The 65,206-nt window shown below is 43.2% G+C and overlaps 1 protein-coding gene across 1 annotated transcript; it reads right to left on the minus strand.

Annotated features, from left to right (window-relative positions):
- Nucleotides 1-5,124: 5,124 nt before the first annotated feature.
- Nucleotides 5,125-58,447, minus strand: LOC141058323 (phospholipase A and acyltransferase 2-like). The gene is made up of 4 exons (XM_073554533.1): nucleotides 58,054-58,447; nucleotides 55,463-55,562; nucleotides 8,240-8,499; nucleotides 5,125-6,995 (listed from the first exon to the last, which is right to left on the minus strand). Exons 1-4 carry the CDS (start codon nucleotides 58,066-58,068, stop codon nucleotides 6,894-6,896), a joined length of 477 nt encoding a protein of 158 aa, XP_073410634.1. The 5' UTR covers nucleotides 58,069-58,447; the 3' UTR covers nucleotides 5,125-6,893.
- Between the last annotated feature and the right edge of the window lie 6,759 nt (nucleotides 58,448-65,206).

The following is a 65,206-nucleotide window of genomic DNA, read 5'->3' on the forward strand; positions in this document are numbered from 1 at the left end:
TTTCACGAATTGGTTTCCAACACGTTTTGCATATTATAAATGGCATCTTCCACTTTTATTTATTGTTTCAAACTTCAAGATTACTTTTATTTCAAATACAAAACATTATAAACAACTTTCTTTCATTGTTATTATTTAAATGCAATGTAATTGGTACCAAAAATATATATTTTTTTTTTTTTTGCTTTTCATTAAAAAAAATTCCATTTGCCTTCTATGGCCTCTATGTTGCTCTATCCATTGCTAGCTGCGGAATGAGTTAACTGAGAATCTGTCAGTCAGCCTATTATGGTAGAATTTATTACCCTTTTTTTCTTTTTGTCTTTTTCTGAGTTCCATAGCTGATTTACATCCGCAGACCACATCAATGTTGAATGTGCAGGGAAACAAAGAACCCGTGAAGGCAAAACTGTGCTTTTTTTTATTAGACCCATTTGCAAAATTTATTTTTAGCCTGAAATATATGTATTTACATAAGCAAAAAAATATCCTCAAAAGTGTACAACCACTTTTAAGGCCATCAAAATTCATCCAGAAGGAAATGTTACTTTAAAGCCTCATTCACATGTCTGGTGTTGTGTGTTTTCTTTTTTTTTTTTATTCCTTATAAGTATTTTTTTTTTTGGGGGGGGGGGGGTTGTATGTCCACTTTTACAATCTGTATGACCTCCTTTTTTTTTCAGACGCAAATTTAAAAAATTTTTTAGAGCTTATTTAAAACTTTTCATTCCAACTTCTAGATGACGTGACTTTTTCATGGATTCATGCTAAGGATTGGGTGAGTCCAAACCCCAAATTGGATCAAAAATGTCAACACCCCGATTGATTATGGTGGATACGAGTTGACATATATGTATAGATCACGTACGAGAAGAACGGATGTCTGAATGTGGCTTCAGCGTGGTTCCACACACACACATCATTTTTGGAAAAATTCCACTACAAAGGATTTTTTTTTATTTTTGTACTTGATACATATGATCCCGTTTTGGCTAAAAAATATAATAAATAATAAAATATTAAAATATAATAATATAGATGTCACAGCGCCAATAAAAACTATAGTTACATTTATATTGCACCCATTTGTGTCGAATGTAATATCTGTGAACTTATGTCCTCCAGGGTCAACACCTATAAGAGCCACAGACCGTATCTGCTAAGTGTAGATCAAGAAAGCAAAAATTCATTAAAATATATACACACAAAAAATATATATATATATATATATATATACATACACACACATATAATGATATTGGTCATTATGCCAACTAAACATGCAGCAGTTTATGGTCACATAACAATAGTCATCAATTATAATTGTTACATTTACCTGTAATTCCTATTGGTACCTGAATGCTAAAGTGCATATATCTATAGATCTATAAAAATAGTATCAGATCTGTGCAATAAAGTATACAGACAGAGGGTAACGGCCTGACATACATTGCACTGTCGATTCTTCCAGGATTACCGGTTTCTGTTGTTAGAGCCCTGGTAGAAGCGATGGCGAAACACATGTTGGGCTGTTACGTGGTCTTTATGCATTACAGCACTGTTTTGTTACTATGTATATTTGCTGTTATTATAAAGACCTAGTTTATATATTCATTGGCACTTCAGTATTCAGATATCAATATGAATTAAAGATATTTTAATATAAAAATAATTGACTATTGTTATACAACCATAGACTGCCACATGTATGATTGGTACGGTGACTAATATATATTATTTTTATCTGTGTTTTATGTCAACTTATAATAATAAAGTCCATCTATTTTACATTTCACCTCTGTGGGACCCCTAGTTTATTTCTAGGTTATTCTATTAAATACAAGAGCATGATCAAACCAGGTGCAGTTAGTTAGTTTTGTGTATTTTCTACCGCTATCTACAAGCAGACGGGTTGAGAACGCAGTACTATGGGCTTTCCTGTGGACCATTACACCGGGATAACGTTGAATACTTGGTTTGCAATAGTTGGTTGAGGACAAATCATCTCCAGGCAGAAGAAATGGAACGATGGCAACGTTCTCAAAATTCTGTTCTGCAATTTTTTTTGTTATTTTTGTATAAAGTGTCATTTTTGCAATTTTTTTTTTCAGTGTGGTACAAGGGTATAACAAGTCAGAGAAGCTGGCGCACTATAACTATACTGGTCGTCTATGGCTGGATATGGGAGAAGGTGGAGTAACAGATCATAGGGGATATTCCCCAAAAAAACATACGGGGAAAAAATAAATAGTTAAATGACGCTCACCGTAGAAGCGACTGCTTTGCTTCAAGTAGACTTTGAGTTGAGTTAAAGGTTCCAGTGTTTCTGCAGTTTGTGGTCAGTTTATATTTCTCAGTTCTCCCACTATGGCACTATTTTTTTTTTGGGGGGTGGGCGGTAATTTCTTCTTGTCACTCCTGCCACATCACTCAGTTGCTTGTTACCGCCGTGTCTGTCACTTTGACCGTTACTTTATTCTTCCTTGTGTCTCTGCCCTTTGTCACACTCTTCTTCTCTCTCTCCTTTTGGGATAATCTGTGCATTAATCCCTTTCTTCTCATCCCCTCCCCCCCAATCCTTACAGATCCCCAGCTGTTCCTTGCGTGGAGGTTGTCATTCTGATCCTGCTCACGCCATCTTGTGTTTGCTACTTTGTTTTCGATCTCCTTATGTCTTCAGCTCCTTCCTTGCCATACACTGTATCACCGCGCTCTTATTAGGGGTCCTATGTAGTGATGAGCGCGCGTGCTGGGATAAGGTGTTATCTTAGCATGCTCTGGTGCTAACCGAGTATCTCGAAAAATATGTTCCGAGTCCTCGGGGCTGTATGCCTTGCGGCTGTTTGACAGCCACAACACATGTAGGGATTGTCTGTTTGTTAGGCAAACCTTGCATGTGTTGTGGCTGTCAATCAGCGGCGAGACATGCAGCCGCGGGAACTCTGAATATATTTTTCGAGCATGCTCCAATGACACCGTATCGGAGAACGTTTGCTCACCACTAGTCATGCACGATAATACATGGAAGTCTGTTCACATAAAATAACTGACCTATTGAATACTTCCCTCTTCCGGTAGCCTCCTGCCGATCTCACTGCAATGATCTACTATCCATCATTCACGAAACTGCTGCAGCCGATCAACTGCTTCATGACCCTGAGTGCCCAAAGCCTGTGATTGACTGCAGCGGTTATGAATGAATGTGACCTCATCACTCCTGGGCCAACTGGTATCACCGGAACAGCATGGGTATCGAATAGGTAAGTCATTCTTATTAGTTACTTAAAGCACATTGATAGTCTCCTTTTTCTTTAACCCTTTAAGGGCTCATGTTTTCAGTCTGAGTGCTTTCCGTGAAAGAAACGGACCAATGTTTTTTTGTTTTCTTCCTGCGTGTGAAAGAAATCAGAGCCTGCCCTAGTGTCAGATGACTGGCCACCAGACTTCGATCCTGAGAATCGATTCAAGCCAAATCTAAACCTGATCTATTGTTTCAATCAGGTTCTATAATGAAATGTAATATTTTATTTTTCTTAATTTTGTCAAGTTGTTTTTATCAATTTTTTTAATTCTATATCAAAATCTGTATTTAAAAAAAAAAAAAAATCAAATTGAAATCTTGCAATTTTTACACTGGCGCCTTCAAACAAAGGCAACACTTTTTCTTAAGACTGATGACCAACTCCGAAACGCGTTGTCTTTTTAAATAAATTTTATTGTCCCGGATGGCCTAGACTACAACTGCATTTTTTTCTTTTTCAAAGGCTAATTTTCCTTTTCATTATATTTTTTTTAATGGTTTTTTTTTAATGGTTTTCAATCATTTTTATTGCATTTTTTTTAAAGCCATATGTACATTTTTTTAATGGCACCACCATCATTTCTCAATATATCTTTAGGCTATGTTCCCATGAGAAGCTTTTGGTGACTTGCCTAAAAATAGGAGTCTGTGGCATCAGGATCCGATTTTACAGACAGCCTGTTGCTTCCTCGCTTAGGGTGACGCCTAAAATGCATGCAGCCACCACTAAGGGGTGCTAACCGCATATGGATTTCTATTACAAGCTGTAAATGCAATGTGAGTTGTTCAAATCTATATTTAGTGAGCGCCCCCTAGTGGCGCTGTAAGAAATAGATGTGATGTGAAGCCTCCGAGTGACAGCTCACTCTCACTTTAGGCAAAATAAATAATTGCGGAAATTGTGTGGTTTGCTTCTACTGGTGCAAAAATGTTATAAGGAAGATCGAAAAACGTCTCAAGCATTTAAAGGGTCTATCCAATAAGGAAGCACGGCCATTACAATATTAGCAGGACAAAAGAACAGAGAATGCTGGGATTGATGGTAGCACTAGCTACTGTGATGTATAACTAGACTATGTGACCTAAAGTATGTAGGCATCCCTCTAATTAATGAATTCAGGATTTTCAGTTACATTTGATGGCACTTAAATCGTGTTTGAAGCTACATTTCCAGTAAACCAGCCAAGGAGAAAATGAAGTTATATTCTCCCTGCAGCCACTTGGAGCAGTGCATTGTTACAGTCACCACTCGCTACACAGTGTAAATCCTCCCTGCACATTGACAACCTGCTCTGCGCACACTGCACACACACACTGCAGAGCGAACCGTCACTCAAAGTGCCAGGAGTGATTACAGTGCACTCACTGCATTGAGAGCAGTGACTGTAAACTCCCTGCACATAGACAGCCTGCTCTGTGCACACTGCACACACACTGCAGAGCGAACCGTCACTCAAAGTGCCAGGAGTGATTACAATGCAATCGCTGTATTGAGAGCGGTGACTGTAAACTCCCTGCACATAGACAGCCTGCTCTGTGCACACCACACATACACACTGCAGAGCGAACCGTCACTCAAAGTGCCAGGAGTGATTACAATGCACTCGCTGTATTGAGAGCAGTGACTGTAAACTCCCTGCACCCAAATGACTGGAAGCAAGCGGCTGTAGGGAGAATATAGCTTCATTTACTCCTTGTAGCTTTCAGTAAGCTGTCCAGATGTGATTTGCTTGCAAAGTAGCCCGATATCTTCAGATAAACATTTTTTTTGGAGGTGATAGATTACTGCAGGATCACAGACGAAGAGAAAATATCACAATAAAAATGATATATTTCTTTTATTAATAGATAAATACTGAAAATATTAATGCAATATTACATAAAATCTAATATAAAATGTAATATACAGTATTAGATAGCGGACAGAAAAATATAGATAGTTCTGCTCACAACTTTGGACACTTGTATTTTTTTTTTCCATTCATCCTGAGCTGCAGCCTGTATTCTAGAAGGCGTAGTCTGTAAAACTAGAATAAGATAAGTAATGTGATGTATTACAAAGTTATTTAAGCTATTGCTAGGTTCCGACCTCTGCACAGGAGGAATCACCAGCCTTGCCTTCTGTGGTCTCCCATTCAGTCCCAACCGCAGAGGAGGCTGCTCAGCAAACACGTGGTTCCTGGCATCTTGCTCAGGCTAGTGCGGTCAGGTTGGTTGCTGCTGCCACCTCTGGTCCAGCTTTAGCAATCCGCACTAGTTCGCAGAGAGCAGCTCCTGAGACTGTCCTTTTTCCAGCCTACTGAGAATGCCCGTGGGATGACCTCTCATTGGAGGTCGGAGGTCACATGCTCAGGTCCTCAAGCTGCTCGGATTGGACCATCAGGAAGGTCCCGGAAGGACGCTGCTATAAAAGGTTCGCATGGCCGCTCGGCCATGCACTAATATAGACTCTGATGGCTAGTTGTGTGATGTGATGACGGATGTATGAGACTGGTGACTGACTCATTATGAAACCCCTACCCTTGGTTGTGTATGAGTTAGGGTTTAGGGAGATAGATTATGCCACTACTGGCGCTGACTCAATGTGCCACAGAGCATCCCGTTCTCCACACGAGTGTTAGCACCAGTCAGCACAAGGCACCACTGGAGCGCATGTGCAGCAACGTTCCTCACCGTGGCGCCATGCGCAAGTCAAGCGCTTACCTCCCCGCTCTTGGTGGTTAGTGGCTTCTGCTAAACTGGTGCAGTGAACACGTGGTGTGATTATATTAATTAGTTTAGGCATCGCAGTTGTGGTGTTGAACTCTAGTGGGACTAGAGGGACTCTAACCCTGTGTCCTTGGGGCAGAGTCCTGTGTCTCATAACTAGTGTTCACCTTGCCGAGCCCTGTGAGGTTAACAGGCTCCGGCACTTGTGTTCTGCGGCTCTGTGCAGTAACAGAGTTCGCTCCTGTACACATCGAGTCAGCCTTTACCCCGCTGGTGTTCAGTCAGTGTTCGCCATTATCGAGCAGCAGTATACCATCTTTGCACGGTGGATTCCGGGTTGCTAACGCACCTTACTATTATATTTTATTTGGTGCATTCCGCCAACCCTAACAGTTATTATGTACATTATGAATAATAAATATAAGAATACACTTTCACTTAATATTTTATACTAATATTATTTACAATACTACCTTCATTGAAAAGCGTCATTGTTGCCAAAGCAATCCCAAAAAAACACCTTGGCGTCTTTTGAGCATCTTCTAAGCAGAAAGCAAAAAAAAAACCCAAAAGATCTCTGACTTGATGAGGCTGATGTATTTACACTGAAAATCCACTTGCGAATGGCTGTATAATCTGAATATTAAGACAGAAGACAGTTGCTGGAATCATAAAAATGTGCTTGTTATTATCAGTTAGGAACGTTTTTCAAAAGTATAATAACTGCGAATCTGGCATGGATGAAAGTAAATACAGCAGCTTCATCAGGTTTAGGAGATTTTATTGAAAAAAAAATGTAAGCAGTTTTTTTTGTGACAGATCTATTTTTTTAAAAACTCTGATTTACAAAAAATTGACCGGGCACAAACAGATTTCTATGTTCTCATTGGTTTTGTCTTCTGCTTCTGGTAACGACAGCTATGGCGGCCAGAACTGCAGCAAAGATTCCTCCTCCGACAGCCGTGTACACTGCAGCATTAGACACCTGAAACAAGGAAGAATTGATTTGTCTGTACGATGTAAATGATATAGAAAACTGCAAGACGCATTGCATTGAAACCAAAAAATTAAAGGGAAATGGTTGACCCAAACTTTCAGCATAAACTAACCACATAGTCTTATAAGGAGTATGGTTCCTATAAAGAGTATTCTAATTTCTGCCTCCATTCTCCAAAATTTGACGTTTAATGAAATATGCTAATTAGCTTGCTTGTTGCACCCTAGGTGTTGCCAAGAAGCTCTGTTCACTGCTCCGCCCACTGGTTTTGCATGTCTCCGCCTCCCTCACTGGTGATGGACAGCACTAGCCTGGAGCAGAGAAAGTGCTAAAAGGTGTACCAAGGCAAAACACAATAAAACTCATCACTATTTTTTTTTTCTTTTTATGGGTAACTTGTGAATCGGCCTATAAAAAATAGTCAAGTGACAAGTGATTGGCTCCAGAGTGGGGTTGTCTTCTCCAGGACATTAAGGACTGTTTGGTTCTGTGGTGGAAAAGTTCAACCCTGAACACCTTATGCTTCACAGTTTTTCTTTATTCTACCATTAAAGTTCCTTTAAAGGGAATCTGTCAGCAAATTTTTAATTTGTAATCTGAGTACAGCATGATATAGGGGCTGAGAGCCTGATTCCAGCAAAGTAACATTGCTGTCCTTGTGATACAATCACTTTTTTCTACTGCAGATCTAGCAGTGCTCTGAATGCTGAGCTGTGTATAACCCCACCCACACCAATGATTGGTAGCATTCTATGTTCACTGTGTAGGGACAGAAAGCTGCTAATCAGAGGTGGGGGAGTGGTTAGACCAGAAGAAACTGGACACCTAGTCCTGTAGTGATAATCTCCTGATAATAAAACACTGATTTTATTGAAACAACAACACACAGCCCAGTAAGTGACACATCGCTGGAATCAGGGTCTCTGTCCCTACATCAGTCTCATCTTGGATTATGTACCAAAAACGTGCTGATGGATTCTCTTTAATCTAAGAATTCTGTGTTAACTTATAACTTGGAAAATTAGATCAAGCAAAAGAAAACTCCACATATCAGAGAATTCTTCACAATTCCTGCACAAATAATGCATCCCTAAATCATGAGAAAACAATATATTTCCTGCAGTATGGAAATGAAAACATATTTTTTTTAATCAAGTTTTTTTTTGGCATCTGTACCCTGCTGTGTCCTGGCACTAATAAGATTGGCACTGTCTCTAGATAATGCACCATACCTGGTCAGAGAAGCCTTTTCCGTATCGCAGTTCCGTGGCAAAGTGTTCACAATTGGCGCGGGTAACACTGTACGGCATTGTCTGATCCACCAGCTCCAGGGCTGCCCGCGCCACCTTTTCAGGGGGATATGGTGGGATTTTCTCATCATACTTGTTATTAACCTTGTAGCAGCATCCCTTAGCCACATTCTCCAGATGATCTTTTCTGACTACTGCAGAGCCCCCAAAAGCAGATGACAGGCTGGACCCACCTTCTTGATCTGAAAAGATTAAGGATATTGTTAACCCCGTGATGGTCACTTTCAACTTACCGTGGTCATATAACAAGTGTATACTAAACACATCTATCTATATTTTAACTATTAACTTGTTTTAGACACCTAAACTATTCCATAATAAATGACTCAAACGTGTAAAGTTTGCCATAAAATAAACTTCTGACCAGTGGTGTAACTACAAAGTTATGGGCCCCTTTGCGGACTTTCAAATGGCCCCCCACCCCGGGTTGCCACTAGGAATTTCGGGGCCCCATACTGGCAACATTTTTGGGGCCCCCTTGAGACCAGCCCAGGCTCCATCCCTCGAACTGTCCACAGCCCCATTATTCCCATAACTCCACCCCCACATAGAGAATGAAAGGAGCGGAGGACAGGTATCTGACTTTCTACACCATAGAATATCATGTCGCCCCTCATATTAAATAACACAGCCTCCCCCATAGAATATAATGTACCCCCCATGGTATTTAACACAGCCGCATAGTATATAGCACCGCACCACATGGTATATAGCACAGCACCGCATGGTATACAGCACAGCACCGCATGGTATACAGCACAGCCCCGCATGGTATACAGCCCCCCATGGTATACAGCACTGCACTCCCCCCATGGTATACAGCACCGCATGGTATACATCCCTCCATGGTATACAGCACCACAAGGTATACAGCCCTCCATGGTATACAGCACAGCACCCCCATGGTATACAGCACTGCAAGGTATAAAGCACAGCACCCCCCAGGGTATACAGCACTGCATGGTATACAGCATAGCACCCCCTATGGTATACAGCCCACCATGGTATACAGCACAGCACCCCCCATGGTATACAGCACAGCACTCCCGCATGGTATACAGCACAGCACCCCCATGGTATACAGCACCGCATGGTATACAGCCTCCCATGGTATACAGCACCCCCCATGGTATACAGCACTGCATGGTATACAGCCCCCCATGGTATACAGCACAGCACCCCCCATGGTATACAGCACTGCATGGTATACAGTACTGCACCCCCCATGGTATACAGCACCCCCCATGGTATACAGCACTGCATGGTATACAGCCCCCCATGGTATACAGCACAGCACCCCCCATGGTATACAGCACTGCATGGTATACAGCACTGCACCCCCCATGGTATACAGCCCCCCATGGTATACAGCACAGCACCCCCCATGGTATACAGCACAGCATCGCCCCATGGTATACAGCACCATGGTATACAGCACAGAACCCCCATGGCATACAGCACTATGGTATACAGCCCCCCATGAGAACGGCCCCACAGTCCTGGCTGTACTCACATAAAAAAACACTCCTCAACTTCTCGTGTCCGCGCTGCTCCCGGCTCCTGTCTCCTGCTCTGCCTGATACACAGTGAGCAACAAATATGAACCTAGCACTCAACTTAAAGGTATTTGTAAGGCGGTTTATTGTAGTACACGAAAAAAGACGTTTCGGTCAATGTGACCTTCTTCAGTTACGTGTGGTATATAGATTGTGTAGAGCTTATAGGCATCTATCAGAAAGGACGATGGTGCTTTAGGCATTGAGGAGAGTGATCTCTCTAAGGTAATGAGCTTGTCAGTATATAGGAGAGGGGTGGACACCGCATCTGGAGGCACGTTTGCCCCTCTCCTATATACTGACAAGCTCATTACCTTAGAGAGATCACTCTCCTCAATGCCTAAAGCACCATCGTCCTTTCTGATAGATGCCTATAAGCTCTACACAATCTATATACCACACGTAACTGAAGAAGGTCACATTGACCGAAATGTCTTTTTTCGTGTACTACAATAAACCGCCTTACAAATACCTTTAAGTTGAGTGCTAGGTTCATATTTGTTGCTTTAACGGTTTGGGAACCTAACCTTAGCACCATCTTGAGTTGTGCTCACGGTGTTCTTTTGATACACAGTGAGAGCGCGATGACATCATTGCGCACCTGCTGTGTCATAGGCAGAGCGGGGAATGATGGGAGGAGTGTCGGCTGACGCTTTCCTCCATCATTGCTTTGATTTGTAGTTCAATGCGGGGGGGGGGAGTCGGCGCTGACATGGTGCATCTCCAGGGTCGGTCTGGCCTTGTGGGGTGCCAGGGAAAAACCCAGTGGGCCCTTGCAGGAGAGGGGAGAAAATTTATTTTAAAAAAAGTCGCGGGCCCTTTAAAAGCGCAAGGCAGCTTGACGGCCGGGATGCCCATACAGTGGAGAGCACCGCAGGGTCAGGGAGCTGGAGAACAGCCGGTGTCGCACAACAGCGTCACAGGCAGGGTCGGCATTAGGGGTAGGCAGCTGTCTAGGGCCCCCGCTCCCCCAGGGGCCCCCAGCTAGCGGCACATCATGCTGCCGCTATGGGGCCCCTATGAGGCAGGGGACCCCGCCTGCCCCCAGTGCCGACTCCCCCCGACACCGCATTGAACTATACCAGCATCATAGACGCTGGTAAAGTTCACAGCAATGATGGAGGAGAGAGCACACTCACTGTGTACCAGGCAGAGCAGGAGACAGCCGGGAGCACCGCGGGCACGAGGAGAAGAGGTGAGGAGTGTTTTTTTTAAATGTAAGTGATTGTGGGGCCATTCTCGGGTGGGGGGAGATGCGGTATACCATGGGGCAGTGCTGTATACAATGGGGCTGTGCTGTATACGATCATGGGGCAGTGCTGTATATGATCATGGGGCTGTGCTGTGTGCAATGGGGCTGTGCTGTGTACAATGGGGTCATGCTGTATACCATCATGGGGCTGTGCTGTGTACAATGGGGCTGTGCTGTGTACAATGGGGCTGTGCTGTGTACAATGGGGCTGTGCTGTATACAATGGGGCTGTGCTGTGTACAATGGGGCTGTGCTGTGTACAATGGGGCTGTGCTGTGTACAATGGGGCTGTGCTGTATACAATGGGGCTGTGCTGTATACAATGGGGCTGTGCTGTGTACAATGGGGTCATGCTGTATACCATCATGGGGCTGTGCTGTGTACAATGGGGCTGTGCTGTATACCATCATGGGGCTGTGCTGTATACCATCATGGGGCTGTGCTGTATACCATCATGGGGCTGTGCTGTATACAATAATGGGGTTGTGCTGTAAACAATGGGGCTGTGCTGTATGAAAGATAGAAGTGGATCCAGCTTACTCACAGGGCTTATTTAAAAATTAGAACATTTTTATTGGATGATCCTTAAAAAATTCAAAATGACAAAACAGACATCTCAGATGGCACAGCAATGACAGGGGGTGGTGTGTAATGAGACCATACGCATTTCGAGCAACACGGCTCTTGAGCACTGGTTACAAAGTGAAATACAAACAAGGATTAAAATATACTAATGCACTAATGAGGAAACACAAAACACATGGGAAGGTATAAGGAAACAGACAATGACAAAGGAGCAAGGTGCACAATTGCAAGCAGCGCAGTGAAGGATTGAAAGACAAGAAAAGATATGTTACAAAAAATTCAAAATATACTTGATATGTATCAGAAAAATGTATGTGTATAATTTGATCTGGAAAAAAAAAAATCACCAAAAAGAGGATGATAATAACCTGTACTGCATCAATACCAACATTATTCACAATAGGAAACAACCATGTTAACCCCTTTCCTACAATGGATGTAATATTCCGTCCATGTGACCCTGGACCTAATTCCCATGGACGGAATATTACGTCATAGCGATCAGCGGCGCCCACGTGGTGAGCGCTGCTGATCGCGGCCGGGTGTCAGCTGATTATCACAGCTGACACCCGGCACAATGTGTCAGGGGTGGTCACGGACCGCCCCCGACACGTTAACCCCTTGCACAACGCGATCAAACACGATTGCGGTGTACCGGGGGTTAAAGGGAAGCATCGGCAGGGAGGGGGCTCCCTCCGTGCTTCCCTGAGCCCCCCACAGCAGCGCAATGTGCAGCGCAGGGGGCTCTTTCCCTGCAGGTCCCCGGATCCAAGATGGCGACGGGGGCCTTCTGGGGCCTGTAGGGAGCTGGCTTCCTCAGTGCCTGCAAAGCACAGGCATGAGGAAGTCTGCAGCAGTGCCTGTGACAGATCGCTGATCTGTCACAGTGATCTGTGATGTGACAGATCAGCGATCTGTCACATGACAGTTATGTCCCCCCTGGGACAATGTAATAAAGTTAAAAAAAAAGGTGTAAAAATAATTTTTAAAAATTCGCTAAATAAATAAAAAAATATATATTCCCAAATAAATTCATTTTTTGGAAATAAAAGAAAAAAACAATAAAAGTTCACATATTTGGTATCGCTGCGTCCGTAACGACCCGCCCTATAAAACTGTCCCATTAGTTAACCCCTTTAGCGAACCCCTTGAAAAATAAAAGTAAAAAACGAAGCAAAAAATAATGATTCATTATCATACCGTCAAACAAAAAGTGCAATAACGCGCGATCAAAAAGACGCATATAAATATCCATGGTACCGCTGAAAACGTCATCTTGTCCCGCAAAAAACGAGCCGCCGTACAGCATCATCAGCAAAAAATAAAAAAATTAAAGCTCACAGAATAAAGCGATGCAAAAATAATTATTTTTTATATAAAATTGTTTTCATTGCATAAAAGCGCCAAAACATAAAAAAAGACCTAAATGAGGTATCGTTGTAACCGTACCGACCCGAAGAATAAAGCCGCTTTATCAATTTTACTGCAGGCGGAACGGTGTAAACGCACCCCCCAAAAGAAATTCATGAAACGCTGGTTTTTGTTCATTCTGCGTCTCAAAAATCGGAATAAAAAGCGATCAAAAGATGTCACATGCCCGAACATGATACCAATAAAAACGTCAACTCGTCCCGCAAAAAATAAGACCTCACATGACTCGGTGGGTCAAAATATGAAAAAATTATAGCTTTCAATATGTGGTGATGCAAAATCTATTTTTACAGTAAAAAGCGTCTTTTAGCGTATGACAGCCGCCAAACATAAAAACCGCCATAAATAGTAAATCAAACCCCCCGTTATCACCCCCTTAGTTAAGGAAAAATAATAAAATAAAAAAAATGTATTTATTTCCATCTTCCGGTTAGGGTTAGGGTTAGGGTTAGAGGTGTGTTGGGGTTAGGGTTGGAGTTAGAATTGGGGGTTTCCACTGTTAGGGCACATCAGGGGCTCTCCAAATGCAACATGGCGTCTGATCTCAATTCCAGCCAATTCTGCGTTGAAAAAGTCAAATGGTGCTCCTTCCCTTCCAAGCTCTGCCATGCGCCCAAACAGTGTTTTACCCCCACATATGGGGTGTCAGCATACTCAGGACAAATTGCAAAACAACTTTTGGGATCCAATTTCTCCTGTTACCCTTAGGAAAATAAAAAATTGGGGGCAAAAATATAATTTTTGTGGAAAAAAATGATTTTTTTATTTTCACGCCCGGGCGTTATAAACTTCTGTGAAGCATTTTGGGGTTCAAAGTGCTCACCACACATCTAGATAAGTTCTGCAGGGGGTCTAGTTTCCAAAATTGGGTCACTTGTGGGGAGTTTCAATAGTTTAGGTACATTAGGGGCTCTCCAAAGGCAACATGACACCCGCAGACCATTCCATCAAAGTCTGCATTCCAAAACATCACTACTTCCCTTCTGAGCCCCGACATGTGCACATACAGTGGTTTTCTCCCACATATGGGGTATCAGCGTACTCAGGACAAATTGGACAACAACTTTTGGGGGCTAATTTCTCCTGGTACCCTTGGGAAAATAAAAAAATTGGCGACTAAAAGATCATGTTTGTGGAAAAAATACGATTTTTTTATTTTCATGCCCGGGCGTTATAAACTTCTGTGATGCAGTGGGGGGATAAAAGTGCTCACCACACATCTAGATAAGTTCCTTGGGGGGTCTAGTTTCCAAAATGGGGTCACTTTCAACTGTTTGGGTACATCAGGGGCTCTCCAAACGTGACATGGCGTCCGATCTCAATTCCAGCCAATTTTGCATTGAAAAAGTCAAACGGTGCTCCTTCCCTTCTGAGCTCTGCCATGCGCCAAAACGGTGGTTCTTCCCCACATATCAGAAAACAGCGTGCTCAGGACAAACTGCACAATAACTTTTGCTATCCAATTTCTCCTGTTACCCTTGGTAAAATGAAAAAAATTTAACCTGAAGTATTTTTTTTGTGAAAAAAAGTTAAATGTTCATTTTTTTTTAAATATTCAAAAAAATTCCTGTGGCGCAACTGAAGGGTTAATAAACTTCTTGAATGTGGTTTTGAGCACCATAAGGGGTGCAGTTTTTAGAATGGTGTCACTTTTGGGTATTTTCTATCATATAGACCCCTCAAAGTGGCTTCAAATGTGTTGTTGTCCTTAAAATTAAAATAGTGCTGCAAAAATGAAAAATCGCTGGTCAACTTTTAACCCTTATAACTTCCTAACAAAAAAAATTTTGGTTCCAAAATTGTGCTGATGTAAAGTAAACATGTGGGAAATGTTATTTATTAAGTTTTTTGTGTGCCATACCTCTGTGATTTAAGGGCATAAAAATTCAAAGTTGGAAAATTGCGAAATTTTAAAAATTTTCGCCAAATTTCCTTTTTTTTCACAAATAAACGCATGTTATTTGAATGAAATGTTACCACTAACATGAAGTACAATATGTCACGAGAAAACAAGGTCAGAATCACTGGGATCCATGGAAGTGTTTGAGTTATTACCTCATAAAGGGACAGTGGTCAGAATTGTAAAAATTGGCCCGGGAGTTAACGTGCAAACCACCCTTGGTAGTGAAGGGGTTAAATTAGCACACACAAAAAAAACTTTTTTGAAAATTGAAACATATATGTTTTGGTTTTTTTTCTACTTTCTTCCCTCCTCTCCTTTTCTCTTCCTTTGCTAATAATGCAGCATAACTTCTCGTCTGAGATTTAACCCTGTGGGGGCATATGTGCTCAGTAAAAAAATCCGGTATGCTTCTTTGTTACGTACCACATCAGTGAGATTGCCGCCTCGAATGTGTTTGGGTATATGATCGATAGCATAAGCTCATAAGCCTGTTTTGCTGCGATTATGACACTCAATAAAGTGTTTAGATACATGTGACATATTTATGTCAGTGGACTCCTCAATGTCATAAAGATGTTCTCTGATTCTTGTCTTGAGCTTATGGATGGTAGAACCAACATATTTAAGGTTGCAAATCGAACATTCCATAATATATACCAGATGGTCACTGTTACAGTTTAGGAAGCTCTTAATACTGAATTTATTGCTGTGATCATGTTTGTAAAAATGGTTGGTTTTGAAAGCTACCGTACAGGTTTTGAATGGAGACTGACCGCATTTATAAAAACCTTTGAGGGATAGCCATGTTTGTGATGTGGGCCTATTATCATAAGTTACATGTAAGCTAGGTGACAATGCATTTCCTAAGGTTTTTGCTTTCATTGGCACTATTTTAATACCATCTTATCTTTCAAAATGTCCTTAACTTGTCATCATACAATCTTTCTCCATCGGAATATAGTCTCCTTTCTAAAGGAATGAACTTTGCTCCATTTGATCACAGATTGGACATTTTCAATACAATTAAAGACATAAATAAATTTAATAAGGACTTGACTGTTAAAAAGCACTTTTGGTCAGAGGAATCAATAATTACCAGCTCCGCTGAAGTCATTGTCACTGAATTTAAGAATCTTGCATTTTGTGAGCAGCAAGCATTAATTGATCTGAAGCAGTTAAATCCTTCTCAGAATGACACCCTGGTCAATAAAGTAGCTGGTTTTGTTACTAAGAACCCAGAATTCTATCCAGTTCAAAGTAGAGCACCTGCAATGGACAAGTTCCAAGACATTGTTACTAAGGCTGGTTTCAGACTAGCGCATTTTACATGCAGCACATGGCGCCGCTAAGCCCCGCCCCCTGCCCTCCCCGTCCGGTCATTTCCTCCTACTATCGCACATGGCCGCATGCGATCTGCGCACCCTATCTTTAGCATAGGGTGCGCAGACCGTGCGCTAGTAGGATTTTTGCGTGCACTGTGCACTTTTGAAGGTGCGCCGGTGTGCGCCGAACACACCATGTTGCATTTATCACCTATTTCTATCAGACCTATTGTCTCAGGCATAGGTTCATTAAGCGAGCATCTGGGCGCATGGCTTGACAGTGCATTACAGCCCTTAGTATGTCGCATACCTGTTTTTTTGCAGGATTCACGCGATGTCTTGTGTATGTTTCAAGATTTTCCATGGTCTCATGAATACACCTGGATTACATGTGACGTCTCCTCACTATACCTGCATTCCACAACATATAGCAGTTCTGGCCATCCAACATCATTTAGACAGGTACAGTGTATACACAGCCGAATTAAAGGAATACATAAAAGCTACACTCTCTTTTCTACTCCAACATAATTATTTCATGTTCAATGGAAAGTTTTTCCTACAAATTAGTGGAGTGGCAATGGGGGCCAGATTTTCACCGACTGTAGCCAATCTAACTATGGCGTGGTGGGAGGAGTGCTATGTGTACACGTCTTGCAATCCTTTTTCTTCGTCTATAAAATTATATGCCAGGTACATAGATGATATGATTATTGTTTGGGCGGGGGAGACTTCAGAGATTAAAAATTGTATTTTTTATTTAAATGATAATCAGTTCAATCTCCATTTCACATGTAATCATCACCGTGAGAAAATCACTTTTTTGGATTTTGAACTTAATGGTATTGATGGCTGTGGTATTGTCAGCAAAACTTACAGGAAATCTACTGCTGGCAATACAATACTTGATGCACGCTCTTTTCATCCTTCTCATGTAAACAAGGCAATTCCTGTAGGCGAATTTATTAGAGCAAAAAGAAACTGCAGCTCTGCTGTAGGTTTTCATAATGAGTCTGAAAACATCAAACAGCGCCTCTCCAAACGACACTATCCCAACTGGAGTCTGAACAGGGCACATAGAATCGCTGACAAGAAGGATAGGACAGATTTACTTAATAGGCCGGGGTCACACTAACCAACGCAAAATACGGTCCTTTTTTTTCATGCATAATACGGATGAATGACCCCTAAATAGTGCTCCATATGTCATCCGTAAGCAAGGTGTGGTCACGTATTTTGCGCATGTCAGCATCCGTATGTAATCCGTATGGCATCCGATTGCCGAGATTTTCTCGCCGGCTTGCAAAATGGACTCATAATGGAGCCCTGTTATGAATGAGTCACCGAGGAGGAAAAAACAAAAAGCAATCTAAGCCCAGAAAACCGGAGAGGTTGGTAACTAGCAGATTGCAGACCCCTGATCCTATCCACAACAACTAGCAGTAGACGTGGAGCGTGCCTACGGTGGTCCTAGACGCCTCGTCACGGCCGGAGAACTAAATAAGCCTAAAGAAAGAAAGGGAAAATCTAAACTGCCCCAGAGCAGACCCCCAAAGCAATAGACAGCCCCCAACATGTATTGTCGGTGAAACAAGATGAAAACACAGACACAGGTAGAAAGATAGGCTGAGGAAACGATGGGGCCCACACTAACTAGAAAGGACAGGAAAGAAAAGCTGCTGTCTGCAATCACGCAAAAAACCCAAAAAGAATGTCCAACACGTCTGATAGAAAAAGACCCTGAAGTCACTAGACTTCAAATCACTATATCAGCACTCAGGTATATTCTGAAGGCAGAGCAAAAGAGATTAACTGATCAGAGACAAAATGGGGATTCAGCTGAGTCCCAGCCAGGGCTGGCTGAACACAAAAACTAAGTAAACCAGACAAAAACTCATATGAACAATAGCAGAGAAAACTTAGCTTTAGGAAGGCAGTAACCAAACTGGAAACTAGGAGCCACAGTCAGGAAAAATCACCAGCAAGAAACTAGGGAGTCGGCTGCCTTAAATCCAATCAGACTCCTGATGTCCAATCGCAGTCCTGCTCCTCAGGTGGCCGGTCTCTGCCATTTAGATCAGCTTCAATACCTCCCTTCACCAACAGAGGGAGTCCAGATAGAGAACTCACTACTCCTCTGTCAGCACAGCCAGCTCCATAACCCTCACCAAAGGCCAGAGGCAAACCCGAAAATGAGCTCACAACAGAGCCCTCTGACAGGGTTTCTAACAGAAACGAAAGAATAGATAGACACATATAATGCATTTAAAGGTAATGATAATCAATAATATACACAATGAATATAGTCGAAAAAAATTTATTTTTCTACATAGTCTCCTAACAAGTCTATACATTTAGTCCATCTCTTTTCTAAACTTAGAATTCCCTTCGAAAAAAATTCTTTATCTTGACCCTCAAAAAACTCCCCAACAGCGGTTATCACGTCGCTATTGTCGTCAAATTTCTTGCCCCGGAGGTGTTCCTTGAGCCGAGGAAAGAGAAAGAAGTCACTGGGGGCTAGATCTGGCGAATAGGGGGGATGTTCCACCAGTTCAAAGCCCGCTTCTTGAATGGTAGCCATGGCAACTGCAGCTTTGTGAGCCGGTGCGTTATCTTGGTGAAACAGCACTCCAGCCCGCAGTTTGCCGCGCCTCTTCTCCTTGATAGCCTCCCGCAATCTTCTTATTTGTTATGCGTAGTAGGAGCCCGTAATAGTGGCTCCCTTCTCCAAATAGTCCACCATAATAATTCCTTCAGCGTCCCAAAAAACGGACGCCATAACCTTCCCTGCTGAGCTTGACACTTTGAATTTCTTCGGCGTCGGTTCCATGTCATCGATTGTTGTTTAGTTTCGGGATCAAAGTGGTGGATCCAGGTCTCATCCATGGTCAAAAAAACGTGACAAAAAATTCTCCTTGTCTGCTTGGAACTTTTCGAGATTTGCTATTGAAATGTCAACTCGTTTCTTCTTTTGCTCGTTGGTTAACATTTTTGGCACCCAACGCGCGGAGACCTTTCTCATATGCAAGTCTTTTGCAAGGATTCTTTGAATACTGCCATATGAGATCCCAGTGGCCTCAGCTACATGCCTGATAGTCACTCTTCGATCTGCCAACACAACTTTTTCAACTTTTTTCACGTTTTCTTCATTGAGGGACGTGGATGGGCATCCTACGCGATGTTCATCTTCCGTCGATGTTCTTCCCAGCTTAAATTCCTTGGCCCAGCGTGCAACTGTGGAATATGGAGGAGAAGAGTCCCCCAATGTTTCCACCAAGTCGCTGTGTATGTCTTTGGTAGACATTTTTTTCAAGCATTGGTATTTGATGACAGCTCTGAGCTCGTTTTTTTCCATTTTGATGTTCACTCCTTGGCAGTTCATATTCAAATGAATGTAGCTCCCGGGAATCGTTGCCTATTTAAGTGATTTTTTTTTCCTGAACTAGTGGGTACCTAAGAGAGAAGAAAACATTTTATTTTAATTTCTGTGTGCAATAGAAATAACCGATTATCATTACATTTGGATCGCCCCTCGTGTATATATATATATATATATACATACATGTCATTGAGACAAACCTATATATATATTTCATAGAGTTCTTCATAGCAGAATAGCCACTAATTCAATTGCCGGCTTCTATCAAATCATTCCCCAACCCGACATGAAATGACACATGGTTTACATACAGTAGACCATTTCATTTCATGTTTTTTTTTATATGTCCCTGACTAATAATTAGATGAGGGTTTGTGTGCAAAATTTGGGAGGTGTAGGTGTTATTTTAAGGGGTTAATTCGTTGTAAAAATAATGCGTGGGCTCCCACTGTAATTTGTCAACTAGACAGGTTAAGCAGGTGAGTGAGGGCAGATTTTAATAGACATGAGAGGGACCATTGTTTTTGCCCCCCGGCTACAAAAATGTGCCCCCAGACACTCCAGAAATGGCGCATCTATAAGATGCGCCAATTCTGGCACTTATCCTCTCTATTCCCATTGCCCTGTAGCGGTGGCGAATGGGTTAATATAACAAAGGGTTAATGTCACCATTCGATTGTAAGGTGACATTAAGCCGATTAATAATGGAGAGGTGTCAATAAGACACCGATCCATTATTAACCCTATACTAAGAAAGGGTTAAAAACCACACACAGGTATTAATTAGAAAGTCATTTAATGAAATAAATATACCAAGTTTTTGACAAATTTTTATTAGTCTGGAAATGCCAAAAAAACCATGACCTGCAAAGAAAATAACATAAAAAATCACCAATATCCTTACCTCTCCGCCGTTCAGTCATGTCCCACGCTGCAATCCATCAGAAGGGGTTAAATAGTTTACAATGAGGACTTGTGCTAATGTGACCAGCCCCACTGTAAACTACTACTAAATGAATTGATTCAGCTCTGCACAGCCTAAATGGCTGCCTGTAGATGATCTAATTACCGTGGGAAAGTTTCTGACTTTTTTCCCACGGTCATTAGTTTATTCACAGATCAGCCGGGGACTCCCCGCAGCCTCTGTGACATCACGACTAGTGTTGAGCATTCCGATACCGCAAGTATCGGGTATCGGCCGATACTTGCTGTATCGGAATTCCGATACCGACTTCCGATATTTTTTCAATATTGGAAGTCGGCATCGGAATCGGAAGTTCAAAGTTGATTGACAGCCTGACGTCATCATGATTCGCGGTGTGTGCGCATCATGATGCGCCGTCATTTCGGGCCTTCCGGGGGTCTCTGCCGGCCTGCCGGGGGGCTGTGCCGGCCTGCCGGTGGTCTGTGCACCCTGTGGGGGTCTGTACCGGCCTGCCGGGGGGCTGTGCCGGCCTGCCGGGGGGCTGTGCTGATGTCCGGGGGTCTGTGCAAGCATCGTCCGATGGGACTACAAGTCCCATCTGGCGATGCCTGCTACCATGACAGTGATTGACACATTAGCCAATGATGGGACAGTAGTAGTCCCATCATCCGGCTAATGTGTTAAATGTTAAAAAAAAAAAAAAAAAAATACTACATACATACTACATGCATGCTACATACATACTACATGCTACATACATACTACATACATACTACATACATACTACATATATACTACATACATAACACATATATACTACATAAATACTACATACATACTACATACATACAACATACATGCTACATATATACTACATGCATGCTACATACATACTACATGCTACATACATACTACATACATACTACATGCATGCTACATACATACTACATGCTACATACATACTACATATATACTACATGCATGCTACATACATACTACATGCTACATACATACTACATATATACTACATACATACTACATACATACTACATGCATGCTACATACATACTACATGCTACATACATACTACATATATACTACATGCATGCTACATACATACTACATGCTACATACATACTACATATATACTACATACATACTACATACATACTACATGCATGCTACATACATACTACATGCTACATACATACTACATATATACTACATGCATGCTACATACATACTACATGCTACATACATACTACATATATACTACATACATACTACATACATACTACATGCATGCTACATACATACTACATGCTACATACATACTACATATATACTACATGCATGCTACATACATACTGCATGATACATGCATGCTACATACATACTACATACATACTACATGCTACATACATACCACATATATACTACATACATACTACATACAATACATTCATACAATACATACATAGACATACAGTACATATAACATAGAGTAACATACTTACCAATACTTGTCACATTGTTCCCCGAAGCCATTGTCTTTTACGGAATAAATATTAACATAACAAACCACAAAAATACTCACCCACGATCCGAAGCAGTCCACGAGTGTGTCCCACGACGATCTTGGGTAGAGAACTGCAGCATCAGCTGTTGCTGCCGTTCTCTACGGGCTGCAGGAATCCAATGACGGAAGGTAGGTATCCTTCCGCACTGTATTCCTCCACCACTTAAAAAAAAAAAAAGTCCCTAGTCTCACTTTATGCCATTGCTGCGTGGGAATTTCCCACACAGCTATGGCATAAAGTGAGACTAGGGACTTTTTTTTTTTTAAGTGGCAGAGGAATACAGTGCGGAAGGATACCTACCTTCCGTCATTGGATTCCTGCAGCCCGTAGAGAACGGCAGCAACAGCTGATGCTGCAGTTCTCTACCCAAGATCGTCGTGGGACACACTCGTGGACTGCTTCGGATCGTGGGTGAGTATTTTTGTGGTTTGTTATGTTAATATTTATTCCGTAAAAGACAATGGCTTCGGGGAACAATGTGACAAGTATTGGTAAGTATGTTACTCTATGTTATATGTACTGTATGTCTATGTATGTATTGTATGAATGTATTGTATGTAGTATGTATGTAGTATATATGTGGTATGTATGTAGCATGTAGTATATATGTGGTATGTATGTAGCATGTAGTATGTATGTAGTATGTATGTAGCATGCATGTAGCATGCAGTATGTATGTAGCATGCATGTAGTATATATGTAGTATGTATGTAGCATGTAGTATGTATGTAGCATGCATGTAGTATATATGTAGTATGTATGTAGCATGTAGTATGCATGTAGCATGCATGTAGTATGTATGTAGTATGTATGTAGTATATATGTAGTATGTATGTAGCATGTAGTATGTATGTAGCATGCATGTAGTATATATGTAGTATGTATGTAGCATGTAGTATGTATGTAGCATGCATGTAGTATGTATGTAGTATGTATGTAGTATATATGTAGTATGTATGTAGCATGTAGTATGTATGTAGCATGCATGTAGTATATATGTAGTATGTATGTAGTATGTATGTAGTATGTATGTGGTATGTATGTAGTATATATGTAGTATGTATGTAGCATGTAGTATGTATGTAGCATGCATGTAGTATATATGTAGTATGTATGTAGCATGTAGTATGTATGTAGCATATATGTAGTATGTATGTAGTATGTATGTAGCATGCATGTAGTATATATGTAGTATGTATGTAGCATATATGTAGTATGTATGTAGCATGTAGTATATATGTAGTATGCATGTTGCATGCATGTAGTATATATGTTGCATGTAGTATGTATGTAGTATGTATGTTGCATGTAGTATATATGTAGTATGAATGTAGCATGTATGTAGTATGTAGTATGAATGTAGCATGTATGTAGTATGCATGTTGTATGTATGTAGCATGTAATTTTTTTTTTTTTTTTTACATTCAACACATTAGCCGGATGATGGGACTACTACTGTCCCATCATTGGCTAATGTGTCAATCACTGTCATGGTAGCAGGCATCGCCCGATGGGACTTGTAGTCCCATCGGACGATGCCTGCACAGACCCCCGAAGCCTGCACAGCCCCCAGGCAGGCCGGCACAGCCCCCCGGAGCCTGCACAGCCCCCTGGCAGGCCGGCACAGCCCCCCGGCAGGCCGGCACAGCCCCCCGGCAGGCCGGCACAGCCCACCGGAGCCTGCACAGCCCCCCTGGCAGGCCGGCACAGCCCCCCGGCAGGCCGGCACAGACCACCGGAGCCTGCACAGACCCCCTGGCAGGCCGGCACAGCCCCCCGAAAGGCCCGTACAGACCCCAGAGAGGCTGTACAAGGGAAAAACAGGATTTTTCTTATTCCGATACCGGAAGTCCCATAGACTTGAATGGGACTTCCGGTAACGGAATCGGCGATACCGATACTTTTTTTTTAAGATCGGCCGATCCATTCCGATCCGATACTTTGAAGTATCGGACGGTATCGCTCAACTCTAATCACGACATATATAATATGTGTGTGTCTCAATGACGTGTGTATATATATATATATATATATATATATATATATATATATTCTATGTGTATATATCTATTCTTTCTTTATTAAACCTGTCAGTGTGAGTTTACTGTATAGCGCACTGAATTGCCAGCTTTTCTAAAAGACACCGGGTGCGTATTTCTCACAAGTCACATGTGTGGTCCATGTGTAATGCGTATTTTAGCGCACCCATAGACTTTCATTGGCGTACTACGGGCGTAGTACGCTGACAATCGCAGCATGCTGCGATTGGCACGGACCGTAGAATACAGACGAGAAATATACGGCTGTTGGGAGCAAACTCATAGAGAATCATTTGTCCGTGTGTAATACGTGCTTTTAACGCCTCTCACTCGTCCATATTCCTCTCTAGTGTGACCCCGGCCATAAAGTAAGAATTCCAGCAACAGATAATTCCAACAAGATTCCAACTTTAGTTTTGACACACAGTTCATATTTTAAGTCTATTTCCCAAATAGTGCAGCACAACCTACAAATTTTACATGATGACCCAGTTATCACAGACATTTTGAAAGATGGTATTAAAATAGTGCCAAGGAAAGCAAAAACCTTAGGAAATGCTTTGTCACCTAGCTTACATGTAACTTATGATAATAGGCCCACATCACAAACATGGCTATCCCTCAAAGGCTTTTATAAATGCGGTCAGTCTCCATGCAAAACCTGTACGGTAGCTTTCAAAACCAACCATTTTTACAACCATGATCACAGCAAAAAATTCAGAGCTTCCTAAACTATAACAGTGACCATCTGGTATATATTATGGAATGTTCGATTTGCAACCTTAAATATGTTGGTTCTACCATCCATAAGCTCAAGACAAGAATCAGAGAACATCTTTATGACATTGAGGAGTCCACTGACAGAAATATGTCACATGTATCTAAACTCTTTATTGAGTGTCATAATCGCAGAAAAACAGGCTTACAAGCTTATGCTATCGATCGTATACCCAAACATTTTTGAGGCGGCAATCACACTGATGAGGTACGTACCGTATTTTTCGCTTTATAAGACGCTCCGGATTATAAGACGCCCCCCAAATATTGAGGAGAAAAAAAGGAAAAAAACTTTTTTTTAAAAAAATGGTGGTGCATCCTATAATCCATGCGTCTCATTGCTTACCAGGGGTGGTGATGGAGGAGGCCGGAGTGGAACATTGCTGCTGGGATGAGGGGGTGTTTTAATGTGCAGCGTGCCGCTGCCGGTGTCTGATACTGCCGCCGCCCTCTGTCCCCTGATGCTTGCCACCACCGCCATTCTCTGTCCCCCGGTGCCTGCTTGCCACCACCGCCGCACTCTGTCCCCCAGTACTTGCCACCACTGCCGCGCTCTGTCCCCCGGTTCTTACCGCCACCGTGGCGCTCTCCCCGGTTCTTGCCACCACTGCCGCGCTCTGCCCCCGATTCTTACCGCCACCACCGCGCTCCTGTCCCCCAGTGTTTGCCGCCATCGCCGCGCTCTGTCCCGTTCAGTGTGGGGGGTCTCTGCCGCTCTATGCCTGCTTTCCTGTGTCTTTCTTCCTGGAAAATGGCCGTCGCGCATGCGCAGATGGACATCTCGGCACTGAAATCGAGATTTCATCCAATAAAAATTTTCTAATTTTTAAATAAGCCCTGTGAGTAAGCTGGATCTACTTCTATCTTTCCTATTGCCTTGGACGCTGTGCAGCAGTGAGGAAGCATGCTCCTTCTTGTGCTTGGAATTACATCTCAGGGGTGAGCTGAATGCTCTCTTTTGTTTTTGCGACTGTGCTGTATACAATGGGGCTGTGCTGTGAACAATGGGGCAGTGCTGTATACCTTGGGGCAGTGCAGTATACAATGGGGCTGTGCTGTGTTCAATGGGGCTGTGCTGTGTACCATCCTGGGGCAGTGCTGTATACCATCATGGGGCTGTGTTGTATACAATAGGGCTGTGCTGTGTACCATCATGGGGCAGTGCTTTATACAATGGGGCTGTGCTGTGTACCATCATGGGGCAGTGCTGTATACCATGGGGCTGTGCTGTATACCATTTGGTATGGTATACCATGGTGCTGTGCTGTATACCATGTGGGGCTGTGCTGTATGCCATGTGGGGCTGTGCTGTATACCATGGTGCTGTGCTGTATACAATGGGGCTGTGCTGTGTACAATGGGGTGGTGCTGTGTACCATCGCGGGGCAGTGCTGTATACCATCATGGGGCAGTGCTGTATACAATGGGGCTGTGCTGTGTACCATCATGGGGCTGTGCTGTGTACCATAATGGAGCTGTGCTGTGTACCATCATGGGGCAGTGCTGTATACCATGGGGCTGTGCTGTATACCATTTGGTACGGTATACCATGGTGCTGTGCTGTATACCAAAGGGGGCTGTGCTGTATACCATGTGGGGCTGTGCTGTATGCCATGTGGGGCTGTGCTGTATGCCATGGTGCTGTGCTGTATACCAATGGAGGGCTGTGCTGTATACCATGTGGTGCTGTGTTGTATACCATGGTGCTGTGCTGGCTTGTGCTGTATACCATGTGGTGCTGTGCTGTATATCATGGCGCTGTGCTGTATACCAATGGAGGGCTGTGCTGTATAACATTTGGTGCTGTGCTGTATACCATGTGGTGCTGTGTTGTATACTATGTGGTGCTGTGCTGTATACCATGTGGGGCTGTGCTACATACCATGGCGTTGTGCTGTATACCATGGGCCTGTGCTGTATACCATGTGGGGCTGTGCTGTATACCATGTGGGGTTGTGCTGTATACCATGTGGGCCTGTGCTATATACCATGTGGGGCTGTGCTATATACTTTGTGGCTGTGCTATATACTATGTGGCTATGTTATATACCATGGGGGGTACATTATACATTATATTCAATGGGGGAGGCTGTGTTATATAATATGAGGGGCTACATTATATTCTATGGGGAGGTGGGCTGTATTCTATTCGGGGCTACATTATATTCTATGGGGGGGCTGTATTATATTATATTCTATGGGGGAGTGATCGCATCATATTATGAGAGGGCAACATTACACTATATGAGGAGGCTACATTGTATTCTATGGGGGGCTGCATTATATTCTATGGGGGGCTAGATTATATTGTATGGGGGCTCTATTATACTTTATGAGGGGGCTACATTATATTCTATTGGGGCTGCATTATACTATGAGGAGGGCTACATTGTATTCTATGGAGGGGCTACATTATACTATATAAGGGGCTGCCATATATTCTATGGAGGGGCTGCATTATACTATGAGGGGGGCTGCATTAAATTCTGTGGTGGGGTTACATTATATTCTGTGGGGTGGCTACATTATGCTCTAAGGGCGGCTGCATTATACTGTAAGAGAGGGCTGCATTATATTCTATGGAGGTTACATTATATTGTATGGCAGGGCTGCATTATACTCTGTGGGGTGGCTGCAGTATGCTCTATGGAGTGGCTGCATTATACTATATGTGGGCTGCATTATACTGTATCAAGGACTATGGGGAATACATTATACTATATGAAGTACTATGGGGTGCAATATGCTATGGGAGTGAATTGTACTACATGGATGACTGGTGTATTATACTATATGGAGGACTATGGGGAGTGTATTATACTATATGGAGGACTATGGGGCACATTATATTATATGGAGGACTAAGGGGAGTGTATTATACTATATGGAGAACTATGGGGCACATTATATTATATGGAGGACTATGGGGTGTAAACTAGATGTGCTGCTGCTAACATGATACTGTATGGGGACAGATTGATCCATTAGTGATTATTCTGTTCCCATCATTCTTTCTCAGACGGTGGAAAGAGGCCGGGAAACAAGTGTTAACAACTTCAATTTTGTCGATCACACTCATTTAGCGGCCTTAACTTTAGCGCATGTAAATACAATCGAAATGCGTCTGTGTGATGTGCAATATGTTAGCATTTGGGGCCCCATTTTAAACTTTGCCTAGGGCCCCACTTTGCCTAATACCGGCCCTGCTCATACACATGACATGATGCAGCATCATAGATCGCAATCTCTGCCAGTGCCTCCTATATAAAATACACACACAACACTCTTATATGGCCTAATCTACTACTGTATATAATCATCTAATTCTGTCTGTCTGTAACGGAAATCCGGCAGCGCTGATTGGTCACGCCCAGCCGGCCGCGGCCAATCAGCGCATTCGAATGACGCACGCCTCCGTCGGGAGATTTGCGGCGTGGAGAGAGAGAGAGAGAGGAAATATATATACACACACGTCTGTATGAGGAGAAATATATATATACACGTCTGTATGAGGAGAAATATATATATACACGTCTGTATGAGGAGAAATATATATATACACGTCTGTATGAGGAGAAATATATATATACACGTCTGTATGAGGAGAAATATATATATACACGTCTGTATGAGGAGAAATATATATATATACACGTCTGTATGAGGAGAAATACATATATACGTCTGTATGAGGAGAAATATATATATACACGTCTGTATGAGGAGAAATATATATATACACGTCTGTATGAGGAGAAATATATATATACACGTCTGTATGAGGAGAAATATACAGTGGGGCAAAAAAGTATTTAGTCAGTCAGCAATAGTGCAAGTTCCACCACTTAAAAAGATGAGAGGCGTCTGTAATTTACATCATAGGTAGACCTCAACTATGGGAGACAAACTGAGAAAAAAAAATCCAGAAAATCACATTGTCTGTTTTTTTTTTCATTTTATTTGCATATTATGGTGGAAAATAAGTATTTGGTCAGAAACAAAATTTCATCTCAATACTTTGTGATATATCCTTTGTTGGCAATGACAGAGGTCAAACGTTTTCTGTAAGTCTTCACAAGGTTGCCACACACTGTTGTTGGTATGTTGGCCCATTCCTCCATGCAGATCTCCTCTAGAGCAGTGATGTTTTTGGCTTTTCGCTTGGCAACACAGACTTTCAACTCCCTCCAAAGGTTTTCTATAGGGTTGAGATCTGGAGACTGGCTAGGCCACTCCAGGACCTTGAAATGCTTCTTACGAAGCCACTCCTTCGTTGCCCTGGCGGTGTGCTTTGGATCATTGTCATGTTGAAAGACCCAGTCACGTTTCATCATCAATGGCCTTGCTGATGGAAGGAGGTTTGCACTCAAAATCTCACGATACATGGCCCCATTCATTCTTTCATGTACCCGGATCAGTCGTCCTGGCCCCTTTGCAGAGAAACAGCCCCAAAGCATGATGTTTCCACCACCATGCTTTACAGTAGGTATGGTGTTTGATGGATGCAACTCAGTATTCTTTTTCCTCCAAACACGACAAGTTATGTTTCTACCAAACAGTTCCAGTTTGGTTTCATCAGACCATAGGACATTCTCCCAAAACTCCTCTGGATCATCCAAATGCTCTCTAGCAAACTTCAGACGGGCCCGGACATGTACAGGCTTAAGCAGTGGGACACGTCTGGCACTGCAGGATCTGAGTCCATGGTGGCGTAGTGTGTTACTTATGGTAGGCCTTGTTACATTGGTCCCAGCTCTCTGCAGTTCATTCACTAGGTCCCCCCGCGTGGTTCTGGGATTTTTGCTCACCGTTCTTGTGATCATTCTGACCCCACGGGGTGGGATTTTGCGTGGAGCACCAGATCGAGGGAGATTATCAGTGGTCTTGTATGTCTTCCATTTTCTAATTATTGCTCCCACAGTTGATTTCTTCACTCCAAGCTGGTTGGCTATTGCAGATTCAGTCTTCCCAGCCTGGTGCAGGGCTACAATTTTGTTTCTGGTGTCCTTTGACAGCTCTTTGGTCTTCACCATAGTGGAGTTTGGAGTCAGACTGTTTGAGGGTGTGCACAGGTGTCTTTTTATACTGATAACAAGTTTAAACAGGTGCCATTACTACAGGTAATGAGTGGAGGAAAGAGGAGACTCTTAAAGAAGAAGTTACAGGTCTCTGAGAGCCAGAAATCTTGATTGCTTGTTTCTGACCAAATACTTATTTTCCACCATAATATGCAAATAAAATGAAAAAAAAAACAGACAATGTGATTTTCTGGATTTTTTTTTCTCAGTTTGTCTCCCATAGTTGAGGTCTACCTATGATGTAAATTACAGACGCCTCTCATCTTTTTAAGTGGTGGAACTTGCACTATTGCTGACTGACTAAATACTTTTTTGCCCCACTGTACATATATACTGTATACATGTCTGTATGAGGAGAAATATATATATACGTCTGTATGAGGAGAAATATATATATATACACGTCTGTATGAGGAGAAATATATATATACACGTCTGTATAAGGAGAAATATATATATACAGTACACGTCTGTATAAGGAGAAATATATATATATACTGTATACACGTCTGTATGAGGAGAAATATTTTATATTATAATATTTTATTTTGATTAAAAGAGATATCTGTGTGTCTTCTATACAAGGCGGTCATTTTCTGCATTTGTAGCACTTTTTTTTGTCCCACTTCTTTGGTAGGCAATAACACACTTTTTTATCAATTTTTCTGAGTATTTGTGTATCATATCAGGTCTATTTACACATGCAATTATGTTTACATTGCCAACTGTTTAACTGTCCTTGCTCATGTGGTGATACTAAGTGTCGCTGATACCCTTTTGTATTTAAATTCTTGATTGAATTATTCTGTATTTTTATTTTTTGGTACATATAATAAAATTACATATTTTCTATTTGTCGCTCTTGGTTCCATCTTTTTTTTTCATTCTTGAATTGTTGTGGTGGATGAGCTTATTATTTGCCTTTATTCCGGTTTATGTCTTATAGGGGGCCTAATAGGAGGCCGACAGTCTGTATGTCTCATAGTTGGATGACCATCTGTATGTCTCATAGGAGGCCTAACAGGAGGCCGACAGTCTGTATGTCTCATAGGAGGTCGACAGTCTGTGTGTCATATACGAGGCCAATATGCCGTACATACCGCAATATCGGCATCCTATATACTGTACATACCACACTCTCAGCCTCTTATAGAAAGTATCTGTTATAGGAGACCGAGAGTGCGGTCTGTATGTGCTACAGGATGCCAAGAGTGCTGTCTGTACAATATATAGGAGGCTGAGAGTGCGGTCTGTATGATATATAGGAGGCTGAGAGTGCGGGCTGTACGATATATAGGAGGCTGAGAGTGCGGTCTGTACAATATATAGGAGGCTGAGAGTGCGGTCTGTACGATATATAGGAGGCTGAGAGTGCGGTCTGTATGATATATAGGAGGCTGAGAGTGCGGTCTGTATGATATATAGGAGGCTGAGAGTGCGGTCTGTACGATATATAGGAGGCTGAGAGTGCGGTCTGTATGATATATAGGAGGCTGAGAGTGCAGTCTGTTCGATATATAGGAGGCTGAGAGTGCGGTCTGTATGATATATAGGAGGCTGAGAGTGCGGTCTGTACGATATCTAGGAGGCTGAGAGTGCGGTCTGTATGATATATAGGAGGCTGAGAGCGCGGTCTGTACGATATATAGGAGGCTGAGAGTGCGGTCTGTATGATATATAGGAGGCTGAGAGTGCGGTCTGTACGATATATAGGAGACTGAGAGTGCGGTCTGTACGATATATAGGAGGCTGAGAGTGCGGTCTGTACGATATATAGGAGGCTGAGAGCGCGGTCTGTATGATATATAGAAGGCTGAGAGTGCGGTCTGTATGATATATAGGAGGCTGAGAGTGCGGTCTGTACGATATATAGGAGGATGAGAGTGCGATCTGTACGATATATAGGAGTCTGAGAGTGCGGTCTGTACGATATATAGGAGGCTGAGAGTGCAGTCTGTTCGATATATAGGAGGCTGAGAGTGCGGTCTGTACGATATATAGTAGGCTGACAGTGCGATCTGTACGATATATAGGAGTCTGAGAGTGCGGTCTGTACGATATATAGGAGGCTGAGAGTGCGGTCTGTACGATATATAGGAGGCTGAGAGTGCGGTCTGTACGATATATAGGAGGCTGAGAGTGCGGGCTGTACGATATATAGGAGTCTGAGAGTGCGGTCTGTACGATATATAGTAGACTGAGAGTGCGGTCTGTACGATATATAGGAGGCTGAGAGTGCGGTCTGTACGATATATAGTAGGCTGAGAGTGCGGTCTGTACGATATATAGGAGGCTGAGAGTGCGGGCTGTACGATATATAGGAGTCTGAGAGTGCGGTCTGTAGGATATATAGGAGGCTGAGAGTGCGGTCTGTAGGATATATAGGAGGCTGAGAGTGCGGTCTGTAGGATATATAGGAGGCTGAGAGTGCGGTCTGTACGATATATAGGAGGCTGAGAGTGCGGTCTGTAGGATATATAGGAGGCTGAGAGTGCGGTCTGTACGATATATAGGAGACTGAGAGTGCGATCTGTACGATATATAGGAGGCTGAGAGTGCGGTCTGTACGATATATAGGAGGCTGAGAGTGCGGGCTGTACGATATATAGGAGTCTGAGAGTGCGGTCTGTACGATATATAGGAGGCTGAGAGTGCGGTCTGTAGGATATATAGGAGGCTGAGAGTGCGGTCTGTAGGATATATAGGAGGCTGAGAGTGCGGTCTGTACGATATATAGGAGGCTGAGAGTGCGGTCTGTAGGATATATAGGAGGCTGAGAGTGCGGTCTGTACGATATATAGGAGACTGAGAGTGCGATCTGTACGATATATAGGAGGCTGAGAGTGCGGTCTGTACGATATATAGGAGGCTGAGAGTGCGGGCTGTACGATATATAGGAGTCTGAGAGTGCGGTCTGTACGATATATAGGAGGCTGAGAGTGCGGTCTGTTCGATATATAGGAGGCTGAGAGTGCGGTCTGTACGATATATAGGAGACTGAGAGTGCGGTCTGTATGATATATAGGAGTCTGAGAGTGCGGTCTGTATGATATATAGGAGGCTGAGAGTGCGGTCTGTTCGATATATAGGAGTCTGAGAGTGCGGTCTGTACGATATATAGGAGGCTGAGAGTGCAGTCTGTATGATATATAGGAGTCTGAGAGTGCGGTCTGTACGATATATAGGAGGCTGAGAGTGCAGTCTGTATGATATATAGGAGGCTGAGAGTGCGGTCTGTATGATATATAGGAGGCTGAGAGTGCGGTCTGTACGATATATAGGAGGCTGAGAGTGCGATCTGTACGATATATAGGAGTCTGAGAGTGCGGTCTGTACGCTATATAGAAGGCTGAGAGTGCGGTCTGTACGATATATAGGAGGCTGAGAGTGCGGTCTGTATGATATATAGGAGGCTGAGAGTGCGGTCTGTAAGATATATAGGAGGCTGAGAGTGCGATCTGTATGATATATAGGAGGCTGAGAGTGCGGTCTGTACGATATATAGGAGGCTGAGAGTGCAGTCTGTATGATATATAGGAGTCTGAGAGTGCGGTCTGTACGATATATAGGAGGCTGAGAGTGCAGTCTGTATGATATATAGGAGGCTGAGAGTGCGGTCTGTATGATATATAGGAGGCTGAGAGTGCGGTCTGTACGATATATAGGAGGCTGAGAGTGCGATCTGTACGATATATAGGAGTCTGAGAGTGCGGTCTGTACGCTATATAGAAGGCTGAGAGTGCGGTCTGTACGATATATAGGAGGCTGAGAGTGCGGTCTGTATGATATATAGGAGGCTGAGAGTGCGGTCTGTAAGATATATAGGAGGCTGAGAGTGCGATCTGTACGATATATAGGAGTCTGAGAGTGCGGTCTGTACGATATATAGAAGGCTGAGAGTGCGGTCTATACGATATATAGGAGTCTGAGAGTGCGGTCTGTACGATATATAGGAGGCTGAGAGTGCAGTCTGTATGATATATAGGAGGCTGAGAGTGCGGTCTGTATGATATATAGGAGTCTGAGAGTGCGGTCTGTACGATATATAGAAGGCTGAGAGTGCGGTCTGTACGATATACAGGTATAGGAGGCTGAGATTGCGGTCTGTATGATATATAGGAGGCTGAGAGTGCGGTCTGTAAGATATATAGGAGGCTGAGAGTGCGGTCTGTACGATATATAGGAGGCTGAGAGTGCGGTCTGTATGATATATATGTAACACCTGCACAGGTCTCTTTTTGCTCTGTCTTCAGAATATACCAGAGTGCTGATATAGGGAATTGAAGTCTAGCGACTTCAGGGATTTTGTTATCAGAAAGTGTTGGACATTTTTTGGCAGGGTTTTGTGCGTGATTGCAGGCAGCATCTTTCCTTTCCTGTCCTTTCTAGTTAGTTTGGGCCCCATCGTTTGCTCAGCCTATTTTTCTATCTGTGTTTGTGTTTTCATCTTGTCTCACCGACAATACATGTTTGGGGGCTGTCTATTGCTTTGGGGTCTGCTCTGGGGCAGTTTAGATTTCCCCTTTTCTTGCTTTAGGCTTATTTAGTTCTCCGGCTGTGACGAGGCGTCTAGGATCATCGTAGGTACGCTCCACGGCTACTGCTTGTTGTGTGGATAGGATCAGGGGTCTGCAATCCTCTTAGTTACCAAACTCTCTGGTTTTCTGTGGCTTAGCTTGTTTTTGTTTTTTCCTCCTTGGTGACTCATTCATAACAGGGAACTGTCAGAGCATCTACCGGCATACTGGAGCTTACAGACACTAAGAAGAGTTTTGCAGCGGCTGTTAAACAGGGACCTGCAGACATTAATTGTTTTTCCCCTGAGTGGCAGTGGACTACAATTCCCAGGGACCCTTGTTTCAGTCAGATGATAAAAGGAGAGAGAGAGGATTGGAGGAAGAGCGACTTGGGGGAGGGAGCTGGGCAGAAAGTGAAAGTAAATGGAGAGAGAAGGAGAAGTGTGGCAGCTTGCTGTGAGAAACAGAGCAGTGGGGATCTGCATTCCTCTATGCTGCAGAGTGTGGCGGCCTCCGCTGAGAGACCCGTGCTGCTGGAGAGAGCAAAGATCCAGAGAGTTCTGCCAGCACTCCACTGCGTAAAGGCCTAAACCCTGCCGCCCCCAGCAGGTGTCCAGAAAATCCTCTGACCGTTTGAGACACACAATGAGAGTGCAGTCTGTACGATATATAGGAGGCTGAGAGTGAGGTCTGTACGATATATAGGAGGCTGAGAGTGCGGTCTGTACAATATATAGGAGGCTGAGAGTGCGGTCTGTACGATATATAGGAGGCTGAGAGTGCGGTCTGTACGATATATAGGAGGGTAAGAGTGCGGTCTGTACGATATATAGGAGGCTGAGAGTGTGGGCTGTACGATGTATAGGAGGCTGAGAGTGCGGTCTGTACGATATATAGGAGGCTGAGAGTGCGGTCTGTTCGATATATAGGAGGCTGAGAGTGCGGTCTGTACGATATATAGGAGGCTGAGAGTGCGGTCTGTATGATATATAGGAGGCTGAAAGTGCGGTCTGTTCGATATATAGGAGGCTGAGAGTGCGGTCTGTACGATATATAGGAGGCTGAGAGTGCGGTCTGTATGATATATAGGAGGCTGAAAGTGCGGTCTGTGCAATACATATTAGGCTGAGAGTGTGGTCTGTACGATATATAGGAGGCTGAGTGCGGTCTGTACGATATATAGGAGGCTGAGAGTGCGGTCTGTATGTGCTATAGGATGCCAAGAGTACAGTCTGTACAATATATAGGAGGCTGAGAGTGCGGTCTGTATGATATATAGGAGGATGAGAGTGTGGTCTGTACGATATATAGGATGCTGAGCGTGCGGTCTCTACAATATATAGGAGGCTGAGAGTGCGGTCTGTATGATATATAGGAGGCTGAGAGTGCGGTCTGTACGATATATAGGAGGCTGAGAGTGCGGTCTGTATGATATATAGGAGGCTGAGAGTGCGGTCTGTATGATATATAGGAGGCTGAGAGTGCGGTCTGTATGATATATAGGAGGCTGAGAGTGCGGTCTGTATGATATATAGAAGGCTGAGAGTGCGGTCTGTATGATATATAGGAGGCTGAGAATGCGGTCTGTATGATATATAGGAGGCTGAGAGTGCGGTCTGTACAATATATAGGAGGCTGAGAGTGCGGTCTGTATGATATATAGAAGGCTGAGAGTGCGGTCTGTATGTGCTATAGGATGCCAAGAGTACAGTCTGTACAATATATAGGAGGCTGAGAGTGCGGTCTGTATGATATATAGGAGGCTGAGAGTGCGGTCTGTATGATATATAGGAGGCTGAGAGTGCGGTCTGTATGATATATAGAAGGCTGAGAGTGCGGTCTGTATGATATATAGGAGGCTGAGAATGCGGTCTGTATGATATATAGGAGGCTGAGAGTGCGGTCTGTACAATATATAGGAGGCTGAGAGTGCGGTCTGTATGATATATAGAAGGCTGAGAGTGCGGTCTGTATGTGCTATAGGATGCCAAGAGTACAGTCTGTACAATATATAGGAGGCTGAGAGTGCGGTCTGTATGATATATAGGAGGCTGAGAGTGTGGTCTGTACGATATATAGGAGGCTGATAGTGCGGTCTGTACAATACATATTAGGCTGAGAGTGTGGTCTGTACGATATATAGGAGGCTGAATGCGGTCTGTACGATATATAGGAGGCTGAGAGTGCGGTCTGTATGTGCTATAGGATGCCAAGAGTACAGTCTGTATGATATATAGGAGGCTGAGAGTGCGGTCTGTACGATATATAGGAGGCTGAGAGTGCGGTCTGTACGATATATAGGAGGCTGAGAGTGCGGTCTGTACGATATATAGGAGGCTGAGAGTGCGGTCTGTACGATATATAGGAGGCTGAGCGTGCGGTCTGTACGATATAAAGGAGGCTAAGAGTGCGGTCTGTACGATATATAGGAGGCTGAGAGTGTGGGCTGTACGATGTATAGGAGGCTGAGAGTGCGGTCTGTACGATATATAGGAGGCTGAGAGTGCGGTCTGTTCGATATATAGGAGGCTGAGAGTGCGGTCTGTACGATATATTGGAGGCTGAGAGTGCGGTCTGTATGATATATAGGAGGCTGAGAGTGTGGTCTGTACGATATATAGGATGCTGAGAGTGCGGTCTGTACAATACATATTAGGCTGAGAGTGTGGTCTGTACGATATGTAGGAGGCTGAGTGCGGTCTGTACGATATATAGGATGCTGAGCGTGCGGTCTCTACAATATATAGGAGGCTGAGAGTGCGGTCTGTATGATATATAGGAGGCTGAGAGTGCGGTCTGTACGATATATAGGAGGCTGAGAGTGCGGTCTGTATGATATATAGAAGGCTGAGAGTGCGGTCTGTATGATATATAGGAGGCTGAGAATGCGGTCTGTATGATATATAGGAGGCTGAGAGTGCGGTCTGTACGATATATAGGAGGCTGAGAGTGCGGTCTGTATGATATATAGAAGGCTGAGAGTGCGGTCTGTACGATATATAGGAGGCTGAGAGTGCGGTCTGTACGATATATAGGAGGCTGAGAGTGCGGTCTGTATGATATATAGGCTGAGAGTGTGGTCTGTATGATATATAGGAGGCTGAGAGTGCGGTCTGTACGATATATAGGATGCTGAGCGTGCGGTCTCTACAATATATAGGAGGCTGAGAGTGCGGTCTGTATGATATATAGGAGGCTGAGAGTGCGGTCTGTATGATATATAGGAGGCTGAGAGTGCGGTCTGTATGATATATAGGAGGCTGAGAATGCGGTCTGTATGATATATAGGAGGCTGAGAGTGCGGTCTGTATGATATATAGAAGGCTGAGAGTGCGGTCTGTATGATATATAGGAGGCTGAGAATGCGGTCTGTATGATATATAGGAGGCTGAGAGTGCGGTCTGTACGATATATAGGAGGCTGAGAGTGCGGTCTGTATGATATATAGAAGGCTGAGAGTGCGGTCTGTACGATATATAGGAGGCTGAGAGTGCTGTCTGTACGATATATAGGAGGCTGAGAGTGCTGTCTGTATGATATATAGGCTGAGAGTGTGGTCTGTACGATATATAGGAGGCTGAGAGTGCGGTCTGTATGATATATGGGAGGCTGAGAGTGCGGTCTGTATGATATATAGAAGGCTGAGAGTGCGGTCTGTACGATATATAGAATGCTGAGAGTGCGGTCTGTACGATATATAGGAGGCTGAGAGTGCGGTCTGTATGATATATAGGCTGAGAGTGTGGTCTGTACGATATATAGGAGGCTGAGAGTGCGGTCTGTATGATATATGGGAGGCTGAGAGTGCGGTGTGTACGATATATAGGAGGCTGAGAGTGCGGTGTGTACGATATATAGGAGGCTGAGAGTGCGGTCTGTACGATATATGGGAGGCTGAGAGTGCGGTCTGCACGATATATAGGAAGCTGAGAGTGTGGTCTGTATGATATATAGGAGGCTGAGAGTGCGGTCTGTACGATATATAGGAGGCTGAGAGTGCGGTCTGTACGATATATAGGAGGCTGAGAGTGCGGTCTGTATGTGCTATAGGAGGCTGAGAGTGCGGTCTGTACGATATATAGGAGGCTGAGAGTGTGGTCTGTACGATATATAGGAGGCTGAGAGTGCGGTCTGTACGATATATAGGATGCTGAGAGTGCGGTCTGTATGTGCTATAGGAGGCTGAGAGTGCGGTCTGTACGATATATAGGAGGCTGAGAGTGCGGTCTGTACGATATATAGGAGGCTGAGAGTGCGGTCTGTATGTGCTATAGGAGGCTGAGAGTGCGGTCTGTACGATATATAGGAGGCTGAGAGTGTGGTCTGTACGATATATAGAAGGCTGAGAGTGCGGTCTGTACGATATATAGGATGCTGAGAGTGCGGTCTGTATGTGCTATAGGAGGCTGAGAGTGCGGTCTGTACAATATATAGGAGGCTGAGAGTGTGGTCTGTACGATATATAGGATGCTGAGCGTGCGGTCTGTACGATGTATAGGAGGCTGAGAGTGCGGTCTGTGCGATATATAGGAGGCTGAGAGTGCGGTCTGTATGATATATAGGAGGCTGAGAGTGCGGTCTGTATGATATATAGGAGGCTGAGAGTGTGGTCTGTATGATATATAGGAGGATGAGAGTGCGGTCTGTATGATATATACTAGGATGAGAGTGCGGTCTGTACGATATATAGGAGGCTGAGAGAGCTGTCTGTACGATATATAGGAGGCTGAGAGAGCTGTCTGTACGATATATAGGAGGCTGAGAGTGCTGTCTGTACGATATATAGGAGGCTGAGAGTGCTGTCTGTACGATAGATAGGAGGCTGAGAGTGCGGTCTGTACGATACATAGGAGGCTGAGAGTGCGGTCTGTGCGATATATAGGGGGCTGAGAGCGTTCTCTTTTGCACACTGTACAGCTTGCTATAAGGCACATGTTTTAGTGGGAGATGCCAAAAAATGAACATGTAACAAAAGCGTTTATGGTAGCCATAGGGTGGGTGTTGTGAGTTCATTTTCTGGTCCACCAGTTGTGAGTTCTCCTGCCAGGCTCCCTCTGGTGGTAACAGGAGGTAGTGAGGCTGATTTGATCAGTAGAAATCTGCCACCTGATAATGAGGATGACAATTGGACCTCAGGAATCTCAGACTGGATTGAAGAGAGCCGACTCCTTATTCTGGTGCTGGTGATTACTTCTGGCTTGTCAGGTCTTGGTTTTCAGCTCCGTTCCAGTCATCTAAAGCTAAGTTTTTCTGCTAAAGTTCACACTTGATTTTGTTGGTCTATTCAGTTTTTTGTGTGGTCAGCCAGCCCCGGATGGGGCTGTGCTGAATTTCCAGTCTTATTTACCTGTATTTGCCAATTTGCCTTTTGTCCCTTATTACAATGGCCTCTTTTTGCTCTGTCTCAGAATATTTCAGAGTGCTGATATAGTGGGAGAAGTCTAGTGACTTCAGGGTTAATTTTGCTATCAGAAGTTGTTGGACATTATTTTTGTAGGGTTTTTTGCAGGTTGCAGACAGTGTCTTTCCTTTCCTATCCTCTCTAGTTAGTTTGGGCCCCATCGTTTGCTCAGCCTATTTTCCTGCCTGTGTTTGTGCTTTCATCTTGTTTCACCGTCAATACATGTGAGGGGCTGTCTTTCCTTTGGGGTCTGCTCTGGGGCAGTTAGTTTTCCCCTTTTCTTGCTTCAGGCTTATGTAGTTCTCCGGCTGTGACGAAGCGTCTAGGATCATCATAGGTACGCTCCACGGCTGCTGCTAGTTGTGTGGTAAGATCAGGGATCTGCAATCTGCATAGTTACCAACCTCTCTGGTTTTCTGTGACTTAGCTTGTTTTGTTTTTTTCTCCTCGGTGACCCATTCATAACAGGTGGGCCCCTAGAGTCAATTCCCCTGGTGTGCCCTAGGCACCCCAGTCCGACCCTGTGCCTCTGCTCATAGTGGCTCCATACGCCAGTCAGGGCATTAATGCCCTGACTGGCGGCCCTGGGGCCTGAGCCCCTAAGCGCTCAAGGGCCCCGTTGCAGCTGCGACCGGGGATGTTACGCCCCTGCTTCTGACACAATGTGAACTGAGTGCTAAATAGCAGTGAAGGGTCCTCTGGGCATTACCACCAGCAAAGAGTGTCACGGAGTCCTGAATCTGAGTCCTCCCATCCCTGACTGATGTCCCCCTGACCATTAACCAAAACCAGCGTTCCCAAATCTCAAGCATCCACTAAAGTGACACACTAACTACACAAGCACAGTGCGGCAATTTATAGAGGATTCCTCCGTACTCAGTACTGTATGAGGGATTGTCAGAATATGATTCATGTGTACTCGTTCAGTATGAGGGATTGTCAGAAGAGGATTCTTCCATATTCAGTACAGTATGAGGGATTGTCAGAAGATTTTTCCTGGTACTCAGTACAGTATGAGCGATTGTCAGAAGATTATTCCTCCATATTCAGTACAGTGTGAGGGATTGTCAGAAGATGATTCCTGTGTATTCAGTACAGTATGAGGGAGTGGCAAAAGATGATTTCTGCATACTCAGTGCAGTATGAGGGATTGTCAGAAGATGATTCCTCCGTACTCAGTACAGTATGAGTGATTGTCAGAAAAGGATTCCTCCTTACTCAGTTCAGTATGAGGGATTGTCAGAAGATTCCTCTGTACTCAGTACTGTATGAGGGATTGTCAGAAAATGATTCCTGCGTACTCAGTACAGTATGAGGGATTGTCAGAAGAGGATTCTTTCATATTCAGTACAATATGAGAGATTGTCAGAAGATGATTCCTGTGCACTCAGTTCAGTTTGACGGATTGTCAGAAGAGGATTCCTCCGTACTCAGTACAGTATGAGGGATTGTCAGAAGAGAATTCCTCCATATTCAGTGCAGTATGAGGGATTGTCAGAAGAGGATTCCTCCATATTCAGTACAGTATGAGGGATTGTCAGAAGAGAATTCCTCCATATTCAGTACAGCATGAGGGATTGTCAGAAGAGGATTCCTCCATATTCAGTACAGTATGAGGGATTGTCAGAAGAGGATTCCTCCATATTCAGTACAGCATGAGGGATTGTCAGAAGAGGATTCCTCCATATTCAGTACAGTATGAGGGATTGTCAGAAGAGGATTCCTCCATATTCAGTACAGCATGAGGGATTGTCAGAAGAGGATTCCTCCATATTCAGTACAGTATGAGGGATTGTCAGAAGAGGATTCCTCCATACTCAGTACAGTATGAGGGATTGTCAGAAGAGGATTCCTCCGTACTAAGTTCAGTATGAGGGATTGTCAGAAGATTCCTCCGTACTCAGTACAGTATGAGGGATTGTCCGAAGAGGATTCCTCCATATTCAGTGCAGTATGAGGGATTGTCAGAAGAGGATTCCTCCATACTCAGTACAGTATGAGGGATTGTCAGAAGAGGATTCCTCCATATTCAGTGCAGTATGAGGGATTGTCAGAAGATGAGTCCTCCATACTCAGTGCAGTATGAGGGATTGTCAGAAGAGGATTCCTCCATATTCAGTGCAGTATGAGGGATTGTCAGAAGAGAATTCCTCCATATTCAGTACAGTATGAGGGATTGTCAGAAGAGAATTCCTCCATATTCAGTACAGTATGAGGGATTGTCAGAAGAGGATTCCTCCATATTCAGTACAGTATGAGGGATTGTCAGAAGAGAATTCCTCCATATTCAGTACAGCATGAGGGATTGTCAGAAGAGGATTCCTCCATATTCAGTACAGTATGAGGGATTGTCAGAAGAGGATTCCTCCATATTCAGTACAGCATGAGGGATTGTCAGAAGAGGATTCCTCCATATTCAGTACAGTATGAGGGATTGTCAGAAGAGGATTCCTCCATATTCAGTACAGCATGAGGGATTGTCAGAAGAGGATTCCTCCATATTCAGTACAGTATGAGGGATTGTCAGAAGAGGATTCCTCCATACTCAGTACAGTATGAGGGATTGTCAGAAGAGGATTCCTCCGTACTAAGTTCAGTATGAGGGATTGTCAGAAGATTCCTCCGTACTCAGTACAGTATGAGGGATTGACAGAAGAGGATTCCTCCATATTCAGTGCAGTATGAGGGATTGTCAGAAGAGAATTCCTCCATATTCAGTACAGTATGAGGGATTGTCAGAAGAGGATTCCTCCATATTCAGTGCAGTATGAGGGATTGTCAGAAGAGGATTCCTCCATACTCAGTACAGTATGAGGGATTGTCAGAAGAGGATTCCTCCGTACTAAGTTCAGTATGAGGGATTGTCAGAAGATTCCTCCGTACTCAGTACAGTATGAGGGATTGACAGAAGAGGATTCCTCCATATTCAGTGCAGTATGAGGGATTGTCAGAAGAGAATTCCTCCATATTCAGTACAGTATGAGGGATTGTCAGAAGAGGATTCTTCCATATTCAGTGCAGTATGAGGGATTGTCAGAAGATGATTCCTCCATACTCAGTGCAGTATGAGGGATTGTCAGAAGAGGATTCCTCCATATTCAGTACAGTATGAGGGATTGTCAGAAGAGAATTCCTCCATATTCAGTACAGTATGAGGGATTGTCAGAAGAGGATTCCTCCATATTCAGTACAGTATGAGGGATTGTCAGAAGAGGATTCCTCCATATTCAGTACAGCATGAGGGATTGTCAGAAGAGGATTCCTCCATATTCAGTACAGTATGAGGGATTGTCAGAAGAGGATTCCTCCATATTCAGTACAGCATGAGGGATTGTCAGAAGAGGATTCCTCCATATTCAGTACAGCATGAGGGATTGTCAGAAGAGGATTCCTCCATATTCAGTACAGTATGAGGGATTGTCAGAAGAGGATTCCTCCGTACTAAGTTCAGTATGAGGGATTGTCAGAAGATTCCTCCGTACTCAGTACAGTATGAGGGATTGACAGAAGAGGATTCCTCCATATTCAGTGCAGTATGAGGGATTGTCAGAAGAGAATTCCTCCATATTCAGTACAGTATGAGGGATTGTCAGAAGAGAATTCCTCCATATTCAGTACAGTATGAGGGATTGTCAGAAGAGGATTCCTCCATATTCAGTACAGTATGAGGGATTGTCAGAAGAGGATTCCTCCATATTCAGTACAGCATGAGGGATTGTCAGAAGAGGATTCCTCCATATTCAGTACAGTATGAGGGATTGTCAGAAGAGGATTCCTCCATATTCAGTACAGCATGAGGGATTGTCAGAAGAGGATTCCTCCATATTCAGTACAGTATGAGGGATTGTCAGAAGAGGATTCCTCCATACTCAGTACAGTATGAGGGATTGTCAGAAGAGGATTCCTCCGTACTAAGTTCAGTATGAGGGATTGTCAGAAGATTCCTCCGTACTCAGTACAGTATGAGGGATTGACAGAAGAGGATTCCTCCATATTCAGTGCAGTATGAGGGATTGTCAGAAGAGGATTCCTCCATACTCAGTACAGTATGAGGGATTGTCAGAAGAGGATTCCTCCGTACTAAGTTCAGTATGAGGGATTGTCAGAAGATTCCTCCGTACTCAGTACAGTATGAGGGATTGTCCGAAGAGGATTCTTCCATATTCAGTGCAGTATGAGGGATTGTCAGAAGATGATTCCTCCATACTCAGTGCAGTATGAGGGATTGTCAGAAGAGGATTCCTCCATATTCAGTGCAGTATGAGGGATTGTCAGAAGAGAATTCCTCCATATTCAGTACAGTATGAGGGATTGTCAGAAGAGAATTCCTCCATATTCAGTACAGTATGAGGGATTGTCAGAAGAGGATTCCTCCATATTCAGTACAGTATGAGGGATTGTCAGAAGAGAATTCCTCCATATTCAGTACAGCATGAGGGATTGTCAGAAGAGGATTCCTCCATATTCAGTACAGCATGAGGGATTGTCAGAAGAGGATTCCTCCATATTCAGTACAGTATGAGGGATTGTCAGAAGAGGATTCCTCCATATTCAGTACAGCATGAGGGATTGTCAGAAGAGGATTCCTCCATATTCAGTACAGTATGAGGGATTGTCCGAAGAGGATTCTTCCATATTCAGTGCAGTATGAGGGATTGTCAGAAGATGATTCCTCCATACTCAGTGCAGTATGAGGGATTGTCAGAAGAGGATTCCTCCATATTCAGTGCAGTATGAGGGATTGTCAGAAGAGAATTCCTCCATATTCAGTACAGTATGAGGGATTGTCAGAAGAGAATTCCTCCATATTCAGTACAGTATGAGGGATTGTCAGAAGAGGATTCCTCCATATTCAGTACAGTATGAGGGATTGTCAGAAGAGAATTCCTCCATATTCAGTACAGCATGAGGGATTGTCAGAAGAGGATTCCTCCATATTCAGTACAGCATGAGGGATTGTCAGAAGAGGATTCCTCCATATTCAGTACAGTATGAGGGATTGTCAGAAGAGGATTCCTCCATATTCAGTACAGCATGAGGGATTGTCAGAAGAGGATTCCTCCATATTCAGTACAGTATGAGGGATTGTCAGAAGAGGATTCCTCCATACTCAGTACAGTATGAGGGATTGTCAGAAGAGGATTCCTCCGTACTAAGTTCAGTATGAGGGATTGTCAGAAGATTCCTCCGTACTCAGTACAGTATGAGGGATTGTCAGAAGAGGATTCCTCCATATTCAGTGCAGTATGAGGGATTGTCAGAAGAGGATTCCTCCATACTCAGTACAGTATGAGGGATTGTCAGAAGAGGATTCCTCCGTACTAAGTTCAGTATGAGGGATTGTCAGAAGATTCCTCCGTACTCAGTACAGTATGAGGGATTGTCCGAAGAGGATTCTTCCATATTCAGTGCAGTATGAGGGATTGTCAGAAGATGATTCCTCCATACTCAGTGCAGTATGAGGGATTGTCAGAAGAGGATTCCTCCATATTCAGTACAGTATGAGGGATTGTCAGAAGAGGATTCCTCCATATTCAGTACAGTATGAGGGATTGTCAGAAGAGAATTCCTCCATATTCAGTACAGCATGAGGGATTGTCAGAAGAGGATTCCTCCATATTCAGTACAGCATGAGGGATTGTCAGAAGAGGATTCCTCCATACTCAGTACAGTATGAGGGATTGTCAGAAGAGGATTCCTCCGTACTAAGTTCAGTATGAGGGATTGTCAGAAGATTCCTCCGTACTCAGTACAGTATGAGGGATTGTCAGAAGAGGATTCCTCCGTACTCAGTGCAGTATGAGGGATTGTCAGAAGAGGATTCCTCCATACTCAGTGCAGTATGAGGGATTGTCAGAAGATGATTCCTCCATACTCAGTACAGTATGAGGGATTGTCAGAAGATGATTCCTGCTTACTCAGTTCAGTATGAGTGATTGTCAGAAGAGGATTCCTCCATACTCAGTGCAGTATGAGGGATTGTCAGAAGATGATTCCTCCATACTCAGTACAGTATGAGGGATTGTCAGAAGATGATTCCTCCATACTCAGTACAGTATGAGGGATTGTCAGAAGATGATTCCTCCATACTCAGTGCAGTATGAGGGATTGTCAGAAGAGGATTCCTCTGTACTCAGTACAGTATGAGGGATTGTCAGAAGATGATTCCTGCTTACTCAGTTCAGTGTGAGGGATTGTCAGAAGATGATTCCTGCTTACTCAGTTCAGTGTGAGGGATTGTCAGAAGATGATTCCTGCTTACTCAGTTCAGTGTGAGGGATTGTCAGAAGATGATTCCTCCATACTCAGTGCAGTATGAGGGATTGTCAGAAGATGATTCCTCCATATTCAGTACAGTATGAGGGATTGTCAGAAGATGATTCCTGCTTACTCAGTTCAGTGTGAGGGATTGTCAGAAGATGATTCCTGCTTACTCAGTTCAGTGTGAGGGATTGTCAGAAGATGATTCCTCCATACTCAGTGCAGTATGAGGGATTGTCAGAAGATGATTCCTCCATATTCAGTACAGTATGAGGGATTGTCAGAAGAGGATTCCTCCATATTCAGTACAGTATGAGGGATTGTCAGAAGAGAATTCCTCCATATTCAGTACAGCATGAGGGATTGTCAGAAGAGGATTCCTCCATATTCAGTACAGCATGAGGGATTGTCAGAAGAGGATTCCTCCATACTTAGTACAGTATGAGGGATTGTCAGAAGAGAATTCCTCCATATTCAGTACAGCATGAGGGATTGTCAGAAGAGGATTCCTCCATATTCAGTACAGCATGAGGGATTGTCAGAAGAGGATTCCTCCGTACTAAGTTCAGTATGAGGGATTGTCAGAAGATTCCTCCGTACTCAGTACAGTATGAGGGATTGTCAGAAGAGGATTCCTCCGTACTCAGTGCAGTATGAGGGATTGTCAGAAGAGGATTCCTCCATACTCAGTGCAGTATGAGGGATTGTCAGAAGATGATTCCTCCATACTCAGTACAGTATGAGGGATTGTCAGAAGATGATTCCTGCTTACTCAGTTCAGTATGAGTGATTGTCAGAAGAGGATTCCTCCATACTCAGTGCAGTATGAGGGATTGTCAGAAGATGATTCCTCCATACTCAGTACAGTATGAGGGATTGTCAGAAGATGATTCCTCCATACTCAGTACAGTATGAGGGATTGTCAGAAGATGATTCCTCCATACTCAGTGCAGTATGAGGGATTGTCAGAAGAGGATTCCTCTGTACTCAGTACAGTATGAGGGATTGTCAGAAGATGATTCCTGCTTACTCAGTTCAGTGTGAGGGATTGTCAGAAGATGATTCCTGCTTACTCAGTTCAGTGTGAGGGATTGTCAGAAGATGATTCCTGCTTACTCAGTTCAGTGTGAGGGATTGTCAGAAGATGATTCCTCCATACTCAGTGCAGTATGAGGGATTGTCAGAAGATGATTCCTCCATATTCAGTACAGTATGAGGGATTGTCAGAAGATGATTCCTGCTTACTCAGTTCAGTGTGAGGGATTGTCAGAAGATGATTCCTGCTTACTCAGTTCAGTGTGAGGGATTGTCAGAAGATGATTCCTCCATACTCAGTGCATTATGAGGGATTGTCAGAAGATGATTCCTCCATATTCAGTACAGTATGAGGGATTGTCAGAAGAGGATTCCTCCATATTCAGTACAGTATGAGGGATTGTCAGAAGAGAATTCCTCCATATTCAGTACAGCATGAGGGATTGTCAGAAGAGGATTCCTCCATATTCAGTACAGCATGAGGGATTGTCAGAAGAGGATTCCTCCATACTCAGTACAGTATGAGGGATTGTCAGAAGAGGATTCCTCCGTACTAAGTTCAGTATGAGGGATTGTCAGAAGATTCCTCCGTACTCAGTACAGTATGAGGGATTGTCAGAAGAGGATTCCTCCGTACTCAGTGCAGTATGAGGGATTGTCAGAAGAGGATTCCTCCATACTCAGTGCAGTATGAGGGATTGTCAGAAGATGATTCCTCCATACTCAGTACAGTATGAGGGATTGTCAGAAGATGATTCCTGCTTACTCAGTTCAGTATGAGTGATTGTCAGAAGAGGATTCCTCCATACTCAGTGCAGTATGAGGGATTGTCAGAAGATGATTCCTCCATACTCAGTACAGTATGAGGGATTGTCAGAAGATGATTCCTCCATACTCAGTACAGTATGAGGGATTGTCAGAAGATGATTCCTCCATACTCAGTGCAGTATGAGGGATTGTCAGAAGAGGATTCCTCTGTACTCAGTACAGTATGAGGGATTGTCAGAAGATGATTCCTGCTTACTCAGTTCAGTGTGAGGGATTGTCAGAAGATGATTCCTGCTTACTCAGTTCAGTGTGAGGGATTGTCAGAAGATGATTCCTGCTTACTCAGTTCAGTGTGAGGGATTGTCAGAAGATGATTCCTCCATACTCAGTGCAGTATGAGGGATTGTCAGAAGATGATTCCTCCATATTCAGTACAGTATGAGGGATTGTCAGAAGATGATTCCTGCTTACTCAGTTCAGTGTGAGGGATTGTCAGAAGATGATTCCTGCTTACTCAGTTCAGTGTGAGGGATTGTCAGAAGATGATTCCTCCATACTCAGTGCAGTATGAGGGATTGTCAGAAGATGATTCCTCCATATTCAGTACAGTATGAGGGATTGTCAGAAGAGGATTCCTCCATATTCAGTACAGTATGAGGGATTGTCAGAAGAGAATTCCTCCATATTCAGTACAGCATGAGGGATTGTCAGAAGAGGATTCCTCCATATTCAGTACAGCATGAGGGATTGTCAGAAGAGGATTCCTCCATACTTAGTACAGTATGAGGGATTGTCAGAAGAGAATTCCTCCATATTCAGTACAGCATGAGGGATTGTCAGAAGAGGATTCCTCCATATTCAGTACAGCATGAGGGATTGTCAGAAGAGGATTCCTCCGTACTAAGTTCAGTATGAGGGATTGTCAGAAGATTCCTCCGTACTCAGTACAGTATGAGGGATTGTCAGAAGAGGATTCCTCCGTACTCAGTGCAGTATGAGGGATTGTCAGAAGAGGATTCCTCCATACTCAGTGCAGTATGAGGGATTGTCAGAAGATGATTCCTCCATACTCAGTACAGTATGAGGGATTGTCAGAAGATGATTCCTGCTTACTCAGTTCAGTATGAGTGATTGTCAGAAGAGGATTCCTCCATACTCAGTGCAGTATGAGGGATTGTCAGAAGATGATTCCTCCATACTCAGTACAGTATGAGGGATTGTCAGAAGATGATTCCTCCATACTCAGTACAGTATGAGGGATTGTCAGAAGATGATTCCTCCATACTCAGTGCAGTATGAGGGATTGTCAGAAGAGGATTCCTCTGTACTCAGTACAGTATGAGGGATTGTCAGAAGATGATTCCTGCTTACTCAGTTCAGTGTGAGGGATTGTCAGAAGATGATTCCTGCTTACTCAGTTCAGTGTGAGGGATTGTCAGAAGATGATTCCTGCTTACTCAGTTCAGTGTGAGGGATTGTCAGAAGATGATTCCTCCATACTCAGTGCAGTATGAGGGATTGTCAGAAGATGATTCCTCCATATTCAGTACAGTATGAGGGATTGTCAGAAGATGATTCCTGCTTACTCAGTTCAGTGTGAGGGATTGTCAGAAGATGATTCCTGCTTACTCAGTTCAGTGTGAGGGATTGTCAGAAGATGATTCCTCCATACTCAGTGCATTATGAGGGATTGTCAGAAGATGATTCCTCCATATTCAGTACAGTATGAGGGATTGTCAGAAGAGGATTCCTCCATATTCAGTACAGTATGAGGGATTGTCAGAAGAGAATTCCTCCATATTCAGTACAGCATGAGGGATTGTCAGAAGAGGATTCCTCCATATTCAGTACAGCATGAGGGATTGTCAGAAGAGGATTCCTCCATACTCAGTACAGTATGAGGGATTGTCAGAAGAGGATTCCTCCGTACTAAGTTCAGTATGAGGGATTGTCAGAAGATTCCTCCGTACTCAGTACAGTATGAGGGATTGTCAGAAGAGGATTCCTCCGTACTCAGTGCAGTATGAGGGATTGTCAGAAGAGGATTCCTCCATACTCAGTGCAGTATGAGGGATTGTCAGAAGATGATTCCTCCATACTCAGTACAGTATGAGGGATTGTCAGAAGATGATTCCTGCTTACTCAGTTCAGTATGAGTGATTGTCAGAAGAGGATTCCTCCATACTCAGTGCAGTATGAGGGATTGTCAGAAGATGATTCCTCCACACTCAGTACAGTATGAGGGATTGTCAGAAGATGATTCCTCCATACTCAGTACAGTATGAGGGATTGTCAGAAGATGATTCCTCCATACTCAGTGCAGTATGAGGGATTGTCAGAAGAGGATTCCTCTGTACTCAGTACAGTATGAGGGATTGTTAGAAGATGATTCCTGCTTACTCAGTTCAGTGTGAGGGATTGTCAGAAGATGATTCCTGCTTACTCAGTTCAGTGTGAGGGATTGTCAGAAGATGATTCCTGCTTACTCAGTTCAGTGTGAGGGATTGTCAGAAGATGATTCCTCCATACTCAGTGCAGTATGAGGGATTGTCAGAAGATGATTCCTCCATATTCAGTACAGTATGAGGGATTGTCAGAAGATGATTCCTGCTTACTCAGTTCAGTGTGAGGGATTGTCAGAAGATGATTCCTCCATACTCAGTACAGTATGAGGGATTGTCAGAAGATGATTCCTCCATACTCAGTGCAGTATGAGGGATTGTCAGAAGAGGATTCCTCTGTACTCAGTACAGTATGAGGGATTGTTAGAAGATGATTCCTGCTTACTCAGTTCAGTGTGAGGGATTGTCAGAAGATGATTCCTGCTTACTCAGTTCAGTGTGAGGGATTGTCAGAAGATGATTCCTGCTTACTCAGTTCAGTGTGAGGGATTGTCAGAAGATGATTCCTCCATACTCAGTGCAGTATGAGGGATTGTCAGAAGATGATTCCTCCATATTCAGTACAGTATGAGGGATTGTCAGAAGATGATTCCTGCTTACTCAGTTCAGTGTGAGGGATTGTCAGAAGATGATTCCTGCTTACTCAGTTCAGTGTGAGGGATTGTCAGAAGATGATTCCTCCATACTCAGTGCAGTATGAGGGATTGTCAGAAGATGATTCCTCCATATTCAGTACAGTATGAGGGATTGTCAGAAGATGATTCCTGCTTACTCAGTTCAGTGTGAGGGATTGTCAGAAGATGATTCCTGCTTACTCAGTTCAGTATGAGTGATTGTCAGAAGAGGATTCCTCCATACTCAGTGCAGTATGAGGGATTGTCAGAAGATGATTCCTCCATACTCAGTACAGTATGAGGGATTGTCAGAAGATGATTCCTCCATACTCAGTACAGTATGAGGGATTGTCAGAAGATGATTCCTCCATACTCAGTGCAGTATGAGGGATTGTCAGAAGAGGATTCCTCTGTACTCAGTACAGTATGAGGGATTGTCAGAAGATGATTCCTGCTTACTCAGTTCAGTGTGAGGGATTGTCAGAAGATGATTCCTGCTTACTCAGTTCAGTGTGAGGGATTGTCAGAAGATGATTCCTGCTTACTCAGTTCAGTGTGAGGGATTGTCAGAAGATGATTCCTCCATACTCAGTGCAGTATGAGGGATTGTCAGAAGATGATTCCTCCATATTCAGTACAGTATGAGGGATTGTCAGAAGATGATTCCTGCTTACTCAGTTCAGTGTGAGGGATTGTCAGAAGATGATTCCTGCTTACTCAGTTCAGTGTGAGGGATTGTCAGAAGATGATTCCTCCATACTCAGTGCAGTATGAGGGATTGTCAGAAGATGATTCCTCCATATTCAGTACAGTATGAGGGATTGTCAGAAGATGATTCCTGCTTACTCAGTTCAGTGTGAGGGATTGTCAGAAGATGATTCCTGCTTACTCAGTTCAGTGTGAGGGATTGTCAGAAGAGGATTCCTCTGTACTCAGTGCAGTATGAGGGATTGTCAGAAGAGGATTCTTCCATATTCAGTGCAGTATGAGGGATTGTCAGAAGAGGATTCCTCCATATTCAGTACAGTATGAGGGATTGTCAGAAGAGAATTCCTCCATATTCAGTACAGCATGAGGGATTGTCAGAAGAGGATTCCTCCATATTCAGTACAGCATGAGGGATTGTCAGAAGAGGATTCCTCCATACTCAGTACAGTATGAGGGATTGTCAGAAGAGAATTCCTCCATATTCAGTACAGCATGAGGGATTGTCAGAAGAGGATTCCTCCATATTCAGTACAGCATGAGGGATTGTCAGAAGAGGATTCCTCCGTACTAAGTTCAGTATGAGGGATTGTCAGAAGATTCCTCCGTACTCAGTACAGTATGAGGGATTGTCAGAAGAGGATTCCTCCGTACTCAGTGCAGTATGAGGGATTGTCAGAAGAGGATTCCTCCATACTCAGTGCAGTATGAGGGATTGTCAGAAGATGATTCCTCCATACTCAGTACAGTATGAGGGATTGTCAGAAGATGATTCCTGCTTACTCAGTTCAGTATGAGTGATTGTCAGAAGAGGATTCCTCCATACTCAGTGCAGTATGAGGGATTGTCAGAAGATGATTCCTCCATACTCAGTACAGTATGAGGGATTGTCAGAAGATGATTCCTCCATACTCAGTACAGTATGAGGGATTGTCAGAAGATGATTCCTCCATACTCAGTGCAGTATGAGGGATTGTCAGAAGAGGATTCCTCTGTACTCAGTACAGTATGAGGGATTGTCAGAAGATGATTCCTGCTTACTCAGTTCAGTGTGAGGGATTGTCAGAAGATGATTCCTGCTTACTCAGTTCAGTGTGAGGGATTGTCAGAAGATGATTCCTGCTTACTCAGTTCAGTGTGAGGGATTGTCAGAAGATGATTCCTCCATACTCAGTGCAGTATGAGGGATTGTCAGAAGATGATTCCTCCATATTCAGTACAGTATGAGGGATTGTCAGAAGATGATTCCTGCTTACTCAGTTCAGTGTGAGGGATTGTCAGAAGATGATTCCTGCTTACTCAGTTCAGTGTGAGGGATTGTCAGAAGATGATTCCTCCATACTCAGTGCATTATGAGGGATTGTCAGAAGATGATTCCTCCATATTCAGTACAGTATGAGGGATTGTCAGAAGAGGATTCCTCCATATTCAGTACAGTATGAGGGATTGTCAGAAGAGAATTCCTCCATATTCAGTACAGCATGAGGGATTGTCAGAAGAGGATTCCTCCATATTCAGTACAGCATGAGGGATTGTCAGAAGAGGATTCCTCCATACTCAGTACAGTATGAGGGATTGTCAGAAGAGGATTCCTCCGTACTAAGTTCAGTATGAGGGATTGTCAGAAGATTCCTCCGTACTCAGTACAGTATGAGGGATTGTCAGAAGAGGATTCCTCCGTACTCAGTGCAGTATGAGTGATTGTCAGAAGAGGATTCCTCCATACTCAGTGCAGTATGAGGGATTGTCAGAAGATGATTCCTCCATACTCAGTACAGTATGAGGGATTGTCAGAAGATGATTCCTGCTTACTCAGTTCAGTATGAGTGATTGTCAGAAGAGGATTCCTCCATACTCAGTGCAGTATGAGGGATTGTCAGAAGATGATTCCTCCACACTCAGTACAGTATGAGGGATTGTCAGAAGATGATTCCTCCATACTCAGTACAGTATGAGGGATTGTCAGAAGATGATTCCTCCATACTCAGTGCAGTATGAGGGATTGTCAGAAGAGGATTCCTCTGTACTCAGTACAGTATGAGGGATTGTTAGAAGATGATTCCTGCTTACTCAGTTCAGTGTGAGGGATTGTCAGAAGATGATTCCTGCTTACTCAGTTCAGTGTGAGGGATTGTCAGAAGATGATTCCTGCTTACTCAGTTCAGTGTGAGGGATTGTCAGAAGATGATTCCTCCATACTCAGTGCAGTATGAGGGATTGTCAGAAGATGATTCCTCCATATTCAGTACAGTATGAGGGATTGTCAGAAGATGATTCCTGCTTACTCAGTTCAGTGTGAGGGATTGTCAGAAGATGATTCCTGCTTACTCAGTTCAGTGTGAGGGATTGTCAGAAGATGATTCCTCCATACTCAGTGCAGTATGAGGGATTGTCAGAAGATGATTCCTCCATATTCAGTACAGTATGAGGGATTGTCAGAAGATGATTCCTGCTTACTCAGTTCAGTGTGAGGGATTGTCAGAAGATGATTCCTGCTTACTCAGTTCAGTATGAGTGATTGTCAGAAGAGGATTCCTCCATACTCAGTGCAGTATGAGGGATTGTCAGAAGGTGATTCCTCCATACTCAGTACAGTATGAGGGATTGTCAGAAGATGATTCCTCCATACTCAGTACAGTATGAGGGATTGTCAGAAGATGATTCCTCCATACTCAGTGCAGTATGAGGGATTGTCAGAAGAGGATTCCTCTGTACTCAGTACAGTATGAGGGATTGTCAGAAGATGATTCCTGCTTACTCAGTTCAGTGTGAGGGATTGTCAGAAGATGATTCCTGCTTACTCAGTTCAGTGTGAGGGATTGTCAGAAGATGATTCCTGCTTACTCAGTTCAGTGTGAGGGATTGTCAGAAGATGATTCCTCCATACTCAGTGCAGTATGAGGGATTGTCAGAAGATGATTCCTCCATATTCAGTACAGTATGAGGGATTGTCAGAAGATGATTCCTGCTTACTCAGTTCAGTGTGAGGGATTGTCAGAAGATGATTCCTGCTTACTCAGTTCAGTGTGAGGGATTGTCAGAAGATGATTCCTCCATACTCAGTGCAGTATGAGGGATTGTCAGAAGATGATTCCTCCATATTCAGTACAGTATGAGGGATTGTCAGAAGATGATTCCTGCTTACTCAGTTCAGTGTGAGGGATTGTCAGAAGATGATTCCTGCTTACTCAGTTCAGTGTGAGGGATTGTCAGAAGAGGATTCCTCTGTACTCAGTGCAGTATGAGGGATTGTCAGAAGAGGATTCTTCCATATTCAGTGCAGTATGAGGGATTGTCAGAAGATGATTCCTGCTTACTCAGTTCAGTATGAGGGATTGTCAGAAGATGATTCCTGCTTACTCAGTTCAGTATGAGGGATTGTCAGAAGATGATTCCTGCTTACTCAGTTCAGTGTGAGGGATTGTCAGAAGAGGATTCCTCTGTACTCAGTGCAGTATGAGGGATTGTCAGAGCAGTGATGAGGACAGGTCTCTATATACTGCTCAGGCTTTGGGAGTAGTGTACTGTGTATTACATGGCTGTTTCAGGGTCAATGTATGGCTGTCCACACCAACTCATAATGCCGGGGGTTCAGCATAAAGTGGAAATGATTACCTGTGAGATGAACGACACAGCCGTCACCAACATATATGCCCCAGTGCTGATAAAAGGGGCGGATGAATTCAATCAGATCACCAAGTTGAGGAGGTGGACCCTGAAAAATGACATCAAAGGAATAAGACATTATGGTAACAGATCTATCCATATGGACTATATCCAGTGCTCTGACAAAAGCTGCAGAGACTCCAGCGAGCACCTGGCTCCAGGGTCACACTGATGATCACTGATTGACGTGGATACCTACCAGATGTCATTGAACGAAATGTCAGGAACATGGCCAAAACAGGAGTCATCATACCTACTGTCACCCAAAAGTATCATCATAAACATGTTTACTTTCCTTACAAGTAGGGAATTCCCGGGAAGATGTTTGTCGTTACCCATCCCATAATACTCTTTTTAATTTCTATATTATTATTCGCGTTCTATAATTCAACAACAAAAAAAATATGCATAATTATCTTTTGTAAACTAAGTAGACAAAGCCCCTAATCGATCTCCCCTCCTAATTCCCAACCGCACTCTACCTATCTGATCAAAATATCCCAAATTCTGCTTTCATACCCTTCCAAAAACAACGGCCCACAGTTTCTAATGCTGTCTTGTGGTTAGACAACCTGAACGTAAAGGGGTTGAAATCTTTTTTTTTTTTTTTTAATTAAATTTTGGGCTAAAAAAACATTTTTGCAATTGGGCTGTATTAAAAATGTTGCACCGTTTGGCTTTTTACAGATACTTTGTTTCCCGGCAGATTCAACTTTAATGTGGTCTGTGGATATAAATCAGCTGAGAGGAGCTAAAAAAAAAAATGACTGAGAGGTTCTCAGTTAACTCATTCTGCAGCCACCAATAAGCAGCACAGAGACGATAGAAAGTAAATGGTGTACATTTTTTAATAAAACCTAATTAAAAAATTGTTTTTAAAAAAAAACATAGCTTTAAGTAAAAAAAAAATGTTCCTTAAGGTGGACAACCCCTTTAAGCCCAGCATAAAAATGTTCATTTTTGATTATGGGCCCAAGTAAATATGTCCCCAATGAATGAGCAAAACGCTTCCCCATACAGTTTAATCTGAGGTGGAGGCCGAAGTGGTGACACAGTCTACTTTTATTCCTTTGGGTATGTCTAATTATGACATATCTTTATTTTTTCACTACTGGTTTGATTTTTTTGTGCCTTACAATGAATCAAATCTCTATATATCTAACTTACAGAACTGCATTGTAATTGACTGTTGGTATTGTAATCGCATGTACATTATTTTGTGTCACTCATCGGCCTCGCTTTGTTTTCGTTGTTCCTTGTATTTACTATTCATTTTTAAACTTTGCTTTTTTATGTAGTTGTGTATTTCAATAAAATATTTTTTGTGTGTATTGTAGGGGATCAGTGCTCTTTGGTATCCACTAGCATACAGGTACGCAATATATCTTGTCCAAACAAGGTGAGGTTCATTCAGGTCATAAATTCATGAAAAAGTAAAGCGGCCTTTTCCGACTCAAGGGTAAAACAAAAAATTAACAGTTTGTAAAGCAGTATGAGTATATCAGCTAAGTAAGGCCGCTTTCACACTTCAGGCTTTCGGTATCCGGCATGGTGCGGCGAAAAACCGGACTGCCGGATCCGGCTCCTGTTACGACCAGATCTGGCTTTTTCCCCGTGCTGTTTCATTGCTGCCGCATTGCGCCGGAAGGCAATGCGGCGCATCTGGTTTTTTCCGGATCCTGAGAAAATAGCCGGTCTGGCGTCTGGAAAAAACGTTGCATGCAACGTTTTTTCCCAACGCCGGACCGGTTTTTCGCACTGCGCATGCCCAGAAACCTCTGCCAGGAATATATCCGGCAGAAAGAAGGATCCGGTGTCTGCGTATGCGGCTGGATCCGGCAGTCCGGTTTTTCGCCGCCCCATGCCGGATACCGAAAGCCTGAAGTGTGAAAGCGGCCTTATATGTCAATTCTCTCCTCCTTCTACACACAAAACACTGAAAGAGGCAACTTAAATTATCTGCAAAGCCTGCATAGCAAAATATGGGAATGACCAGTCCCGCCAAGCTCTTCTAGTCATTCCTAAAACCCGGACCCAAAATCCAGGCCCATTAAAAATCCTCTCAGTACTATTAGTGCTAGAGCCTGATTTTCTCGGCTTCACATCACCCAGGCTAACCAGCTAGGTGACATATATCTCCCATCCAGGACCTGTCCAGCCGCATCCTAGTAGTATGCAGGCATTTTGTCTGCTGTTTGAATGGAGCAACACTTATATGATATATTTCTTCCCCATACAGTTTAATATAAACGATTACAAACCAGCTTGAATACACTTATTGGAGTTCAATAGCGTGAGAAAAGCCAGTTTGAAGTGTCCTTTTGTCCAGACAGTTGAAGGATGCATTAAATTTGTGAATCTGGTCTAACAGGAAAGCTCAGCATAATTGTGAATGAAGCCTCATTGATGAGTGAAATCAATTTTTCACACGTAAACAAGAAATTATTCACCCCAATTCGATGTTTATGGATGGAATTAAACACTGGTTATTTTCGTATCTGCTTGGTTAAGTAGTTACAATAGGAGATTATTTCACTCACCGACTCCAGAGGCATGTCTCTTCGCGTCTCTGACCTTTTAATAGGATGTCTGCTCTCTAATTTTCCGTCATCTAGTCGGCAGGACGCCGGGAAAAATGGCTCTGCTTATAAATAAATATGAGGTTGCAAAAGCAGATGCGTCACGGTCAGACCACTCCTAGTCACAGATTTCTAGAAGGCCACATAGACATAAACTGAGAGCACTGAACAGATAGGATGGAAAAGCTGGCAGTCACAGATTACGAGGGGGTGAGAGCGAGCAAGGAACACAGTCTAGTGCAGCGTTCACATTTCCCACATTCCAGCAGTCTATATGGAGCAATATTAGGACTAATATATATTCTATACATTCTAAGTAATAAAGGCTTATAGAAAAGGGCAAAAATACCAAGACCATATCGGAGAGTAGGAGGAACAGGCTGAGACTGGCACCAAGCACATGACTTGGCTCTGAGTATTCGCAGCACACAGATAATGCATTCTCTGGATGTTTGGCTTCCAAAATGTCAACACAAGCAAAAAGTCATAATATGCACAAAGCATAAAACAAATAAACAAACCAAAAAACAATTAAAGGATTAAGCAATTTACATAATCCTTGGGTTAAAAATAGGCTACTGCTAACGAGCTGCCATCGAAGTTACTATAATAATTGGAATAAAGAAACAAAAATCTGAGCAAGCAGCTTTATAGCCGGGAGGGGGCAAATTATTACTTTAGAGTGTTTCATCTTTTGGTATTTATTGCGTATGTGTAGTGTAATATAAAATCAAAGGATCTACTGCAGATGCAGTGAAGCAATACAGAGTGGCCCGATAGTAGGTATATAGTTGCATCCATGACATTATATCAGATTTTATGGGTACACACAGGCTCGGACTGCCCCATATGGGAACAGGGAAATAACCCGGTGGGCCCTTGTGGAGTCATGGGCCCTCAACCCCACTATATGGGCAGTACTTGGCATAGTTGACATAATTTACTCAGAATAAAGCAGCATCTCATCACTCATTAACCAAACTACCCAGTTTATCATTATATAAAGATGTAGGTACATTTGTGAACAAGGGTAGTGTAATATTTGTATGCACGTGAAAAGTGGGCCCACTAAGGTCATTGTTACTGGTGGGCTCTTGGCACCCCAGTCCAACACTGGGTACACACATACCTTACATACGCCGACACGCGACTGAGCGGCAGCTACATTTCAGGCATTTAAATATCGAAACGGAAGTTGGAAAGGATAATATTTGCGTTATGATCTGCTATGATAAATGTCATTGATATAACATAAGTGGACAGATTTTTTTTTTTCATGTAGGATCTATCCAGGTATGGCAGAAATGGTGTGAGGAGCCTGCAGAAGGGCACATGTACGGACTGGAGCTTTTCTTGATGAATTCGTGCAAACACTGTATTTTGATGATGTAAGACATAGTTCTACAAATTGGTCAGCAGGACTTGGACTGTAATTTAGCCCCCGCATTTGAAAGCACAAAGACCCACGCTGCCTCTCTCACATCCCCCTAACATAACGCTCCCGACTGAGGGCCTCTAGTACAAATATGGCCATACCTAAACTAGGAGGAAATCAAGATTTACTGCAAGAGTAATAGTAAAAACAAATGTACAGCAAGTCTGATAGTACCAATAATAACGTTATATCAGGTTAAATAATATCATCGCACTATCTATGACTACATAATACCTCCACAAAGTGAAGCAATATTACCACCATAATGAATATTACCAAATACGACTGTATCAAGACCAATATTACCATAATACTGCAATATAAGAGACAATGTATACTCCCAGGCCATAACCAAATATTAATCCCAAAAAGAGGCTAAAAAACAGAGAGCTTATCCATAAATAATTAATGAATACTCCCCAAAAAATGGACATAAGAGCAAATAATAAAATATATTCAAATTTTATTGGTACATACAAACACATATAGAAAAAAGAAAATAGCCAGCTCACCAGAAACGCCACGTGGTGCTCGGAACAGCCGCGTAGACACCGGAAAAATCCAAGGAAAGAAAAGGGTTCCAGCTCCGTAAAATCAAATACTTTATTGCATCTTCATTAAAATGGATACATGGTGGCAATGTTCATGTGGTCAAGAATCATGACCGAGCAAACGGCAACGCTGCTTGCTTCTTCTGATCGAAAAGTATTGCCGTTTGCTGGGTCATGATACTTGACCTCATGAACATTGCCACCATCTATCCATTTTAATGACGATGCAATAAAGTATTTGATTTTACAGAGCTGGAACCCTTTTCTTTCCTTACACACAAACACATACTGTATATAAAAAAGGTTATTAGTATACCGATGAAGGGAAAATTCCGCGACACCTAGATACCACATCCAGATAAGTTGGTATTTGGAATTAGATGCTTTGTAGGAAAATGAGGACTGTCACCGCACTGCCGCATAAAGGATAGGCTTAGGCTTACAGGGCTTAAACGGTGCCAACAGATCAGATGACACCCAGTGTCAAAGTTCACGATTACAGAGGGGGTTAACAAATCTAAATCAATAGAATTATACATAAAAAATATCATTCAGAATCATTATTTCATTTCAATTCACAGATTAATAAGTCGAAAAAAGAAAAAAAAAAGAAAAGCAAAAAGAAAAAAAGAAAAAGTGGATCCCGACTCACTTCAAAGAGGAGAAGCAGACGAGAACCTGCAGAGCAGCGGCACTCAAGCCTTAAGTTGGGGCAATTTCACACGTCAGTGTCTCCGGTACGTGTAGCGACAGTTTTGTCACGTACCGGAGACACTGACACACGTAGACACTGACACACGTAGACACATTCGAATTAATGTGTCTATGCAGATGTCAGCGTGTTTTCACGGACCGTGTGTCCGTGTGCAAAACACGCTGACATGTCCGTTTTTGTTCAACAGCACGGATCACACGGACCCATACAAGTCAATGGGTCCGTGTAAAAACGTACCGCACACAGATGCTGTCCGTGTGCGCTCCGTGTGCGTTTTTAAAAGTCAAAGGGTTAACATTGAAAATAATTTTTCAAAAACACGGACACGGACAGCATACGGACAGCACACGGATGGTACACACGGATATACGGATAGCACACGGATGTCACACGGATGGCATACGTATGTACACGGATAGCTCCGGTACCGGAATTATCTGGATGTGTGAAAATGCCCTAAGTCAAAGCCATCACGTGGATTGAGGAGTTCACTCAGAAACTCAATTACTTTGCTAGTGACATTGAACAGCCACGTATGCGTAATAAAAACATTTTTTATTCAAAATAAATGAGTGAATATGTCTATAAAAAACGAGCTGTAAAGTTGTCATCTTAGGGTGAAAATTGCAAATGGGAATCATCATTGAGAAGATTGTTAAACAGAACTCTAGCGTAGTGGATAACCACAAGACAACATGGGCAAAACAGAACAGGACTAACAGGAGAGCCAGGACAAAACCCCCCATCAGAAATTAACCGTAAAGGATCGTAATGTGCACAGAATTTTTACATATAAGGAAGGACCATATATTATATTTTCCATTAGAAAGATATAGACACATATGTAAGAGTCATTTTATGCAGACAGATAAAATAGTATTCAGAGAGAGAAGCAATTCTTAGTTATAAATCATTAATCGTAAGTTATCGGTTCAGAAAGAAAATAAATAATTTTGTGAAGCCGCACAGACCTCCATGGGATATTCATTTTGATTTACATTGATAATTATGTTTTATTGTTCTGAACACATTCCACAATGCAATGAATAAAAATTTGCAACTGGAATATTTCATTCAGAGATATCTAGGATGTGGTATTTTAGTGTTCACTATATTTTTTTGGGCAGTGTATATAAAGGAAGGAGAGAATAAAACTAAAAAACTCCAAAGATAAATATATGCCACAAACAGTCCATGTAAGAAAAAACTTTAAAAAAAACCCTGCACAATCTGCTGATAGGAAAATGCCAAAATGTTACATTCATTTCTCATGCTCTATACTAACTTCCCCGCTACATATACAGTCCTTGTGTGATGTGCGCTTCCCATGGCTCAGGTCAGGCCATTGTTGTGGATACGCATCCTCTTGACATCACGAGCTTCGCACCCATCTGGCTGACGCGTCGGCGGTGGGTGTGAATTTGTGATGTCGGACGCCAACACCTTTGTTTCCAGCTCTCCGTTGCACTGCTGGAAGCTCCACTTACAGACCGCACACTTAGTATTTCCTGTATTAATGGTATATAAACCTGCCGTCTACACTCTGACACCACGCCCCTATGAAGCACAACTGCGAAACGTGCGCTGGGGTCCCCTCTTTCACATTCCATATTAGGTTGTTTTATTAATTATTTTCTATGTATTGTCGGCTACAATGTCCACTTTTGACTCTGATATATTCTGTGATTGGTATAGGGTTTAGTGTGTATTTATTTGATCTCTACAAATCTTCCATTCTTTGAGAAGTCTTTTTAAGTAGGTCTCTTTTGACCACTTTATTGCACTTCCACATAAACTTTATTGGAAATCATTTTTCATGATGGAGGTTTTTTTTTTTACTAATTTTACTATGTTATATCATCCTATAATATTTTGGACACATTATTTCCCCCTCCCCCTGTTAGGCTGGTTTCACATTAGCGCCTGCGATCGGCGCACCCTATCTTTAGCATAGGGTGCGCAGATCGTGCGCAGGCCGTGCGCTAGTTGCGCTTTGAGCTGCGCTGCGCACTTTTGACGGTGCGCCGTGCGCGCCAAAATCCGAAAAGTTTGATTTGGGCGCGCACGGCGCACCGTCAAAAGTGCGCAGCGCAGGTCAAAGCGCAACTAGCGCACGGCCTGCGCACGATCTGCGCACCCTATGCTGTGCGCTAGGAGGCGGCGCTACAAGCAAGGGGCGGGCACGCCGGGCAGAGAGCCGGCTCGGGGGCGGAGCTACCCCCGGCCGTGCGTGCGCTTAAAAAGCGCTAATGTGAAACCAGCCTTAGGCGTCAGGTTTCTGCCACTGCACAGCAGCAATCCCGAGCCTTGCATTCGGCGGTCTCCCATTCCCCTTCGGCCACAGAGGAGCCTGCTCAGCAGACTCATCAATCCCGGCGCTCTGCTCAGACCAGATCTGTGGGCTTGGTTGCTGCTGCCACCTTTGGTCCACCTATAGCAACGCATGCTGGTCAGCAGTGAGCCACTCCAGGGACTAAGTCCTCCTTTTGGTCCACTGAGCATGCCAGTGGGACGATCTCTCATTGGAGATCGGAGGTCACATGCTCAGGTCCTTCTCCAGCTCGGATTGGACCATCAGAAAGGTCAGGAAGGTCCTGGAAGGACGCTGCTATAAAGTTTGCATGGCCGCTCGGCCATGTGCAAGTATAGACTGCATTACCAGACTATGAGGAGTGAGTGTTGTATGCATGCATGAATGTCTCTGGTGAATGACTCATTATGAAACCCCTACCCTTGGTACGCATGTGTTGTTCAGCCTAGCTTGTTAAGCGCCCAGGCTTAGGTGTAGGTAGGACAGAGTCTGAGACAGGCACCAGTGCCCACCGCTGGCTCGGCACGCCACGGTGCATGTGCTCGATACTCCATAGTCAGCGTCTATAGTGGCGTTCGCAGGTGCGATGCCGCGCGCTCAGAAGGTCTTGAGGGACTCTGACCCCATGTCCTTGGAGCAGAGTTCTATGACCGCTTTCTGTGCGCTCTGTGGCCGGGCTCTGTGACCTAAACAGGCACCGGTATTTATGTTCTGCAGTAGCGCGGCTCTGTGAGTTAACAGTTCGCTTCTGTTCACACTGGGTGACGTTAACCAACGTGTGACCTTTTCCACACCGCTTTATACATCCGCCATTACTAAGCAGCAGTTTACCACCCCTGCACGGTGGACCCCAGGCTGCGAACGCACCTACTATTATTTTATTATTTGGTGCATTCCGCCAGCCCTAACACCCCCTCTTTTTCTTTCTCAGAAGTCATCATTTGAGTCTAGCTTTTTTATATATTTCTAATTCCATATACCAACTTATCTGGATGTGGTATCTAGGTGTCGCGGAATTTTCCCTTTATCGTTATACTAATTACCTTTTCTATATATGTGTTTGTGATAATAAAATTTGAATATATTTTACATGTACAGCACCATGGAATCAATGGTGCTATATAAATTAATAATAATAATAATTTTATTATTTGCTCTTATGTCCATTTTTTTGGGGTATTCATAACCAAATATTACCAGCATAGAGTCATGGCCAAAAGTTTTGCCACCGTTGAAATTGTTTCAGAAAATTAAGAATATCTACCAGAAAATTATAGTAATTACATATGTTTTACACGTGTATATTTCCTTTTTTGTGTATTGGAATATCACAAAAAAAAAACAGAGAAAAAAATCCAAATTGGTCATAATTTCACATAAAACCCCAAAATTTGGCCAGTCAAAATTGTTGGCACCCTCAACTTAATATTTGGCTGCACACCCTTTGGAATAAATAACTGCAATCACCTCCTATAACCATCAACAAGCTTCTTACACCTCTCAATTGGAATTTTGGGAAACTCTTCTTTTGAAAACTTCCCCAGGTCTCTCATATGTGAAGGTGCCTTCTCCCAACAGCAAATTTAAGATCTCTCCACAGGTGTTCAATGGGATTTAGATACAGACTCATTTCTGCCACTTCAGAACCCTCCAGTGCTTTGTTTCCATCCATTTCTGGGTGCTTCTTGAAGTATGTTTAGGGTCACTGTTCTGCTGGAAAACCCATGACTTAGGACGCAAACCCAGCTTTCTGACATTGGGCACTACCCCAAATCCTTTGTAATCTTCAGATTTAATGATGCCTTGCACACAGTCAAAGCAACCAGTGCTAGAGGCAACAAAGCAACCTCAATACATCTTTGAACCTCCACTATGTTTGACAGTAGGTACTGTGTTCTTTTCTTTTTAGGCCTCATTCCGTTTTCGGTAAACAGTAAAATAATGTGCTTTATAAAAATGCTCAATCTTGGTCTCATCTGTCCACAAGACACTTTCCCAGAAGGATTTTGGCTTACTCACATTTTGGCGAACAACATTCTAGCTTTCTTAGTTCTCTGTGTCAGCAGTGGGGTCCTCCTGCATCTCCTGCCATAGCGTTTCAT

The sequence above is a fragment of the Dendrobates tinctorius genome, unplaced genomic scaffold (genome assembly GCF_039654945.1).
Source record: "Dendrobates tinctorius isolate UK_male_01 unplaced genomic scaffold, ASM3965494v1 ptg000211l, whole genome shotgun sequence".
NCBI classification, from domain to species: domain Eukaryota; kingdom Metazoa; phylum Chordata; class Amphibia; order Anura; family Dendrobatidae; genus Dendrobates; species Dendrobates tinctorius.

Excerpts from the sequence above, each read along its gene's own strand:
- LOC141058323 (XM_073554533.1), bottom strand. Across the intron at positions 8,500-55,462 it reads CTGTGTCGTTCATCTCACAG|ATCAAGAAGGTGGGTCCAGC; the intron begins GTAATCATTTCC and ends TAATCTTTTCAG. Across the intron at positions 6,996-8,239 it reads GAAAAGGCTTCTCTGACCAG|GTGTCTAATGCTGCAGTGTA; the intron begins GTATGGTGCATT and ends TCCTTGTTTCAG.